Source organism: Pinus tabuliformis, chromosome 2_2, assembly GCF_031772625.1.
Source record: "Pinus tabuliformis cultivar Carrire ecotype Pingquan chromosome 2_2, CPIR1, whole genome shotgun sequence".
Taxonomy (NCBI): Eukaryota; Viridiplantae; Streptophyta; class Pinopsida; order Pinales; family Pinaceae; genus Pinus; species Pinus tabuliformis.
Window position 1 is genome coordinate 366,537,337 of NC_142300.1, and position 60,948 is coordinate 366,598,284.

General features: G+C 40.5%; 1 protein-coding gene across 1 annotated transcript; it reads left to right on the top strand.

The window, feature by feature from the left end:
* The first annotated feature begins 28,899 nt into the window (after positions 1-28,899).
* On the top strand, positions 28,900-58,928 carry LOC149192754 (uncharacterized). Its single transcript, XM_089407096.1, has 5 exons — positions 28,900-29,239; positions 29,516-29,760; positions 57,652-57,728; positions 57,913-57,956; positions 58,091-58,928. The coding sequence occupies exons 1-5, from the start codon at positions 28,900-28,902 to the stop codon at positions 58,597-58,599; spliced, it is 1,215 nt and encodes a 404-aa protein (XP_089263222.1). The 3' UTR covers positions 58,600-58,928.
* Positions 58,929-60,948: the final 2,020 nt, after the last annotated feature.

Below are 60,948 nucleotides of genomic sequence, written 5' to 3' on the forward strand. Positions count from 1 at the left end.
GGGGGTAAATCCCCCCCGGCTGGGGGGTTCAAGGGCAGCACCCCCGAAGCTAAAAATAGATGTAAAATTTCCTTGTAAAATTCTAGTAATTTCTAGTCAATATGGGTCGTTCATTAGGCGGATGATTTGACAATAGAAGTTATGTTTAGTTTAGGGATTTTTGCCCTAGAAGGCAACCCCTCACTATATATGAGGGAATTTTATTGCATCTATGTAGATCTGTATTCTGAGTGAGGAGAAGAGAGGAGATTGAGAGCGAAGAGGGTGTTACAGTGGATCTGCTGTAGGTTGTATCTCTTCAGTTTGCTGGATAATATAATAAAAGAAGGACTGGTTGTTTCTCCATGGATGTAGCCCAAACTGGGTGAACCACGTATATCTGTGTCTCTCTTGTTTTATGCATTTTCTGTGTTTATATTTCTGCAATATTTTATGTGTTCCATTGCTTCGTAATATATAATTTTTTAACAACTAGTATTAGAGTTGAAGGTTTATTTGGTTGATAAACTCGCAGGAGAGAAGGGTTCCTGGTTCGAGTGGGAGTAATGGCGGAAGATGGTAGGTTTAGGGTTGAAAAATTCAATGGCCAAAACTATTGGCTATGGAAGATGCAGATGGAAGATTATCTATATCAGAGAGATCTGTACCTACCATTGAGCAGAAAGATAAAGAAGCCGACGAGTATGATAGACATAGAATGGGATATTCTGGACAAAAAGGCACTTGGAACAATACGGATGTGCCTAGCGGCGTCGATAGCATTTAATATTTCAAAGGAAACGACAACACAGGGTTTAATGTCGGCATTGGCCAAACTATATGAAAAACCCTCGGCCTCAAATAAGGTATTTCTTATGAAGCGTTTATTTAATATGAAGATGTCAGAAGGTGGATCTGTCGTTGATTATTTAAATGATTTTAATATAGTTACAAGTCAGTTAAGTTTTGTAGGGGTAAATTTTTATGATGAATTTAGGGCTCTGCTGTTTTTTGTGCTCATTGCCAGAAAGTTGGAATGGTTTAGTTATGGCCATTAGTAACTCTGTCTCTGGATCTAGTACTTTAAAGTTTGATGATGTTGTCGGTGCAATCCTTAGCGAGGAAATGCGATGGAAAAGCTCCAGTGAGACATCAGGTAATGCTTTGACTGCAGAGACTAGGGGAAGAAAATGGAAAGAGGAAAGGGCCCAGGATATCGCAGTAAGTCAAGAAAAGTCAGATCCAAGTTCAGATCGGGGATATTGTGCTGGAAATGTGGGGAGAAAGGACACTTGAAGAAAGACTGCAAGTCTCGGAAGGGAAAAGAAGGAGATGCGCAGCAAGAAACTAATCATGAAGCGAATGTAACAGGTGATGTGTTGCAAGATCCTTTGATTTTTTCATTAGAAAATATTATTGATGCCTGGGTGGTAGATTCAGGGGCCTCATTCCATGCCACACCTGATAAGAAACATTTTCATGATTATGTTCAAGGAGATTTTGGACAGGTCGATTAGGTGATGATAAACCCTGTAAAGTCGTTGGAATGGGTACTGTTTTCATAAAACAACAAAATGGAAATCAATGGTTATTGAAGGAGGTAAGGCATGTTCTAGATCTGAAGAAAAATCTGATTTCAACAGGGTAGTTGGGAGGTGAAGGTTGCGTAAGTATTTTCACAGATAAAACCTGCAAGGTCACTAAAGGATCCCTGGTAATAGCGAAAGGAGGAAAGGTTGGTACATTGTATTTATGCAATGGTATTTCTAATTCTGTTAATGATTTAACCTCTACAGGAGAAGATACGACATTGTGGCATCATAGGCTCGAGCACATGAGTGAGAAGGGGATGCAGATTCTTCACTCAAGAAATTTGTTGCCAGGTTTGAAGCATGTTGATTTAAAATTTTGTGAGAATTGTGTTAATGGAAAACAGAAGAGAGTCAGATTCCTTAGAGTTGGGATAGAAAAGAAGAGCGAAAAATTAGAGCTTGTGCATACAGATGTATGGGGACCTGCTTAGGTATCATCTCTTGGTGGCTCTTGTTATTATGTTACTTTTATTGTTGATGCAACCAGAAAAACTTGGATTTATTGTATTCGAAATAAATCTGATGTATTTGATACTTTCAAGAAATGGAAAGCTTTGGTTGAAAATGAGACAGGGAAAGGTTGAAGTGTCTCAGATCAGATAATGGAGGTGAATATTGCAGCAAAGAGTTTGATAGGTACTGTTCAGAGAATGGAATTCATAAAGAGAAGATAGTTCCAGGAACACCACAAAAAAATGGTGTGTCAGAAAGGATGAACAGGACAATCATGGAGCATGCAAGGTGCATGAGATTGCATGCAGGATTGCCTTTACAATTTTGGGCAGATGCTGTAGATATTGCTATTTATCTACTAAATAGAAGGCCTTCAAGTTCCTTGGATTGTGGTATTACAGAGGAGGCATGGACAGGTAAAAAGGTAAACTACTCCTTTTTGAAGACTTTTGGTTGTGAAGCCTTTGTCCACATTAACAAAGAAAATAGAACAAAGCTTGAGGCAAAATCAAATAAATGTACCTTTATTGGATATGGTGTTAATGATTTTGGTTATCGCTTATTAGATTATGAAAATCACAAAATCATTAGGAGCAGAGATGTAATATTCAATGAAAAGGTCTTGTATAAGAATCAGTTGTAGGAAAAGAAACAAGGAAAAGAAAACAGAGAATACATAGTGCTTGAAGATATCACAATAAAAGTGATGGTGCCTAAAAATCATAATGATCAAGAGCCAGAACAACAACCACAATAGCAACAAGGACTTCAAACACCTGAAAGTGGTGTTAGAAGATCTACCAGGATAAGTAGACCCCTTGAATGATACTCTCCTTTCTAATATTACGTATTGTTGACTGATTCTGGTGAATCAGAATGTTATGAAGAAGCAGTGCAGGTAGAAACCAGGAAGAAGTGGGAGCAAGCCATGAAAGAAGAGATGGACTCCTTAGCACATAACTAGACTTGGGACTTAGTCAGGTTGCCTGCAGGTAAAACAAAATTGCAGAATAAATGGGTTTATAGGTTGAAGGAAGAATATGGAGGAAAACAGAGGTACAAAGTTAGACTTGTAGTGAAGGGGTTTTCACAGAAGAAAGGTATTGATTTTGATGAAATATTTTCTCATGTTGTTAAAATGACTTCAATTAGAACTATTTTAAGTCTAGTAGTAGCTGAAGATTTGCATCTTGAGCAGTTAGATGTAAAGACAACCTTTCTCCATGGGGATTTGGAGGAAGAGATATATATGTAGTAGCCACAAGGATATGAGGTAAAAGGGAAGGAGAAACTAGTGTGCAGGTTGAAGAAGAGCTTGTATGGCTTAAAACAGGCTCCAAGGCAGTGGTATCTAAAATTTGATAGGTTTATGTCTGAACAAGGTTATACTAGATGTCACTTTGATCATTGTGTTTATCTCAAAAGGCAAAATGATGGCAGCTATATTATATTGTTATTGTATGTAGATGATATGCTTGTTACAGGTTTTAACATGCAGGAAATAAATGTGCTCAAAAGAAAATTGACAAACTCATTTGCAATGAAGGATTTGGGTGTTGCAAAACAAATCCTTGGTATGAGAATAACTAGAGACAGGAAGAGTCACAAATTAACATTGTCTCAAAGTGAGTACGTAGAAAAGGTGTCGAAAAGGTTTAATATGCAGAATGCAAAACCAGTTAGTATACCTTTGGCTAACCATTTCAAATTAAGTAAGGAGGTGTGTCCCAATACTCAGGAAGAAATGGCTCATATGTCTAAAGTTCCATATGCATCAGCAATTGGAAGCTTAATGTATGCAATGGTTTGCACAAGGCCTGATATTTCACATGTAGTGGGAGTTGTAAGCAGGTACATGAACAATCTAGGAAAAGAACATTGGATGGCAGTGAAGTGGATTCTCAGGTATTTGAGAGGTACCACAAATCAAGCATTATGCTTTGGTGGTTCAAACATTGCTCTACAGGGATATGTTGATGCAGATATGGCAGGTGACAGAGATAATAGGAGGAGCACTACAGGATATGTATTTATTGTAGGTGGAACACTTGTCAGTTGGGTTTCAAAAATCCAAAGTGTTGTTGCACTTTCAACAACAGAAGCAGAGTATGTTGTTGCTACAGAGGCTAGTAAAGAAATGATTTGGTTACAAAGGTTTCTGGATGAATTGGGTAAGAATCAAGAGTTGGGCAGGCTATACAGTGACAGCCAGAGTGCCACACATCTTGCAAAGAACTCTACATTTCATTCCAAGACTAAGCATATACAGCTCAAGTACCATTTCATACGATCAGTGTTGGAAGATGGACAGTTGAAGCTGGAAAAGATACACACTAGCCTGAATCATAAAGATATGTTAACAAAAGTTGTAACCAGGGAGAAATTGAGAATTTGCTCAGTTTCAATTGGTCTTCAATTATGATGAAGAAGATGAGAAACAGCTAGGTACAAATTGGATTCATTGTCTAGCAAATGAAGTAGCAGTGAAGTTGCTATAATCAGTCTCCAAGTGGGAGATTGTTGGGTGTGGAGCATGATTATCTTCTCTATTCAAAGGTTTCAGCGGGATGTATACCCCAGGAAGACTGTACACCCCTCCACGCGGGGGGGGCTTTTCCCCCCTGCAGGGGTTCAGGGCGGTAAATCCCCCCCGCTGGGGGTTCCGGGAGCCAGCGGTCCCCCGGCGGGGGTTCGGGGGCAAGTGCCCCTGAAGCTAAAAATAGATGTAAAATTGCTTTGTAAAAGTCTAGTAATTTCTAGTCAATCTGGGCCGTTCATTAGGCGGATGATCTGATGGTAGAAGTTATGTTTAGTTTAGTTTTTTTTGCCCTAGAAGGCAACCCCTCACTATATATGAGGAATTGTATTGCGTCTATGTAGATCTGTATTCTGAGTGAGGAAGAGAGAGGAGATTGAGAGCGAAGAGGGTGTTACAGCGATCTGTTGTAGGTTGTATCTCTTCAGTTTGTTGGATAATATAATAAAAGAAGGACTGGTTGTTTCTCCGTGTATGTAGCCCAAATTGGGTGAACCATGTATATATGTGTCTCTCTTGTTTTATGCATTTTCCGTGTTTATATTTCTGCAATATTTTATGTGTTCCATTGCTCCGTAATATATAATTTTCTAACAAAGAATGACATGCAAACTATATTGAGGTCCATTTTCTAAGCCAAGCACTACCAGTGTCACAGTTTGCCCATAAGAATTACAAGGTATCTCTATCCTCAATCCCTCATTCGTCATGATTATGGGTCAACCACAAACCCACAGTTATGGGTAAATCACACAAAACCCTTACCATCAAAGCCCATTTTCTAGGCCGCACATTGTTAGTATCACAGTTGTCCCATAAGAATTACAAGGTATCTCTATCCTTGGATCTTCGTACATCACATTTTTGCGTCATCCACAAACCCGCAATTATGGGTCAAAACCCTTCTCTTCATTGGCTCATATTCAACAAACGCTTCTCATGAGGAAACTTGACGCAATGGGGACCATTGCTTCCTAAGAGGGAAGAGTGATCCAAATGGAAATTTGCATCCGCCCATGGTATCTACCCATGGTATTTTCCCATGGTATCAACCCATGGTATTGTAACTCCATAAGGCTATAAATAATGGTTCTCACTTTGTAAAAGGACAAATTTGTTAGCACAATGTAGTTGTAATAGTTTCTATGTTTTAATAAAAAGTTTCTTTCTTTTGAATATTATGTTTTCTCTTTTTGAGGTGTTCTCTTTGACATTGGCCCTCCAAGATCCAAATCAAGTCATAATTGACTACGTTGAAACTACAATTGCAAGACCTTATAAAAAGCAATTAAAAGCACAAGGAAGTATGGTGCACAATGATGGGTCTCCAAATTAGACATAAATTAAGACCCATCTAACCTTTCTTAGGCACATGAAGGCTATATTAAACCTCTCCTTCTATACTTAATAATGTTTTTTAGCTTTAATATGTTCATTAGGAAGGTTTATGGATAATTTCATATTTGTGCCTAATATTATTTCTTTTTGTAGAATATTGTGAGAATATTGGGCAATTATGGAGATTTGGAGGAGGAGATAATTTAGGTACTTACTCCCTACTACAGGAGGATCAATATTGGATAATAAATCAACAAGAGATTATGAAATTATTGCACATATTTTAGAGTTCCACTGATTGAGAAAATTTAGGAATGTGTTTCGTGTCATTTAATGCAGATTCCTAGTGTTGGGAACCAAATCCACTATTTCAGGTATTTTAGAGGGGAAAGCTTCCTCCTTTAATGGGGAATGCTTCCTAATCATTTTGTATAAGTACCAAGTCAAATTTACCTCTAGGGGTTGATTTTTATTAGTCTTCTTGTGGAGAACACTTGTATTTTTGCAACTCCATTTTCATTTCTTGTGGGATGTAAGTGTATTGATGGAAATAATGAAGATTGGTACCATTTTCACCTTCTAAATCTTAGTATCCTTCATAGGAATATGATTTACTTGGGCTTGGCCATCCTAGGAGCCTCATAGCCCTTTTGTATCATTTACTTTTCTTCCTTTCACTTCTTATTCACATGCATCTCTTGTTCTTGTATTTTTCTATTTCTGCATTTAGTATTGATGATTTATTGTTGTAGGATTAGGTTAAATGGTTGAAGTAAGTTGTTTTGCAGGATCAAAATCATGATTTCACCCTTTAAACAACTTTGTAAGGTCATAGTAGTCATTGAGCTACTTGGATTAGTTTGCTTATTCCCAAATCTAAATTTCTGGAAGTCCGTTGTGGCAAATATTAGTAAATTTTTGCTATTTTTTAGAACATGCTAACGAGCTTCAATCGTTTTTTTTATAATTTCATTAGATCACAAAAAGATTATAGTTAATAAAAAAATTTACCCTGTTGCATTCACGCTTGATTAGGTTAAGAATTTGATAGATTAACTAGCTCACTAGTTCTCAAATTTCTAGATTTTAGACTAGTAATTTTATGCTATTTTTAGCATGTGTTAATAGGGGTATTTTTTAGTGATTCCACTTGGAATGGAGACCTAAGACATCCTAGTCAATATTTTTTTTTCCCATCCAATTTGGATTTGATTTTCTTGGTCATTCGGTGAAATATATCTTCATGTAGCAAACTGTTTCCTGTAGCAGATTCCTGTAGCACTTCCAGCATATATATACTTACCTATAGTTACTAAAAAAGGTTGGTTTTTTTCCCTTAGGGTTGAATCATCACTCCTAGGCTCTAAATCAATGATTAGAGAAGACTAAATACCACTTAGGACTTGCCTTTTGCCCTTGCAAAACATCTCAATAATTTGGGTTAATGGAAAAATTTATGAAATGGATAATACAATGATGATTTTCTTGATTGCCACATCCAATGAACTCTGTTAATGGATCTGAACTATTTGAAATGTAATGATTGATATTTAGTTCATGATATTTGATTTATGCAATTAGAATAGGTTTTATTTCCTTGTATTTTCTTTCCTGCAATAGGTTAAGGTTTCCATTTTGAGCATTTCCATTTATGAAATTAGCTATTTAGCATTTGATTTCATTACATTCATTCCATTACATCATGGCAGTGAAGGAATGACACATTGCATGCTGCACGTATAATGCTAATACCTAATAAGTTTGTACGCACCCCAGTCGATAATTAAAGTTGGTAGCCTTGGGAGTTGCAACATTCTTGTTGCAATATTGAGGCTCATCACACAATTTGTAAGAGGGAAGGACACCACTGCAATGAGTTCTTGATAGTGAGAGATTATGTGGCTACAAGGGAAACATACCCATTCTCCCAAGGAAAAGGGCTATGGTGTGAGATTGTTGTGAGTGGGGGAACCTACCAACAAACTTCCCAATGATGCAAAAGTATTAGAGCTTGATTAAGACTCCTTTTTGTGATTTTTGCAATTTTTTCAAGGATGTCATTCACTCTTTCCATGTATTGGAGCTAATGTGCAAGGGGACCTTCAATGCTTACTACATGCACTAGGCAACAACAACAATATCAATCACGAGATTATTTTGTGCTAGCTCGAGCGCAAGGACCCCCAGGGAGAGGACAAGGCCCACCTATAAGAGGGCGATGTGATTTTTGATGAGGGAGAGGGTCGAAGATATGTTATAACTATTTCCAACCAAGACATCTGGAAAGGGACTGTCCGATTCCATGCTCGACTTGTACAAGACAGCTCAACCACGCTATGGAGGATAACACTTTGTTACTGGCGAAATGAAAGGAGAAGCACAAACCAAATGTGCAGATGATTATAATGAAAGTTTGACAATGTTATCATCCAAAAAGTGATCACCTAGCCATTTTCCACTAGGACGATCAGAATACACCATGTAGTATGGGTTTTACACATTAAAACTCACTTTGACCAAAAGAAATAATTTAGAGAACCAATTTTCCTAATTTTTTTTGTTTAATTAATATATCCACTTCAAAATAACCCATAATCTCATTTAATTAATTTCATAATATTTTCATATTTACCCATTTTGTGAATATAATTTAAAATATTTTCACCCATCCATAGGAATAATTAAATAAGTCACTATTTATTTATTATTCCTTAATCATTTCACTTCCATCCCTTGAAATAATTATTAAATCATTATTTATTATGATTTCAAACCCATTTTGACCATATCACCGAGAATAATGAAATAAATCTTTATTTATTTATTATTCTTTTTTCATTACATTTTTCTCCTATGAAATAATTATTAAATCACTATTTAGTAATTATATCTAACTTATTTTGACCTTATCTCCTATAAATAATTAATAATTAATTTTCATTTATTAATTATTTTACCCACTTTTCTTAATTAACTCAATTTTGAGTTAGATAAGTAAATAATGTTATTGACCATTTCTCTAATATTTTCCTCTCCCAAAAATAATAAAATATTCATAATGGTTAGATCTTGATTTTTTCAACCAAATATTTTATTATTTGACTAGATTTAGTCTAATCTAGCATTTTATTATAAATAGGGAGGTTTTTCCCTCATCACATACACATGATCACTATCATTGCCATCATTTTGATCTTGCAACATTTGAGCTCTCCACCATGATTTCTACCATTTTCTCACATTGCACATTTGTAAAGAGAGGAGGGATAAGCAACCATTTGCGCCATAGGCACATAAAAGAACCCTTCGGTGGAGGAGGAATTTATAGAACCACATTAGTAAATCATTCTCCAAAACTGTCATCTTTATTAATAAAAAGAAAAATTTCTTTGGGTCCTGATTCTATGATTTTTTAGCATATATTTTTAGTTTCTTAGAGTTTTTTCCAAGTTTTCCTATAACATTGTATGCAAATATGAAGATAGTTGTTGAATATTGTGTAGGTTTTAACCCTACACAGAAATTACCTGCAAATAGATTCTTAAAATAGCAAATTATACAATGGTGAGAACATAAAAAAATATACATAGAGATTTTCCCTTGGATCCCAAAACTGGGAATACTAGATTGATTTTTCAATATATTCCTTTCAATATATATAGATATATATATATATATGTCGAAGCATTCATAAACCTCAATCAAATAACCCTAGATTAGAATATAACAATAGTTCCCTTTACCAGAAATACAAAATTGCATGGACAAAAAACCATCATTCCCAAAATGATGTGCAAAAACCATGCATAAAAACATGGGTAGGTTCACCCACCATCTTTGGGTCTGTTCCCTATCCTTGGGTTTGCATAAAATAATTTTTTTCCCAGGGCGTTGCCCAGAGCTCCTGATGCTTGGAAAGAATATAACACACACTCAACATTCTCCCACTTGTTGTTTTCTTTCCAAAACGAGGGTCACAAGAGAGATTAGTCATTGGTCCAAGGTTGTAATGCTCATTATTTATCTACACTAAGAAAACTTCTTAGTGATCATATACTTTGTCAATGCATCTGCAACATTCTTCAAAGTGTCCACCTTTGCCAGTAATAACTTTTTATCTTCAACCAGATCCCTCACAAAGTGATACTGAACATCAATGTGTTTTATTTTTGAATGATAAGCAAGGTTCTTTGCAAAGAAAATTGCACTTTTGGTTGTCACAATATATCCTTATAATCTGATGTACCAACCCCATACTTGAACATAATCTTTGCAACCAAACTGGTTCCTTGCTTGCATGAGTGGTTTCCATGTATTCAACCTTTCTAGTTGAAAGTGCCACTAAAGACTGCCTCTTTCTCATCCAACTGACTACTCCTCCAAATACTTTAAACACATACCCACTTGTAGATCCTCTCCAATCCAAATCTCTAGCCTAGTCCTCATCAACAAAGCCATGGATGTACAAAGCTCTGTCCAATCTTGGTCTTCTGTTGGGCGTGGAATCCCCCCAAAGCATGTTTTGGGGCTTAAAGCCCAAGTTTTGACCAAGTCCATTATAAAGAATCTGTGATTTGTGGGCGCGGAGCGCGAAGTCATAATAGAGTCATATGGTTGTTCACCCTTGTTTTTGTAATGTAGGAGAAGGCTCTAAGTATAGAAAATAGTTAATCGAATCTAAGCATGATGAGTCTAAGGAATTGATTGAGTCAAAGTGTAAGTTGTGTCTTTGGGTCGTAAAGTAGGAGAAGGCTCTACAGCTGAGTGCGCAGAGGCCTAGTAGTCCGCAGCTGAGTGCGCGGACCCCTGTAGATGAGTGTGCAGGGCAAGTCGAGTATGTAACCATTGGAAACATTAATAAAGATAAGTTATAGCATATTTCTGTGTATCTTTTCCTGTTTTATGTACTATTGGGTATGAATTGCAAGTTTACCATTTATTTGTTGCACGAACTCGTATGAATGTGCTGTATAAGTAAATATAACATAAGGCATCCATTTACGCATAATATAAGTAAGATCTCAGGTGTGACTTAGGGGAATAGTACAGAGTGCTGCTCTAGCAGTGCGGAAGCCCCACAGCCCCTAGTTAGGGTTGTGCGAAGGCGAATACATTAGGGCATGAAAGCCAGGGAAGTGCGCGAAGTGTTGGCTTGTTGGGGCCTGACCCAAGTTCAGAGTTAATTAGCCAAACAAATCCTGGTACTACTGTCCCTTTCGGCAACAGTCCACGGAGCGTGGATTGAGGTCTCACCTGATGTAGTATGGGGGGGTGTTGGAACTAGGTTTCCGTACCCTTGAGATGTCTCAGAGATTTGACTAGTCCAACTGTTCATCCCTACGCACAGGTTGCTTCGTGTACTTCCCAGGCCTTCACGCCCTAATATACTTGTTGATCTGGATTTAAATAGGAACAGAAAATATACAGAGATAACCATATACACAAAGATGCAGAGGAAATAATACTTCATTTCATTAATGTAAAATATTGAAATATGCTTACAAACAGAAATGGAAATAAACCAACTAGGGTGATGGTAGCTTATCTCTGAGAAGAGATGTGGCGGCTACATGCCTCTGAATTGTGTTACAATGAGGATCGAAGGCCTATTTATTGTTGAGAAACAATGGAAAACCCTTAACATCCCAAAACCTAACCCTAGAAGATGAAACACCAAATTGTGGGCCCCGTTTTGGGTAAGCTGGTACATTAACTTCCCGGGGTCGTAACTTTGGCACCCGATCTTCGTTTGACGCATACGATATCTCGTTAGAAAGATCTATCTAAACACTACAACTTTGGGAAGAACAACATGGACCCATGTTGCTCCCAGATTTCCCAAAAAATGTAGTTTAAGGCCTCAAAACGGCTCCGTAAATTCAGGACCCGAAAAACTACTAAAAATAGTAAATTGTGCTACAATTACAAAAACTGAAAAACTGAAAGAGACAGTTGTGGGGGTCCAAGTGGGATAGGTGGGTGGCCACCAACATCCACCTGGATCATTCCTCCCCCTTTAGGAAGCAATGGTCCCCATTGCGTTGAGTTCCTCCATCTGCTGAACTTGTTCTTGGGTGAGCTGTTCTACAATCTCTGATGTGTCCAGTAATGGTGAGAAGCATGGTCGACGACAGTCCACATTGAACACTTGGTGGAAGCGAAGGAATGGAGGAATGTTGTGCTCCAAAGCATTGTTTCCTATAGCCTTGGTAATGTTGTAAGGACCCTGTTGGTGTGGTTGGAACTTCTGATGGGCTCTTATAAGGCGTTCTTTCTACATATGTAACCAAGCTTTGTCGCCCACCTGAAACTTGTGTGGTTCCTTTGTGGGTGAGGAGAAGTTGTTCCTGTGTTCTTTCATGACCATATCACTCTGCTGCTACTGTTGCATGGAGGAACCCTTCGCGAGGGTCATGGATGTGGTGATGATCTTCCCCTTACTTTGGGAGCGAACCAGACAGAAAATGAATTTCCTAGTCTGGGAGATGAGCTTGCTGCCTTTATTGACAGTGACCAAAGAGGTGGTGGTAGGTGGGGCTACCTCCGGTATCCTGTATAATGAATTACCCAAAGAAATAATGACAACAAAGGCCTTGACTCATACACAGCATGTCACCTCCACAAGTATGGCTGGCCTAATAATACATCACAAACATCTAGAGGTGTAACATCAAACAATACCTTGTCTGTGGAAGGCTTGATGTTGTAGGGAAGGCAACACTACTGGCGAACTTTGAGATCTTGTCCTTCATGAAGCCACCTGATACTATACGGCTAAGGGTGTGTTGTAGTAGGTAGGCCCAACCGCTTCACGACCTCTGCTGAAATGAGGTTCTTTTGGCTGCCACTGTCGATAATGAATTGCAGCGGCGAACCCTTCACCCACATCTGTGAGTGGAAAAGACGCTCCCCCTCCTCTGGGTCTTCGGGCTTATTCTTCTGGATCTTGGTGGTGGCAATAGTGACGTTGGGCTCTGCATCAATGATCTGCTTCCCTTTGCCATTCCCCTTGTCGGGTTCTGACTCAGGGTTGGAACATGCATCTGATTCTGAAGCCTTCAACTCGGCCACTAGCGACTGCTTGGTCCGACACTCACTTGTGTTATGAGTGGGACTCTTGTGGAACTCACACCACTTTCCTGTTTCCTTCTTCGACTTTGTGGTGTTGTTATTTTCTTGTGGCTTTGATGAGTTACCTTGGGTCACCCCGCCTTGGCTTTGTCCTTTGGTCTTTGGATTCGCAGATCTAAAGTCTCGCTTCTTCTGTTTAAACTTCTGCTCGATCTTGACAGCATATTGGTATGTCGTGCCGAGAGAGGAGATGTTCAGGAACTCCATCTCTTCCTGGATGTATCTATGTAGGCAGCCACGGTATTTGAGTACCAAATGTAGCTCAGAGTCCTTGATACCCAACTGTGTGCGAAGGGTATGAAAAATGTTTGTGAACTCCGGCACATCTTGGTCCCTTCCCTATCGTAGTGTGGTCCATTTGATGTATTTGTCCTCATAGCTTTTGACAGGGTAGTACTGCTCCTTGACGGCATCTCGTAATGGATCCCAAGTGTATGCAGCTGAAAATAGTGAGCTCGTACTTTCATTCTTCTGCTCGCAGTAGGTTTCCCACCAGTCCTTGATGTGGGGGGCTGCTTTGAGAAGAGCGAAAACAATCTTTTCTCGACTCGAAAATTCATGAACAGAAAAATACCCATCTAGCAGATTTAACCATTCATCTACAACATCTGTGTCTGTTTGACCCTCGAATATGGGGATTTCAAAATTAAGTTGTACCTTAAAGGGTGTGGCGTTTCCAGAGTAGCTTTTGGAAGCCGATGCGTCGCCTCTAGGTAGCTGTTTAGTCAATTTAGTGTTGTCTAAATTGCTATCATAAATTGTCAACCCGGGGCTCGTAAGCTGATGAAGTGAAGGTGTATAGTATATACTTAAGTAACCTCTTAGATCTTTTTGTCGTTTGGGGGTGTTGTGGTCAATTTAACTTCCTAAGATAGAGTGATGATTTTATAAACAAATGAGTGATTTGTGTGTGTATGGTGGTTTCTAAATGAGTGAGTGTGTGTAACTGGTGGTTTCTAACTACCTTCTAAACTTGCAAAGAAAGATCTTGAAAGAAATAACTTGAAATGAAACTGAAAGCAAAGCATAAAAACCACTTTCTAATGGCACTAGTCACTACTCATGCTGCTGCAATAAAAAGGTAAGAAAAACCACTTTAAAGACCAATTATAATGTTCATCTCTTCCTAACACTCTGCTTCCAACATATAGTACTATGTGAAACACGATTAAGAAGTAGTTAGATATAAGTCTAAAAAGTAATCAAGCTCTAAGATGACAAATTATAACACCACTTTGCCTCTCTCCAACATTCTTCTTCCAACATTCATTGTAATGTGTAACAAGTGAAGAAAGAGTTAGTGATATAAGTCAAAAACTACTCAAAGCAAGCTGTGATTTATTAGTATTCTGATCTCTTAAAGATGAACAACTTATGATAAGGAGACCATCAATATGTTAGCATACAACTTGAGAAACTAAACTAGAAATCAAGCTAGAAAAACAGAGTAAAGGCAGCAACTATGAATATGACAACTAAAAATACCATTAGAGATAAAGCAAATACAACAAAGACACACAATCCCGGGCTAACACCTGCAGAAAACAATCCTGATCAGTTAAAGTAAATGCTGGAAATAAGATGACAGTGAAAGTAAATCAAAACTGTACATGTATTAAAGAAAAGGAAAATTGCTGAATTCAAAAGAAGGAAATGGCAAGAACATAAAGGTAAATTTACTGTACAAAGGCTGTTATGAATGGGGGCCCTCCATCCACAAAACCCAAGGAAAGTTCAGCTACTTGAAGGAGTCAAAACAGCACAGTCTTCTATTAACTCATATGCAGAAATTATAGTAAAAAGTGCTGAAACAGCAGCTTCAAAACAGAGTTTCTGTACACACTAAAATTGTAGCAATTACATAAACAAAGCAACTAAAAACTAATCCTTAAGCGTGCGCAGACGCTGGATTTTATAGGCGTATGAACAACTGCCTACTGCGTAAAACATGAAACCAGAAATTAACTGACAGTCATGCTAATTAAATGGTACAGCAACACGTAAACAGGTCCGTGTGTTATCTGGAGGGTACGGTCGTCATGGAGGTTGAATCCAAGGTTGGATCCTGTCTCCCATAACCTGCATACCGTGGAGGAATCACCATCTGGAATGACGTGACCTATCAGCTCACGCAACACCGTTTGAGCTGGCTTTGTTGACCGAAGTTTGATCCACGTTGACCGGAGGTGTGCGTGGCGTTGCTGACCGAACCAATAGCATAGGAACCTTTAACACCTTCATTCCCACGTGCCCATGTGATTCGTTTTTCAAAATGACACGTGGAACATAGAGATCAATGAAAAGGCTGCGGAATGACTAGATAGCTGCGGAATTGCTGAATGGCTGCGGAATTGCCAGACAGTTGCGGAATCTCTATGCATATGTCAAAACTCTAGACAAACAGTCAAACATTAGCAAAGTTAACCAATCATGCTTAAAGACATCAATTGTAATGATCTGGATAGGTTTATGAGGAAAATAGGGCAAAAGAGAGGGATAAGTGAGGAAAAGCTGTAGGTAATGATAGATAATTAGGTGCAAGTTAGAGGCTCTACAGTAGCCGCTGAAGGATCTGGGCAAAGTTGTCCATCATCGCGTTCCTTTGTCGCTCGAGGGCTTCTTCGAGCAAGATTTTGATAGGATCTCCTACCCCCTCATCTTTCTTTTCATCCACCATGGGAGGCCGTCGGGATTTGCGAGGCTGGTCTTGCAAAGGTTCAACTAGTTCAAGCCCTAACTCCTTATATCTTGACCTCGTTGGGGACATGCAAAGAAAAACAGAGAAAAAAACAAACCACTCTGATACCACTGGTTTGGATTTAAACAGGAACACAACAAAATACAGAGATAACCCCATATACACAAAGATGCAGCGGAAATAATACTTCATTTCATTAATGTAAAATACTGAAATATGCTTACAAACAGAAATGGAAATAAACCACCTAGGGTGATGGTAGCTTATCTCTGAGAAGAGATGTGGCGGCTACATGCCTCTGAACTATGTTACAATGAGGCTCGAAGGCCTATTTATTGTTGAGAAACAATGGAAAACCCTTAACATCCCAAAACCTAACCCTAGAAGATGAAACGCCAAATTGTGGGCCCTGTTTTGGGTAAGTTGGTACATCAACTTCCCGGGGTCGTAACTTTGGCACTCGATCTTCGTTTGACACGTACAATAGCTCGTTAGAAAGATCTATCTGAGCACTAAAACTCTGGGAAGAGCAATATGGGTCCATTTTGCTCCCAGATTTCCTAAAATACGTCGTTTAGGGCCTCAAATCGACTCTGGAAGTTCAGGACCTGAAAAACTGCTAAAAATAGTAAATTGTGCTACAATTACGGAAACTGAAAAACTGAAAGAGACAGCTGTGGGGGTCCAAGTGGGATAGGTGGGTGGCCACCAACATCCACCTGGATCACTTGCCTTCACGCAACCATAAACAAGGGATGTGGGGCTTCCGCGCTACTGGAGCAGCACTCTGCACTATTCCCCTAAGTCATACCCAAGAGCTTACTTATCTTCCTATACCAGTTAAGTATCTTCGCGTAAATAGAAGCATTTGGTTATATTTATTTATACCATACATTCATAAGAGTTCGCGTAGTAAAATAAATAGTACACTTGCAATTTAAACCCAATCATACATTAAAACAGGGAAAGATACACAGTAATATGGTAAACTTCTCTTTATTAGTTCTTCCAATGATTACAGACTTGACCTGCCTTGCGCACTCAGTTGCGGACTACTAGGCCTCTGCGCACTTAGCTGCAGAGCCTTCTCCTACTCTACGACCCAAAGACACACTTTACACTTCGACTCAATCACTTAGACTCATCATGCTTCCATTCTATTCATTATCTATACACTTAGAGCCTCACTCTATTTATACAATCCCATGGTCCACGGACCATGGGTAGGTCTATCAAGCCGACATTACATTACAAAAATGAGGGTGGACAACCCTATGACTCTATTATAACTTCATGCTCCGCGCCCATAATTTGCGGAGCTTTTACAAAAGACTTGGTCAAAACTTGGGCTTTAAGCCCCAAAACATGCCTTGGGGGGATTCCATGCCCAAAAGGCCCCCAACACAAACATCGTGACTCGCCCTTGAGTCACTCTGTCGGTGCGGAGATATTTGCGCGGAGTCCCTCCAACTCTGTTTGAACTACTGCAAGGTTGGCAGTGCACTGAGCAGCTGCCTGTTGGATCTCTTGTACACGTTGTTCTGAGATCACAGTGTCGGAACTACTTCCTTGCACTTGTGCCTGTGTTCCCTGCATTTGTTTATAGTCCTGCGCCTTCGTCCGGATCCTTGGAGCGTGAAGACTGTGCTTCTGCTAGCTAGTCAGATAGCCGGGCCACCCATGTAGTGCTTCAATCGGCTGCCATTCACTTTTCTCGGGAAAGGCTCTACATTTAGCTTGACTAGTTGTACCGTGCCTCCGTCTGTAACCTCCTTAACAATGTATGGTCCTAGCCAATGCATTCTGAACTTTCCCGGGAATTTATCAAACTTGCTGTCATACAACAACACTAAATCATGTACCTTGAAGGTGCACAACTTAATATGGCAATCGTGCCAGGACTTCTCGCGTTTCTTTTGTACCTGCTGATGAAAGCCAGCCAGGAACCGTTCCTCCTCAAGTTCTTCCAACTGCGCGAGCCTCTCTTCCAGGGCTTCGCGGTTTGTCATACCTGTGAGCGCTACTATGTGCAGACTAGGTACAATATACTCCATTGGCATGACAGCTTCCACGCCATAAACCAACTGGAAAGGTGTCTGTCTCGTCAGTTTTTTGCACATTGTCCTATAAGCCCATAGTACTACAGGTATGCATAGGTCCCAATCACTATGTTGCACGTTACATACTTTGGTCAATGAAGTCTCTAGTATTTTGTTGAAAGCTTCTACTGTCCCATTGGCTTGTGGGTGATACAGTGTGCTTTTCTAATGATACACCTGAAACTCTTCTGTCAATGCGCTGATGGTTTCGTTGAGGAAATGTGTACCGTGATCGCTCATCAAGATTTTCGGACATCCAAATCGAGTCAACATGTGTTCAAACAAAAACTTCGCAGTTGTGGCAGCCATGCAGTCTTTGACTGGTTGCGCTACTGCCCAACGAGTCAGGTACTCTGTTGCGGTGATAATGTATCTTACGCCCATCTTTCCCTAAGGTTTGATAGGTCCTACAAATTCAATTGCCCACTTTTTGAAGGGCTGCAATTTCATTTGTGGATTCAAAGGCATCTCATCCCTCCGTGATGGTTTTCCTATCCTTTGACATATATCACAGGCCTTACAGTGTGCATTTGAATCCTAATGAAGGGTTGGCCACCCAACCCTGCACGAAGAATCTTTTGCGCAGTCGCTCGCCCTGCATGGTGTCCTCCTGCAGCACCCCCATGCACTTCCGCAAGGATCTGATTGCGTTCAAATTCAGGTACATACCTTCGCAGTATCTCATCATTGCCCATCTTGTATAGGTGTCCCGAGATGAAAGAAAAATCAGCCGTGTGCACCACCAGTTCCTTCTTCTGCTGGATGGATTATTCCTTTGGCACAGTCCCCATTGTTAGAAAGTGGATTATATCTTCAAAGTGTCTGTTCACTACGTGCACAGCAAAGAGCTGTGCATCAGGTAATCCTTCCTCCAAATTAGTAGGTTCCTCGCTTGTCTCAATTCAAGACAAGTGATCCGGTCCTGCGTTCAGGTGTCCAGGCTTCACACAGACCTCAAAATCATATTCTTGGAATAGTAAGAGCCACTGACATATGCGCCCCCCCAACACAGGCTTATTGACCAAGTATTTTAGTGTGGAATGGTCTGTATACATCTTGAAATGTCCCCCTAGCAAATAGTGCTGGTATTTTTGGAGCGTGTACACCATAGCCAACTCCTCACATTCATTTGTGGAATAGTTCTTTTCTGCTTTATACAACCTATGACTCGGGAATGCGATAGGGTGATCCAAGCCCTCTCCACCCTCTTGTGTGAGTACTGCTCCCAACGCTATACACGATGCGTCAACATGGACATGAAACTCCACATCCCATTTTGGCAAGACCAGCATTGGTGTGGAGGCCAATTTCTCCTTTAGTACATCCAGGCCCTTCATGCAATCATTGTTCAAGCAAAATGTGACATCCTTTCTCAACAGTTTCTCCATTGGCACAGTGATCTGAGCTTAGTTTTTGATGAAATTCCTATAGTACCCCGTATGTCCCAAGGTAGCATGCAACTGTTTAACACTTTGTGGTGCTTCCAAATTAAGAATTATTGCAATCTTCATGGGGTCTACCATTAGTCCCTGTTTTCAGACCACATGTCCCAACAGGTTCCCAAAGGGAACGAGGAATGTACACTTCTTGAGGTTCAGCATGATTTGGTGGCGTCGGAAAGTATCCAACATCAAGCGTAAGCTCGCTACATGGTTCTTAACCAATCCAAATACAGTCCAATCATCCAGGTAGACCTCCAAGAATTTGTGGATATACTCTTTAAATAATGCAACAACTATGCGTGAAAAGATGGCCGTTGTGTTATTCAACCCAAACGGCATAACGGTGTATTGAAAGCAGCACCACTCAGTCGTGAAGTGTAGGTTTTAACCCCGTACAGAAATTACCTGCATACGAATTCTAAAACACAGAAAATAAAAAACGTGAGAGCATAACACATAAAACACATATACACAGAGATTTTCCTCTGGATCCCAAAATCGGGACTACCAGCTTGATTTTTCATTATGTTCCTTACAATGTTACAATACATATTTATACATGCCGAAGCATCAAATACCATGGACTGAAAACCATCGCATCCAAAACCATGGACCGAAAACCATCGCGTCCAAAACCATGTGCAAAAAACATGCACAAAACCATAGGTAGGTCCGCCCAACCTAACATAGGGTCCAAAACTAGAATTTTCCAGGGCGCTGCCCCGGACCCTAGAGAGCGGGGTTACCTGCACCTCTCAACCCCCCCGCGATGCAATTGGCACAACGAAGGGGGGGCTCCTCCCCCCCTCTAAACCCCTAGTTAACTACGTGGGCTAGTCTTGGAAAGAATATAACACAACCCAACACAAAGGTGGTCTTGCTCCTGTCTTTTGTCACGATTTTGATCTGGTGGTACCCTGAGAACCCATCAGTAAAAGAATATACTTCTTTCCCACCGACATTTTCCAATACTTCATTTGTGAACAGAGTTTGGAATGGGTTGTGCACACATGCGTCATTCAATTTCCTGAGGTCCATGCATATTCTTATCTCGCCCTTCTTCTTCTTTTCTTGCACTACCATAGGGCTTACCCAGTTGGATTCTTCCACTAGTTCAATGATTCCAACTGTGAGCATTTTGTCTAGTTCTGCACGAACCTTTTCCTTGTACTTCGGATTCAAGTGGTAAGGCCTCTACTTAACTAGATTCACGTCGGGTTTTAAGGTGATCTTCATCATCCCTAAATCACCAACGATCCCCTTTAAGTCCGTGATCTTGGTCGGGAATAAGTCCTGGTACTTGCGAAGTAACTCAACGACCTTATCCACCATTTCTTCTTCCCAGAAGTCACCTAGTGTTGCATACTTCGGTTCGGCCTCCATACCAATGTTTACCTGCTTCGTCTTTACCAGCGCGGTTATGTCAAGGTCTTCAATCAATGGCCCTTGAACCTCGCGATAGCCTTCAGTTTCTGAAATGTTAACTTTTCACGGATCTTCATCATTTTCTTAAAGATTCATGTTGTAACACTCCAGTGCGTAGCTCAGCTGGCTCACCCATTCAAGTTGAAGCACTTCTGTTGGCTCCTGGGGTATTTTAAAGATAGCTGCTTTTACTGCTTGTAGTGCATCATCAACAATATCCCACCAACGAGCCTCAAACATGAAGGTCAACAGGAATCCTTCATGCAAGATATCCCATTCGTTCATTCCATGGCAGAGCTCCATCTCTATATACTAGTTCATGGGTATAATATCCAGGGTATGACAGAACAGGTGCGCCCACTCAGGTTGTGGCTCTTCCCCATAGCCTTTGTCCATTTTGCGAGGTGCGCGCGCGGATCATCCTGTCTGTCATACTTGTCTTTTAACCTCATCCTAGGCTTCCCAAACCGCATGCGCATCATCCTTCTGCATTTGCGCAAGTCCTCAAAACTTCTTTGTTGCATACCCCACCACCTTGCGACGTAGCGCATAGTACCCATTTCAAAGCTTCGAAACGTTGATGTTCCGACACTTCTCTTTCAAATATGTTCAGGAAGTCATCTACTTCACTTAACCCATCATAAATAGGTAGATCCCTCACCTCCATCGATATACAGCGTAGCGATCTCGTCATCATGTCACAGTGCAGTGTGGTTACCTCGTGTAACTGGTTCTGCCATCGTTCTATTTCCTCATCCGAATCTGATGTGTAGGAGCTTTCGTGCTCCCATGAGATTCGTCCATCCGCAGTCAGATTCACCTAGTCTTGTTCTTGCGTGGTCATCTTATAGATGCAGCCCAAATCATCATCGTTTTCGTAGTCGCGCACTGGCTCCGTGTAACGTGATCCTTCTGCAGGGTCTAAAGATACCACTACACACAAGGATTTTTTCTCAAAAATCATCTTGTACTTCTTCAGACTTATCACCCCATTCATGTCCGTGGCCCAATCTATTCCTAATAGTGCGAGGTAGGGATTGCTGTCATCAACAATATATATCACTTCGAAATTTGCTATCGCACTTGCTCCTTCGATATCCACTGTGATTCCCTGCAATCTCCCCATCGGTAGGATCTTTTTCTTGTTCGCCATTCACAGTTGGATAGGAGACCATTGCAGTGTAGGCCTTCCCATTCGCTCCCATTTTTGCTTCGGCAGGACATTCGCGTCCGATCCTAGATCCAGAATCACTTGGTCCATCTCATATTCTCCAATCTGCACGGTTAATCTCATCTCCCTTCTCGTTTGCGTTGTGTGCTTTCCAAGCTTCCAGACTACGCGCAGTTCTCTTTGCACAGTCCCATCACATCTATTTATGAGTTCTTGCAGCCCCTTTATAGCCTTATTTTCGCGCAGCAGCTTCATGCATGCCAGTAACATGGTGAGCATTGATGGGTCCATTTTCGGCTCCAGTCTGTCTTTACTTCTTGAAGTGGAGGCATCAGTGAAGCTCCTCTTGGCTTGCATGAAGGTCTCCTTAGCGCGCTCCAAATCAGACTCTGGTTCCTTCATTGGAGCCTTGTGAACCCAAGAACTTTCTTTAGGCTGCTTGCCTTTGTCATCTCCTGTCATAATTCCACTTCAGAGCACAATATTCACATTAGGGTATTCCTCGCGTAGCTCATCATTTGCAGGTTCTGAGTCAGGGGAGGTTGGAGTGCTCCTTTATTACGCAACCTTGCTATTAGCATGGGACATTCCTCTGTCTTGTGATCAAACAATGTACAATACAAACATGATGGCCACGTTGAATTTGTACAATTGCGGGCATAATGTCCTGGCCCTCCGCAATTGTAACATATCAACTGTCTGTGACCTCTTCCTGGTCCTCCACCCCGACCTCGTCCGCGCCCCTGAAATCCAGTTCACGCCATCCCTGCGTTCTGATCAAGGGGCCGCGTTTCAGCCTGAACTCGGTAGGTAGGAGTCCAATCCATCATTAGCTCGTAACTTCTACAGGTGCGCTCATCATGTCCCACTGATCTACAAAAATTACAGAACAACTGTTGTGAATTTTGCGTGTACCTTTGCAATAAATGGCAATTATATGTAGCATGCTTTCCCCTATTTGACAAATAGCGCACCATAGTGCAGGCACTGCGCTCGATCCTGCTTCTGTCTCCGAGGTAATTCGCGAACATCGGATAGTGGTCCTTATCATGTCCCTAGCCCTTGCACTTTACGCACCATACCTCATTCTGGGCGGATTGTCCTATCTTATTTCAAACTCTTCATCTCAAGGCACAAGTTTTTCAACTGTGTGTGAATTTGTTGAATCCTAGGTTGGGATCTTGTATTGGGGTCTCGTGTAATCTCATCGCAACCTCCAATGCCTCGGCCTGAGTTTTTAGCCTCTGTTGTGACAATGCTTTCCTTATATGCGGCGTTAATGATTCTACAAACCATTCACAGTGTTATCCATCCGTCAACATCATGTTAGCTCCACAAATTATACACTTCAGTCTCTGATCCAACTCCCAAGGGATCTCGCCTGGTAGCATTGTGATTTCCTTGAACCCAATGATCGACTACACCTCTGACTTTGGCCTGCTAAATTCTTTGTTTAGTGCAGATTGGATATCTGCTATCCCTGCATTAGGATTGTCATTGGAATGCTTAATGTACCAGGTTAGCGCGTGATCCTGCAGAGTGCTGACCAAAGTTGCCTTCTTTATATTGTTATTCGTGACTCCCTACGCTTCCCATACAGCTTTTATCATGAACCAAAATTGGTGCGGATCTTCATTTCCTACTCCCTTGAACATTGGAAACTTTATCGCGCTCGCCAAATTGCTTCGTGGTGGTGGCGGAGGTGGTATGGGTGAAGATGGAGGTGAATAGGGTGAAACTGGTGGTGGTGTGGGTGGGGGTGGTATGCGCGGAATTCTCTACCTTATCAAATTGATCGCACTTCTTGGTGAGACCTTCGTGAGCTCTTTTTCGCCCCCTCACGAAGGTGAAATCAAGGGGCTAGTTTCTAGTTTGGCACTACCTTCGTTTCTGTAGATTCTCCCACTTCATGTAGCCCCAAACATCAATTTATTCTCATAACCCGCTTTTCACACAGTAGCATTTTAATCCAAGTGCTCAAATATTTGATGTACTTACCTCGCGGCCCTTTGAGGAAGCATCATTTTGCCTTGCTATAGCTGACTGAGGTATCTACCACGAACTTGGTGATGAATCCTCCTATGATTCGATCGAGCCAGTGATCAACAACACACGTGATCTTATCCTCCAATGCTTCCAATCTACGCACTAGTTCTAGAGTCCACACAATAGGTCTATTGAATTTACACCTTCCTTGGCTATCTGCTAGCTTCGCGATCCAATCGTACAACTCAATACGGAAATACGCGAAGAAAATTTTGTGGATATCTATGTATAAATAGTAGTCTAGCCACTCTTCCTTTGATAGTCGCAGATTCCTATTTTTCTGCGCTGTGAACTCGTGAATCTTTCTGTCCAACCAATCTTCAATTCCTTTCTTCATTGGATTCCAATGGTACGACATAAGACATCTCTATGCAGATCTTGGTCCCAGCAACATAACCATTTGTTGGCTTGTTGGGGCCTGACCCAGGTTCGGAGTTAATTAGCCAAACAAATCCCGGTACTACTGGCCCTTTCAGCAATATTCTGCGGAGCGCAGATTGAGGTCTCACCCGAAGTAGTATGGGGGGGTGTTGGAACTAGGTTTCCACACCCTTGAGATGTCTGAGAGGTTCGACTGGTCCAACTCTTTATCCCTGTGTGCAGGTTGCTTCGCACACTTCCTAGGCCTTCGCGCAACCCTAACCAGGGGCTATGGGGCTTCCGCGCTACTGGAACAGCGCTCTGCACTGCTAGAGAAATGCTCTGCGCTATTCCCCTAACTTGCGCCTGAGAGCTTACTTATCTTCCTATACCAGTTAAGTATCTTCGCATAAATAGAAGCCTTGGGTTATATTTATTTATACCATACATTCATAAGAGTTCGCGTAACAAATAAACAGTACACTTGAAATTTAAACCCAATCATACATTGAAACAGGGAAAGATACACAGTAATATGGTAAGCTTCTCTTTATTAGTTCTTCCAATGATCACAGACTCGACCTGCCCTACGCACTCAGCTGCAGGGGTCTACGCACTCAGTTGCGGACTACTAGGCCTTTGTGCACTCAGCTGTAGAGCCTTCTCCTACTCTACTACCCAAAGACACACTTTACACTTTGACTCAATCACTTAGACTCATCATGCTTCCATTCTATTCATTATATATACACTTAGAGCCTCACTCTATTTATACAATCCCATGGCCCGTGGACTATGGGTAGGTCTATCAAGCCAACATTACATTGCAAAAACAAGGGCAAACAACCCTATGACTCTATTATAACTTCGCGCTCTATACCCATAATTCGCGGAGCTTTTACAAAGACTTGGTCAAAAATTGGGCTTTAAGCCCCAAAACATGCATTGGCGGGATTCCATGCCCAACACGAAGCAACCTACGTGCAGGGAATAGCAGCTGGACCGAATCAACGCCTCAGACATCTCAAGGGTGTAGAAACTTGGTTCCAGCACCCCCCCATACTACTTCGAGTGAGACCTCAGTCCACGCTCTGTGGACTATTGCTGAAAGGGCTAGTAGTAGAGGGATTTGTTTGGCTAATTAAGTCTAAACCTGGGTCATGCCCCAATAAGCCAACAAATGGTCTCATTTCCGGGATAGAGATTGTTGATGACAACAATCCATACCCTGCGCTATTATGAATAGATTGGGCCACTGACATGAATGGGGTGATAAATTTGAAGAAGCACAAAATGATTTTTGAGAAAAAGTCTTTGCGCGTAGTTGTACCTTTGGACCCTGCAGAAGGATCGTGCTACACAGAGCCATTGTGTGACTATGAAAGCAACGACAACTTGGACTGCATCTACAAGATAACCACACGAGAGAAAGATAGGGTAAATCCAACCGTGGATGGACAAATCTCATGGGAGCGCGAAAGCTCCTGCACATCGGATTCCAATGAGGAGATAGAATGATGGCATAACCGGTTATGCGAGGTAACCACGCTGAACTACAACATGATGACAAGATTGCTACACTGTGTATCAACAAAGTTAAGGGATCTGCCTATGTATGATGGGTTAAGTGAGGTAGATGACTTCCTGAACATATTTGAAAGAGAGGTGCCGAAATAGCAACGTTTCGAAGCTTTGAAATGGGTATTGCGCGCTACGCCCGCGAGGTGGTCGGGTACGCACCAAGGAAGCTTTGAGCACTGACATGAATGAAGGAGAATGATGTGCACGCAGTTTGGGAAGCCTTAGATGTGATTAACAGACAAGATTGTCGGACAAAACAATTCGCGCGCGCACTTGTCTAGATGGATACAGGCATATTTTAAAAAACCTGTGCGGAAGCACACAGACTTTGCGTTGGGAGACACAGTTAGTAAGCATGTGTGGTGAGGCAATGGCGCGAATGACCCCTCTGGCTGTAACAACGGAGTATGGAAAGACCAAGTGCATAGAAGGTTATCCACGCCAAAGCCTTTAACGAATTATGCGAAGCGCTCAACAAGGTACACAATGCCCAGCGGACTGATTGGGACCTACACATACCAACAGTTATATGGGCTTATAGAAGCATGTGAAAGAAACTGACAAAGCAAGCGTCTCCGAGGCCAGAGTATGGAGCGAACGCTGTAATCGCCATAGAGTATAAAATTCCTAGTTCGTGCATAGTAGCACCGGTAGATAGGATGGCTCGTGGAGCCTTGGAAGAAGGGATCGCATAGCTGAATGAAGCAAAATGCTTGGGACCTGAGGAAGAAATATGACAGGGTGATCTTAGGCTCCAAGAACTTAGGAAAGAAAGGGTGCAATTAAGGGAGAAAAGCGCTCTGGTGGAAGCAGAAGTGAAGAAGCTTGAGGATGGAATAAAGGAAGATTTTCCTGATAAGAAGACCAAGGTGATAAAACAGGGTACGCACGATCATGTTGACGAATTCGGGGACTACCACTGAGAGTTGACCAACCTGATGCCTTGGCTTGGACCGCATATTACTAAATGAATCACCCATGGTGACGCGATGCAGATGATAAAGTGCACAACGTAGCCATTAACAAGAAAAGATGGGTATTTTCTAGGAAAAGTGATGGATGACCAGATGAAACCCTAAACAGGTGGCACGACCACCTGACTAGCCATGGGAAGTATAGCCTTAGCACTCTAGGTAGTTGAAAAGAGGTGCAGGACTATAAACTACTCTGCTCACGCGCTGCGTGATGTTGGAGCTGTGCGCAGGAGTAAAGTGTCACAAGGTCCACGACTACGCAAGGGGAGTTGCGCTGCCACGCGGGTTGGCTGGAAAGTGACTGTTAGAGTCACTATTCACAATGTGATGCTCGACTTGAGACCAAATGGAGCGGGTGACAGGCATTTAAGATGTGCTTTATGGGCAAGATTTGGGAAAATCTGCCGCCAAGGGAGCATTAATGGACCGGATTTGGGGGGAACAGTCGAATTCAAATTCAAAAGACTCTATAAATTACAAAGGGCTTCCCAGTAAACAACATTTGGTCATTTGCGACTTGAGCTGTCATATGCACCGTGTATTTTGAGCTGAGACTTGTTTCCCTGTGCAGAGCATTGATTGAGCCCCTGATTAAGCGATTGAGAGATTTCTGGAACAACAAGATGGTCACATCAGAAGAAGCTAGAGAAATTATAGAGATGACCACCGAAGAGGCCGCGTAGGCCCTAACTGTGGAAGATGCCCCTGAAGGCGCCGAGATTGTGGCAAAAATACCTAAATCACTGCACACACTGAGGCCGAAGAAGGACAAACGACTGATGATTTCGGTGCGCGTGTCCCCACGAAACCTGATGCGCACTAGATTAACGATGGAGGAGAAGGGGAAAGACGTTAACTTGGAAACCGACGAGGAGGAGGAAGATCGGGAGGACCTCATAATTGAAGAAGACAAGGACGAGGGCATGGAGGAAGAAACCGAGCCTATGCACCCTCCAACCAAGTTGCCCACATATATCCCTCTACGGAAGGGGAAGGTGAAAGTGCCCAAAGACCTCGACGTCTCCAGACTCCGCTCCTCCTAGACAACATCATCTTTGAGGGCACACATGTGGGGCGGGTGCTAAGCTTGAAATTTGAAGATTGGGATATCGCTGACCATGATAAATTCCCTCATCTAGAGACCACGTAGCTTATGAAGCCCAAGCAGAACACCGGGGAGGGGGTTATCAAATTGGCACCGCAAAAGTGGTTATGCAGAGTGGAAAAGGTAGGGTTATTAAACCTGCTCTGGGTGTCGCATTTCCACTGTTCCTAGTAACGATCTTTGTCATCAGGCAACTGCTATGCCTGGTGAATGGTGGGTGTTTATGGTTGGAGGAGCCCATCCCCATCATGAACCACTTAATCCATCGCATTACCCAGTTCCCGTGCAAAGGAGAGGACCCCGCCGACATCTCAGAGGGGAAGAGTAGTGACTTGGCCATCGCGGAGGCCATGAAGAAGAAATATAAGTTGGAGAAGAAGAAAAGTGGCTACGCCATATCCAACATCAACAACAAAGCAGTTAAAGTGGCAACCCAGATACTAGCAAGCAAGCTCATGAAGAAGTGTCGTGTGGACGAGGTGCCCGTGACGGTGGTTGCACTTGCTGAGAAGTGCGTGGAGGGGGTCTAGTTTAACTGGTCCAAGTTCCTATGCAAGGAGTTCCTGGAAAATTTCCACAAGGCCTAGGAACAAGGAAAAACTTTCCACTATGCATGGCTTTCGCTGTCCATAGTGCCGGTGGCAGGGGAATTGCCGGAGGATAGCTAGTTCCCCATAATGACAGGGATCTTCCAGAGGCCATGAAGTATGCTTCATTGTGGGCCACAAAAGACGCACACCGGATCCGCAACAACAAGATATTCTGGGTTTTCATGGAGATGAACATTAGAATGGGGATTAACCGCAAAACGCGGTTATCACCCACTGTCTACAACAGCCTGCAAAGTTTTGTAGAATTTAAAGCGGACTTCCACAACATATATATCAGAGCGCGCAAGGAACCGGCCAAGAAATGGAGTGAGATACCCTTCATAGCCACATATGACGTAATTTTCGATGTACCGGAGACATGGCCGTCAGAGTGGCGCGCCCCAGACATCGCGGTGGTAGAGATGTCTGCTACACAGAAGAAGAAAGAGGAGGCCAAAATACGCATGGCATAGTTGGTAGAGAAGAGAAGGCAGGAAGCCACGACATCAAAAGTGCAGAAGGCGCGGGACACTATACAAACAACAACAGAACAGAAAAGGATACAGCAGCACAAGAGGCAGCCAAGAAGGTGCGCGAGGGCCAAAATTCGCCTTCACATGGGCAGGAGAAAGAGATGAAGATAGAGGAAGAAGAGGGTGGCGCAGACCCACAAACAGCATCAACACTACTGAAGCACCAATGCTCGAGTGAGCGGACAGGTATGCTCAAGAAGGTGAAATCCTCCAAGCTATCGATTGACACGATCACCCTTACTAAGGGTGATTTGCATGACATAGGTGAGATAGTGTGTGATGTCACCACAGAGGCCCTCCAGAATTTTACAGAGGAGAATCAGATTGTGTTGGGGGCCCTCCGAGCGCAGATTCAGGAGTTGCAGGTGCGCACTCCTCAGGTTAGTACCCTTTTGACCAGCCTCGTAGTAGGGATAGCTACAGCCGAGAAAATGCTACATGCTCGGACAACCAACACCATAGTGCTACCAAAGGGGGCATTGGTTACAACAAACAAGGCCGACATGCCTATAATTAGTGCACTAAAAGGGATAGGCATCAACATGGCTGCGCTCCCGCGGGAGATGCCCTATGTTCTGCAGGATGGGATTACTGCAGAACTATGGGCTAGGGAGAGCTGTGCGTTGCAAGTGCTAAGCGAGAAAAAGATCAACATGGAGCAGTTGAGCTTGCAGCGTGACGAAGTGGTGTCACAGAACAGGCAGATGGTATAGGTACTGGAAGAAGCCTGTCAGATGGTCCCTGAGCTGGCCATCCCAGTAGATGCACCAGCAGAGGTGCACATCCATAGATTAGCAATAAGGGTGTGCGGTTGAAGGCACAACCATCCACCCCTCCGAAAGTAAGAGAACAATGCGCCAGCGCTATTACATCAGGGATGGAAGCGATCAACAGCGCAGTGAGGAACTGCACCAGAATGTTGGAAGAGTCCTTCGAAGTCCTCACCAATCTACAGGAGGACCCTAACATCCAGTACTTAGAGACAAAGGCATGTGAGCTCCAATAGCAATATGACAGTGTCAAAGGGACCGCATAAACGGTGACCCTCACTCAGAGGCTCGTGCGAATATAGCAGGATAAAGCGTTGAAAGAGCAAGTGGATGCAACACGACATAGAGAAGCAGTTCTGAAGGTGTGCATTCAACCTTGGATCGACGAGGCCTTCATCATTACAGGAAGCAGTTCCAACACCACGGTCTCGGAACAACGGGTATAGTAATTCAATAGGTAGTCGCTTAGTGCACTACCGACCTTGCAACGGTTCGAGCAGAGTTGGAGGAACTCCATGCAAAGATCTCCGCACCAACAGAGTGACTCAAGGGCGAGTCACAATGTTTGTGTTGGGGGCCTGTTGGGCGTGGAATCCCCCTAAGGCATGTTTTGGGGCTTAAAGCCCAAGTTTTGACCAAGTCCATTGTAAAGACTCCGCGATTTGTGGGCACGGAGCGTGAATTCATAATAGAGTCATAGGATTGTCTGCCCTTGTTTTTATAATGCAATGTCAGTTTGAAAGATCTGCCCATGGTATGCGGCCCATGGGATTGTATAAATAGAGCAAGGCTCTAAGTATGGAAAAAAGTTAATCAAATCTAAGCATGATGAGTCTTAGGAATTGATTGAGTCGAAGTGTAAGTTGTGTCTTTGGGTCGTAGGGTAGGAGAAGGTTCTGCAGCTGAGTGCGCAGAGTCTTAGTAGTCTGCAGCTGAGTGCGCGGACCCCTGCAGCTGAGTGCGTAGGGCAAGTCGAGTCTGTAACCATTGGAAGCATTAATAAAGAGAAGTTATATGATATTTCTATGTATATTTTCCTGTTTTATGTATTATTGGGTATGAATTGCAAGTTTACCATTTATTTGTTGCGCGAACTCATATGAATGTGTTGTATAAGTAAATATAACATAAGGCATCCATTTATGCAAAGATAAATAACCAGTGTAAGAAGATAAGTAAGATCTCAGGTGTGACTTAGGGGAATAGTGTAGAGTGCTTCTCCAACAGTGTGGAAGCCCCACAGCCCCTGGTTAGGGTTGCACGAAGGCGAATACATTAGGGCACGAAGGCCATGGAAGTGCACAAAGTAACCTGCACACAGGACTAGCAGTTGGACCGAATCAACCCCTCAGCCATCTCAAGGGTGCGGAAACCTGGTTCCAGCACCCCCCCATACTACTTCGGGTGAGACCTCAGTCCGCGCTCCACACACTGTTGCCGAAAGGGCCAGTAGTATAGGGATTTGTTTGGATAATTAACTCTAAACTTGGGTCAGGCCCCAACAAGCCAACATCTTCCTTGGTAGCACAGACCATAATCAAAAGTGCATGGAAATACCTAAAACATGCTTCACTGTTGTCCAATGCTCCTTCCTTAGTTTCAACATAATCCTCCTCAATACTCTCACTGCATGCACAAGGTCTGGTATGGCGCAAACCATTCCATACATTAGGCTACTAACTACACTCGCATATGGAACATAGGCAATGTCCTCTTCCTCTTCTTGTGTCTTGGGACATCGTTTAGCAAATAACTTTACACCTACAAGAATAGGAACCTTGACCGATTTAGTATCCTGCATATTAAACCTTCGCAATATTGTCTCGACATACTTTCTCTGGTTTAACCAAAGCCTCCTCTTTGCCCGATCTTATTCGATTTCCATGCCCAAAATATAGTTTACAACACCAAGATACTTCATGTTGAATTTGCAGGACAATTGGGTCTTCAAATCCTGGATAATTTCTTTGTCATTTCCAATCAACAACATATCATCCACATACATGATCAAATAAATAAAATGGTCACCAATTAATTTAAAATACACACAATGATCCTCTTTTCTTATTATGAAGCCAAGTTTCCGTATATATGTATCAAATTTCTGATTATTGTTTAAACCCATACAAAGACTTTTTGAACCTGCATACCAGTTCTTTCTTACCCTTCACTGCAAAGCCTTCTCATTGCTTCATGTAGATCTCTTCTTCCACATCCCCATGAATAAATGTTGTCTTCACATCCATCTGTTCTACCTCAAAATCAAAAGTAACAACAACAGATAGAATTAATCTAATAGAAGCTAACTTGGCAACAGGAGAAAAAATATCACCAAAATCAATTCCCGACACCTGGGAATAACCATTTTCTACCAATCAAGCTTCGTATTTCTCCACCTTTCCTTTTGCATTAATCTTCTTTTTAAACACCCATTTGTTGTCAATGGGTTTCCTTCTAGTCAACAACTCCACCAGATCCCAAGCCTCATTTTTGTCCAAAAATGCTATTTCTTCAACCATGACCTCCTTTCAGAGTTTTCCATCCTCTAAATCCACTGCTTCCCTAACATTTCTAGGATCATCATTAGTAACAGATAAAGAAAAAATTGAACAGAAAGCAGATGGACTATACCTTTTTGGATGCCTTTTCTCTTGAACTGATCTCCTCAAAAGTAGAGTGTGTGGCTCTTCCTCTTCTGATTCATGTTCTATTGTAGATTTTGTTTCTTCCTCCTCTAGCTCAACCTCTATCTTCTTAGGTTCCTTTGGTAGTAATTCATGTTTAATAACATATTTAACCTCTCTAAGCACCACATCTCATTTGTACATAACCTTCCTTGTTTCTAGGTTCCATCCTTATACCCAATAAAGATGAACCTTTCAGATTTACTGTCCAACTTGGTTCTTTTCTCCTTTGGAACATTTACATATGCATCACAACCAAATACACTAAGATGTGAGAGAGAGGGTTTCTTACTAATCCATACCTCATGTGGATTCTTGTCCTCCAACTTTGATGAATATGATCTGTTAAATAGGTAATATGAAATATCCACTACTTCGGCCCAAAATTCTTGTCCTAACTTGGCACCATTGAGCATGATTCTTTCCTTTTTCCACCAATGTCATGTTAATTATTTATCCAACTCCATTTTTCTAAGGTGTTTATGGAGTAGTATTATGCTATGTTATACCACACTTATTACAAAACTCTTTGAATTCCTTCTTGCAGAACTCTCCACCATTATCAGTCCTCAACACTTTAGTCTTCTTTTTTGTCTGATATTCCACCATAGCCTTAAATTCTTTAAACCTGTTAAAGAATTTAGTTTTATTCTTGAGGAAATATATCCATGTATTCCTCAAGAAGTCATCTATAAATGAGACATATTACATAAACTTACCCAATGATGGAACCAACACGAGTCCAAAAACATCATTATGCACAAGCTCTAATATCCCTTTCACCCTCTTAGCACTAGAGGGGAAACTCACCTGATTTTGCTTCCCATATACACAATGTTCACAGAAATTGAAATCTAGAGAGAAATTAGACATACCTTCTACCATGCCATTACCATGTAATATTCGAAGGCCCTTCTCTCCAATATGTCCAAGTCTTTGATGCCACAACATAGTCTTTTCTCTAGAGACCACTAGATTTTTTGCTCCACTTTTAGGAAACACATAAATTTTGCACCCAAAAATAACAGTGCTACCTAGAAGCTTGTAAAAAGTTCCAATTAAAACTCCCCACATCAATAACAGTGCTCCTAGAACCATCTTGTAGGTATCTTTCTTGAACACTATTTTTACACCTACATCATCCATCTTGCTTACACAAATTAGATTTCTAGCCAATGTATGAAGATGCAGAACACCAGGAAGTGTTCTAATCCTTCTACCTTGCAAATTCCACTTGAATTTTTTGTGTCCCATGATTCTGGCCTTCCTTTCATCCCCTAGGAAGACATCACCACCATTATATTTCTCATACTCACAAAATCACTACCTATGAGGAGTGAAGTGAAAGGATGCACCTGAGTCAATCAACCATGCCTCGTGATCTACATGTGTACTTGAAGAAGAGGCCAAGTACACATCCCCATCTTCATATGAGGGTTTTTTCACCTCTATAGAAGGAATATCATCAAATCCCTTTCCTTTCTCAGGCGTTTTATATTTACAATCCTTTTTGTAGTGCCCTTCTTTTCCACATTTCTAGGATACCTTTACAAGTTTTCCTAGAGATTTAGATCTCCCTATAGATTTATATATCCCACTTGAGGACTTATTTATTTTTTTGTTCTGGGACCATCCTCTTATAGACAAGGCATCTCCATTTTGGCTCTCCATATTTTTCCATTTCATCTCCTCTAACAACAAAGATGAGACTATTTCATCAAACTTCAAGGTAGTTGTATTGCTACCTATAGCAACAACTAAATTATCCCACGAATCTTGTAGAGAACACAATAGGTGAATGCACTTATCTTCATCTGAAATTTTAATATCAATAAATAAAAATTGGCTTACCACAATATTGGAGGTTTTCAGATGCTCTGACACCGAGTCTCCATCCTTCATCCTCAAGTTATACAACTTTTTCCCGAGGAAAAAAAATGTTCACCAGAGACTTGTATTGGTACAAAGCCCTAAATTGTCCCACAAAGTATTTGTCATGGTTTCCCCTGATACATTCAACAATACTAAGTCTGAGAGACACAATCATATTGTGGTCTTCACCTTCCGATCTAACTTCTCCCAGTCTTTACCTAACATTCATGTTAGTGCCATACCTAGATCTACAACAATCCACTGATCTCTATCCACCAATAGATCCTCCATATTGATCTTCCATAGCTCAAAACTATATCCATTGAGTTTATTGATCTCTATCTTTCCACTATTTTCCATCTCCTTTCACAGCAAGAATCGTTCCCGCAGATCTCCCACTGTAACAAGGTCTACTACAGGGCCAAGTAAAAACCCTCAGCAAAAAGGGTGTCCCCTTGAAGCCAAAACAACTCTATTACCAAATGTAGGTTTTAACCCTATACGTAAATTACCTGCAAATATATTCTTAAAATAGAAAAATATACAATGGCAAGATCATAAAACAAATATACATAGAGATTTCCCCCTAGATCCCAAAACCAAGAATACTAGATTGATTTTTCATTATATTTTTTTCATTGTTACAATACATACATACATACATACATATATATATGTGTGTGTGTGTATATATATATATACACATACATATATACATATATATATATGTGTGTGTGTGTGTGTGTGTGTATATATGTATATATATATATGTATATATATATATATATATATATACACACGTATATATATATATACACACATACATAGTGTGTATATATATATATACACACATACATATATACATATATATATATGTATATGTATATGTATATGTATATGTATATGTATATGTATATGTATATGTATATGTATATGTGTCTATATACATACATACATATGCTTAAGCATTCATAAACCCCCATCCACTAACCCTAGATTAGAATATAACTGTAGTTCCCTTGACCGGATCTACAAAATACCGTGGGCAAAAAACCAGCATGCCCAAAACCACATGCAAAGACCATGGGTAGGTTTTCCCACCATCTTTGGGTCCACCCCCCATATTTGGGTCCGCCCAGCTATTATTGGGTTTGCATAAAAATAATTTTTTTATGGGGAAATACCCCAAACCCCATGACACATGGAAATAAAATAACACACACACACACTAGATTGCAGGTTTATTTTCTTTTGTTTTTCTTTTGTTGTTAGGTTATTTTGTCACCAACATTGAAAAGGGTATTTTGGTACACTCTGTTGGCAATGATGTCAACCATACTGGCAAGAATGTGTGCTACAACAAATGCATGGCTCCAAAGGATTCCTATGGTAGTTGCAAGCTTCATGTGGAGGATCATCATGGTGGGTGTGATTTCGTTTGTCCAAAAAGTCAATGAGCATAGAAGTTTGCAATCATCTTCTAGGCAGCAGAAGGACTCAAAGCCTACATCGAGCCCTCTCCATTGAAAAGTGCTATGAACAAGATTTGCAATGATATGTCGAAGTCAAAAAATGGACTCCTGGATGAAAAGATAGGATCTGTTGAAGTTTCAAGGATTTGAAACCTTAGGAAGGAAGGAATATCAGAGATCGCAATATCAAATGTCCAAAATATCAGAGATGGCAATATCAGAGGTCTAGCACATTGCACATCACAATACTAGAGGTACAACACTTCACATCCCAATATCAGAGGTCCAATACATTGGAGCAAGCAGTATTAGAGCTTGGAGGAGCATCGACACATCAGAACATTGGCGTATCACAGAATCAAAACTTCTTAAAGTGATAACCTCTAAAAAGTTGTGGTATCATAAAGTTCCAATAATATTAGAAAGCACCATGAAACACCAATAAAGGATTAACAAAGGATTTCATTGCAAAACCAAAGGTTGATGGGCTCTTTTCTCTCTCCTCTAGCAGGACACATGGAAACATACAATTGGATCTAATATAGACACATGGTAGCATACGATTGGTTCCAATTAAGGTATAGTGGAATCTGATGTCAGCCTAACGTGGCAGTATGACACGACACGTGAAAAACAATTTTGGTATTCTGAGGGGCCTAAGGGGAAAAATTTGGATGACACATGTCACCACTCATGAGGTTCCACGTGGAGGGATGACGTCATGTAGAAGGTTAGTATATCGGAGGTTGAGGATGTCAAAACTTTAGAACAATTGGTGTTTGAAAAACTTCCGATGAGAGGGGCTCCGATATTGGGTTGGCACATGGCATCTGGAACACCACTAAGGCCACCACGGTTGATCACTCCCAACTCTATAAAATGGAGAATTCAAGTGGTTAAGGGGAAAGCGATAGGAGAACCAAACGAGTATCTAAAGAGAAACATTGTGGAAAAAGACATGGCCTGGTCGGAGGCACTCACAGGCATGGCATGGAGATATTTTTCTCGGCCATCATTCAGTTGTTCCATTTTTTTATTTTTCTAATTTTTTTCATTTTAAAGAAAGGAATCAAATATGTTGTAATGATTTGGGAAGCAGAGCCTTCGCACGCGGAGACATCTAGTCGATCTGACAGTTGGAGCTCGGTTAAGATATTTTTTAACTGTTTCTCAAGATCCCCCTCTCCTTATAAAAAGAGGGAAGCAACTGATCTAGGTGGATATTGGTGGCCACCTGCCTATTCCACTTGGACCCCCAACACTATCTCTTTTAGTTTTTTGGTTTCCTTAAATGTAGCACAATTTACTATTTTTGGCAGTTTTTCGGGTCTTGAACTTCCGGAGCCATTTGAGGCCCTAAACAACGTTTTTAGGGAAAACGGAGAGACCGAAAATGTCCCAAACTAGCTTGATTGTTTATTTTCGGCCTTCTCTTTTAGATATTCGAAATGAGGTATTATGATAGCCAAACAGAGATTGTATGCCACAGTTACGAGGCCGAGAAGTTGATGTACCAATTTACCCAAACGTGGCCCATAGTTTTGTCTCTTCATCTCCTAGGGTTATTTTTTGGATGTTTAGGGTTTTCTATTGTTTCTAAATAATAAATAGGCCTTTGAGCCTCATTGTAGCACAATTCAGAGGTATTTATATGCCACATCTCTCCTCAGAGATAAGCCACCATTGCCCAAGCTATCTTATTTCCATTCTGTTTGTAAGCATAGTTCAATATTTTTCTATTAATGAAATGAAGTGTTTTTCTGTCGCATCTTTGTGTTTATGATTATATCTATAAGTTGTTGCGTTCCTATTTAAGTTCGGATCAGAAACACTTAAAGAAGGTTCAGAATTTTTGGAAAGAACCCTTGGAAAGGACCTTTTCATGGTTTCATGAAGATAACGTTATGAATCTCGATGTATGTATGTTTCTCAGAAAATTAATGCGATATTTTTGGTGATTCCAACTTCTTGGATTGCAGTATGTTCATCTCCTTGTTTGTTTTCATATATTTTGAATATTATTCTCAGATTTCATTTCAAGTAGCTTCCAGATATATTTTTCATTAGATGCAGATTCATTTCGATTAAGTTATTGATGGATAATGCTTGTATGGGTGTGGAAATTAAGTCTTTAAAAAGAGTTCCATGTATCTTAGCATTCCATAAAATTTTCCTTTCTCTCGTTTTTTTCTAAACCTAGATATACATAATTCTCAAGATTTAAGCTCTATATGATGGATTTCTCCTCTACTGTCTTTTACAATTACATCTGTCTTAACAATTGATTTGCTGCAATCTCTCAATCTAATTTAGCCACCACCAATCGAGGATCATTTCCAGTGTATTACTACATGTATGTTGGTTCATACATTGTATCTTTATGAATGGTTATGAATCAATCTTGTTTGAATTACATGCAAAACTATGGTGCTACAAGTCCTTATGACAAATTTGACAACACTAATTAGGATGACCTAGGCACTAGTCTCCTATCAACCCAGACACTGTCTCAAGGAGTGAAAACATCTTTCCAGCATCATTTCCAAGGAATGGATTAGAGAATTTTTCCCCTGAGTACGACATTCATACACTCTTTGATAAGGTGAGCAAAGATGTGTGGGTTGTAGATTTATCACCTTGGCGACTCCACTGTTAAATCATAATTTCATCACCCTGTATTTTAGGAGGCCCCATACCCGCTCAGATACCTCTCATCAAAGAACAACATCTATATTTGATCCAGAAAGACTAATATCCAGAAGGATTTGGAAGAAAAAAATCCCCAATACTAATGCTATTGTCTCCTCGTTTCCTGAAACATCCTCATCTAGCTCACAGAATGCCATAATTCATTGCTTCGATTTTTCTCCTGGAGTCTTGGCATATCCCTCAAAAATTGGTCCACTACTCAGTAACACCTCCCTATAAGTTAAGGAATAAGAAGTCTCAGTCAACACCCCTTCTTTATCATTTCCTCCCCTCCTTGAAGTTGAGGAGTAAAATATATCCTCAAGAGTAGTCCTACTCACATTGTGAACAGTTTCTCATTCCACGGTTAGTCAACTATCTCGCAATTGGTCATAGCTCAGAGACCACTAATAAACCTAGCACCACCACCTCTGCTCCAGATGGTTGTTCTAGGTTTCCTATTAAACAAATATGCTCCCTAAGACCTGCCTCAACCTTTAAGTTCCATGCCTCAAGATTATCTCAAACTCTTGCCCGAGTTTAATGGAGAAGACGATACATCAGCACAGAGACACATAGAGGCTTTTTGTGCCTTCACAGAAAATTTAAATGTCGAGCACCAGAATGTGGTGACGAGGCTCTTCGTCCAATATTTGGATGGTGAAGTTACGAAATGGTTCAAATCCTTGTCGAATTCTTCCATTACTACTTGGGAAGAGATGGAGAATTCTTTTATGCAGAAATGGGAGAGAAGAGAGATCATGGATATATTCTTATTGAGTTCAATGCTATGAAGAAGAAACCTCATGAGGATATCTATGGGTTTATGAAAAGGTTTAATAAATTTTACAACAATTTACCTGCGGAAATTAAACCTCCATAGGCTGCTTCCAGAGTAGCTTTTGTTGGGGCCTTTGAATCAGAGTTTGGCTTCACACTCAAAGAGAGGAAGTCTCGTACCTTGGACCAAATTCAAATTGATTCTCTTGAGGTAGAAGAAAATTTTACATCAACAGGGAAGTCAAGAAGCAGAACTGACCCTGGAGAGAAGAAAAAGGGGAAATAGGAGGCAACTTCCTCAAGTCATGGAAGAGAATCCCAAGAACAAAAGATGGAGGAAATGGATAAGTTAATAAAGAACTTATCAAATAAACTGGTAAAACTGGAACTAGAGAATAAAAACCTTCCACGACCGAACTCCCAAACCACTAATCAAGGTTTCAATCCCCAATATAGAAGGTCTCCCCTACATATATGGAAAAGGGAGAGGAAAGAATGACAAGACCATATCCATCCTCCATTATATATAGAAGATGATCTGGAGGAGCAGATACAAGATGCCAATGAAGTTCAGGTGAACCTGTATTCCTCTTTCTCTGATGAAGAACAAGATTTCAGAACATATGAAGAACAAGGGGATGATATCGATGCAATGCTAAATGATGGTGGATTGATGATTACTGCAAGAAGTTTGTTGATTTCATGTAGGCTCAGCTGAATAATAAATATGATCTTTAGTCATCTAGAAAGAGATTGATGGGACAAGACCAAAACAAAGGCGCTTCCTCCCAAGAGCCTCCGAAGCTAGCTGATAAAGGGAAGGGGCCTTTAGATCCAATTTTTCAAAAAAAGAAGGAGTCATCATATCCAAACTGCCATAAGCTCGAAGTCCTCGAAGAAGAGAAGTCACCTCCCCCCTCTAGGCCCATTCGTGAAAAAGAAAAAGAGTTAGTAGAGGTTAGCATTGCAGAAAAAGGCCCTGCTATCTTTAATCTTCAAAAATAGCTTGAGAAAGTCAAAATCTTGGTCCCATTATCTGAGCTCTTGAAACAACCCACCTATAAGGTCCAAGTTTTCCAGTTCATGCTTTCATCTACTTTGGTCCAATCACATGATAGTTTAAACCTCCAAGAATAAAGGCCAATGGTTGTCTTTGGACCCCATGTTGAATAACAAGATCCCTCCACAACATCTTTTTACGTTACTCTAGTAGTACATAGACTCCTACTCCATAATTTCATGTTGCACTTAGGCGCTTCCCATAACTCGATGACATTGTCAGTAATGGATCAACTAGGTCTGTAGATAACCAAACCATACAAAGATATCTACTATTTTGACTCTAAGAGGGTAAAGTGCTTGGGAATGATAAAGGAATTAGTGGTGAATTTGGCCCAGATCCCAGTAAAAAGTGTAGTAATGGACATTGTAGTAGTTGATATCCCTGCAAGGTTCAGTATGCTTTTTTCCAGATCTTGGGGATCAAATATTGGAGGTTCCATCAAGCTGGATCTTACCTATGCTACCATCCCTATCTTTGGTGGAGAAGAAAGGTGACTGTATAGGGAATCAAGGTTCGTTAAAACAATTACAAAAGATGATTTCCCAAATAATGTTCTTGTGTATGGGAAAGAAAGGGATCTCTCCTTCTTACTGCTAGAAGAAGATGATTTTATTTTAGAAGAAACATAGGTATAGCCAATAGACATATTAGATCAACAACTCAGAGATTGTAGCAAATTATGGAAGTTGTATTATGGTGGTACTAATTCCAAGGAAGGTAATGGAGCAGGTCTCGTTCAAATTGGAATTTGAAGCAACAGATAATGTGGTAGAGTATGAGGTATTGCAACTAGGCCTGCAAGTAATGAGGAATTTGAGCATTGAATACCTGATTGTGTTTGGAGACTTGGAATTCGTGGTAAAGAAAATCAAGAACTAATGTCAAACTAAGCACCCCAGGTTAAGGGCTTATAGAAATGAGGTTTTGGATTTAATGGACAACTTCTTCGTGGATTTTAATGTCCAATTCTTACCCAGGGAAGGAATTCGAATGGCTGACTCCTTGGCTATAGCTACCAATAATTTTAAGCCATCACAAAATCCACTTTTCATATATGAATTCAAAGTTAGGTACATACCTTCAGTGATTGATAATGTGAGAGACTGGTAGGTGTTTGAAGATGATGAACAAATCAAGTGCTTTATAGAAATAATTGGGGAATTCTCAAAGTTTGTGATCGACTAAGAAGAAGAAAAAGTGACAGAGGAACAACCAACCGCTTTGGAGGAGACTATCGCAGAGCATAGAGTTCTATAGCTAAAGAGAAACATTATTCCCCATGGCCTAGTTCCTTTGGAGAGATTATTCAAATCCAACGATGTGGCCTCAAAACCTGTTGAATAGGGAGTTGATGAATAGGTGGAGGATTGCAACAAAATGTTGATCATGTTGTCAAAATGGATCCCCCATCAATATAAACAATGGTACTTAAATCTCTTTAGAACCTATAAAGATGTATTTTCTTGGTCATGTGATGATTTAAAGACTTTTGATACAAATGTTATTCAACATAAGATTCCCTTAAAGAATGGAATGAAGCCTTGTAAGCAAAAACTCAGACATATCAATCCACTTTTACTCCCATCCATTGAGAAGGAAGTAAAGAAGTTACTTTAGGCTAAGATCATTATACCCTTGAGGTACTCAGAGTGGGTGGCCAACTTGGTTCCTGTCAGGAAAAAGAATGGAGAGATAAGGCTATGTGTGTATTTCATAAACCTTAACAAAGATTCATTAGAAGACAACTACCCATTGCCAAAAATGGATTATATATTACAGAATGTAGTTGGATAAGCTTGGATGTCCATGATGGATGGCTTTTTAGGGTATATTCAGGTAGCAGTGCATCCCAATGATCAAAATAAAATTTCATTCACTACACACTAGGGAACATTCATGTATGCAAGAATTCCATTTGGCCTTATAAATGCAGGAGCAACCTTCCAAAGGGCCATGGATATAGCATTCGTGGGAGAACATGACAAATTCGTAGTGGTCTACTTGGATGATATCACAATTTTTTCTAAAACATACGAGGATCATATTGTGCATTTCAAACTCACTTTTGAGAAATGTAGGAAGTATGGGATGTATATAAATATAAAGAAATCTCAGTTCGCTCTATGCGAAGGTAAGATGTTTGGACATATAGTATCACAGGAGGGGGTGAAGATCGATCCCAATTATGTGGAAGTGATTAGCCACCTTTCCCTACCTAGAAATAAAAAAGAGGTCCAAGTGTTCTTGGGAAGGATAAAATTCTTGAGGAGATTTATACCTAAATATGCGGAGATAGTGAAAGGTATCACAAAGATGCTAAAGAAAGAGAACGAAGTGAAGTGGAATCCAGATTCCGAGAATCCTCCTCTAGGATCAAGAGATATTTTGCATAGGCTCGTGTGTTTGTCAACCCATATTATTCAATACCATTTTACATCTTTTCGTTTGCCTCCCCTCATACTATAGCCACTGTGTTATTGCAAAAGAATAATGAAGGTCACGAGCAACCTATAGCCTTCTTCAGCGAGGTGCTATGGGAGGCTGAATTGAAATATATTATCTTCGAAAAACAGGATTATGACTTGGTAAAATCTTTGAAGGCCTTTATAGTTTATGGTTTACACTCTAACATTGTATCTTATGTTCCAACAACAGTTGTTAAAGACATCCTAGTGCAAGGGGTAGTGATGGAAAAAGAGGTAAGTGGATTGCCAAAATCCAAGAGTACGACATGGATATCAAGCATAGAGATTGGCCATAATCTTATCATAGTATAATGACCAGGCCTTGGGGATTAAATTATTAATATAAGAAGATGAAGAAGGGACACAACAACCAATGATCAAGACATCAATCCAAAAATTCAGGTCAAATACGAAACATCTGCTTGGTATAAAGATTTCATCCACTATTTTCTATTCTTAAGGTGCCCAGTGAAGATGGATAAATCCAAGTATAGAGCGTTAAGATTGCAAGCCCAAAATTTTATTATATCCAATGGGAAACTGTATTGGAAATACTCAGTTGTAATACTACTTCTGTGTTTTGTAGAAACATAAACTCAAAGGGTAATTGATGATTTCCATAGTGGTGTTTGTGGGGGACACTATAAGTAGAATACTACCGCACATAAGTTATTGAAAACAAGATTCTATTGGCCTAAACTATTCGGAGAAGTTCACTCTTGTGTTCGGGCCTGCCAACAATGACAAATGTTCGCTGAGAAGCATAAATTAGCCCACTCCCATTAATCCTTGTTTGTATAGAAAATCCTTTCAGGCAATGGGGACTGGACTTTATCGGATAGATACACCCCCCTTCTAGTAGCCAACACAAGTGGATACTCACAACCACAAACTATTTCACAAAATGGGAGGAAGCAATCCTAGCCCAAAATGCAACTGACACTGTGGTTATAAATTTTTTGGAGGAATATATCCTGGCCAGGTTTGGGTGTCCTATGAAAATTGTGGCTGATAACGCTCAGTTTTTTAAGTCTGCAAAATTTATCATCTATTTTCATAAATTCAACATTACATTTGGCCACTCTAATACCTACTATCCACAAGGAAATGAACTAGCTGAGTCTTCCAACAAAATGGTAGTAAGGATCCTGAAGAAAAAAATTGTAGAAAGCCAGAGAAATTGGGACTCCGAACTAAAATTTTCCCTATGGTCTAATAGGGTCACTCCTAAAATATCCACAAGGAAATCTCTGTTCGAATTGGTCTATGGGAAAGCATCTATATTCCCTATAAAACTCACCATGCTGGTTGCCAAAATATTACAAGATGTGGTAGAAGAACCAAACTCCCTAACTCGAAGGATAAATCAACTAGTGGAGTTCCAGGAGAACAGAAAGAAGGTAAACCACAAGTTAATCAACTACCAGTAGGAAATTAATTTTTCATTTGATGAGAAGGCTAAGGACAGACCTATCCAGCCAGGAGATCTAGTTTTGAGGTGGGATATAAGAAGAGAAGGCAAAGGGAAACAATACTTTATTGCTAGAAAACTTGGAGGGTGAAATGCTTGAGCTGCCTGTAAATGGGAAATTCCTCAAGCTTTACTTCGAGCACTAAGAGGTCCATTACTAACCCATTGTACATACTAGTGATCCGCTATAAAATACTAGTAATACTTTCAGTTCTTTATGTTTTTGTTTTTGTTTTTATATACTTGAATAAAATGACTCCATGCCCAATGGATATAAGGCTACTAGTCTGCAGGTTCTCAGCACCTTATTAGCAAGGAACTTTCCCCAATTGGAGCCAATGTTGGCACTGATGTCAACCAGACTGGCAAGAATGTGTGCTACAACAAATGCATGGCTCAGAAGGATTCAATGGTACCTACAAGCTTCATGTGGAGGATCCCCATGGTGGGTGTGATCTCATCTGTCCAAAAAGTCAATGAGAATAGAATTTTGTAGTCATCTTCCAGGAAGTAGAAGGACCCAAAGCCTACATCGAACCCTCTCCATTGGAAAGTTCTTTTAATGAGATTTCTAATGATATGTGGAAGTCCAAAAATAGACTCCTGGATCAAAATATATGATCAACTGAAGTTTCAAGGATTTGAAGCCTTAGGAAGGAAGGAATATCATAGATCATAATATTGGAGGTCCAGAATATTAGAGATTGCAATATCGGAGGTCTAACACATCATCCATCGCAATATCGTAGGTCAAAAACATCACGCGTCGCAATATCGGAGGTTTGATACATCAGAGCAGGTGATATCAGAGGTTGGAGGAGCATTGGAACATCAAAACATCAACATATCGCAGAATCATAAATTCTTAAAGTGAGAACCTTTAAAAAGTTGAGATATCATAAAGTGCCAATAATATTAGAAAGCATCGGGGAACACCGATAAAGGATTAATGAAGGATTTCATTGCAAAACCAAAGGTTGACACGTACCTTTCTCTCTCCTCTAGTGGGACACATGGTAGCGTATGATTGGCTTTGAAAAGACACATGGCAACATACGATTGGTTTCGTAAAGCTACCGTAGCATCTGACGTCAACATGACGTGGCAGTATTACATGACATGTGGCAGGAAATTTTGGTATTTTGAGGGGCCTAAGGGGACAAATCTGGATGACACGTGTGACCAATCATGAGGTTCAACGTGGAGCGATGACATCATATCGGAGGAGGTCAGCATATCGGAGGTTAAGGACGTCAGAATTTTAGAACAATTGGTGTTTGAAAAACTTCCGATGAGAGAGGCTCTGATATTGGGCTGGCACATGGCATCGTCAACACCACTAAGGCCACCACGATTGATCGCTCCTAGCTCTAGAAAGTGGGGAATTCAAGTGGTTAAGGGGAAAGTGACAGGTGAACCAACCAAGTAACTGAAGAGGAACATTGTGGTAAAAGACGTGGCCTGATCAGAGGCATTCACATGCATGGCATGGATATATTTTTCTCAGCCATCATTCAGTTGTTCCATTTTGTTATTTTGTAATTTTTTGCATTTTAAAGAAAGGAATCGAATCCGTTGTAAAGATTTTGGTAGCAGAGCCTTCGCACACTGAGACAGCTAGTCAATCAAACAACCGGAGCTCAACTGAGATATTTTGTAATTGTTTCTCAAGCTCCCCCTCTCCTTATAAAAAGAGGGAAGAAACACTTAAAGAAGGTTCAACATTTTTGGAAAGAGTTATTGGAAAGGACCTTTTCCTGGTTTCATGAAGACAATGTTATGAATCTCGATGTATGTATGTTTCTCAGAAAATTAATGTGAGATTTTTGGGGACTCCAACTTATTGGATTGTAGTATAAAATTCATCTCCCTTTGTTTTTGCATATGTGTTGAATATTCTTCTCAGGTTTCATGTCAAGTAGCTGCCAGATACGTTTCTCATTAGATGCAGATTCATTTCGATCAAGTTATTGATGGATAATGTCTATATGGATGTGGAAATTAAGTATTAAAAAAGCGCTCCATGTATCTTAGAATTCCATAAAAAATTCATTTCTCTCGTTTCTCTTTAAACCCATGTTGGCTTATAGGGGCCTGACCCAGGTTCAAAGGTGATTTAGCCAAACAAATCCTTGCACTACTGGCCCTTTCGGCAACAGTCCACGAAGCATGGACTGAGGTCTCACCCGAAGTAGTATGGGAGGGTGCTAGAACTAGGTTTCCGCACCCTAGAGATGTCTAATGATTTTCAGTGGTTCGCATATTTGCCCTACGCGCACGTCGCTACGTGCATCTATCCTGCGATGTTGTCTTCGCGCAGCCTTGCTCGAGGCGCAATCCGTGTTATTACCCAATTCCTTGCTATTAACCTGATAACTATCGATCACTTATCATATCAGTATGTGTCTAGTTATATTTAACAATGTTTAATATTCATATAAGTGCATGCGATAAAGAAAACAATATACTTAAACAGGAAATAGCACAAGAATATATACACAAGATTTGGATTCAAACTTCTCTTTATTATTCTTCTTCCTTGGTTACAGACTTGACTACGCCCTGCGCACTTAGCTGCAGGGGTCCGCGCACTCAGCTGCGGACTCTACTAGGCCTCTGCGCACTCAGCTGCAGAGCCTCTTTCTACTACTATGACCCAAGATACTTATACCTTTACTCTATACTCGCTATCTTCTAGACTCCATTCGTTTTCATCTGTCTCTCATTCTCTTTACAACTTAGAGCCTAGCTCTATTTATACAATCCCATGGTCCGCGGACCATGGGTAGGCCGACAATACATTACAAAACTTAGGGCGGACAACCCTATGACTCAACATACATTTCTCGATCCGCGCCCATAATTCACAAAGTCTTACAACATTATTTGACCAAAATTGGGCTTTGAGCCCTAAAACATGCTGTGGGGGGATTCCATGCCCAATAAGCCCCCAACACAAACATCGTGAATCGCCGTCGAGTCACTCTGTCGACGCGGCGATCTTGGCATGGAGTCCCCCCAACTGGTCCCGAACGGCTTGAATGTCAGTAGCACATTGCGCTACTGCCTGCTGAACCTACTGCATTCTTGCTTCTTAACCCTATGTTTCTGATGTGCTATGCTGCATCTATGCATGCATTCCTTGAATCTGTGCAAACTTTCCTTCAATATTTGCCGTGATTGTGAAGGCTTCATCAATCCACGACTAGACACGTGCTTTTAGAACTGCTTCTTTGTGGCGTGCCGCGTCCACCTGCTCTTTTAAGGCCTTGGCCTGCTGCATCCTTGCAAGCCGTTGAGTAAGGACTACTATCTGCGCAGTCCCTCTAATGCTGTCATATTGTTGTTGGAGTTCACGTGCCTCGATCTCCAACTGCTGAATGTTGGGGTCCTCCTACAACGTAGTGAGGACCTCTAGCGCCTGCTCCAACATGTTGGTACAGTCGTGGACTGCACCTCCAATCTCTTCCATCCCTACTGCAATAGTGCTGGTGCACTGTTCTCTGACCTCTGGGGGAGTGGAAGGCTGCACCTTCAGCCACAGCTCAACAATCTGGAGATTCAGCTCCAGTTGCACTCTTGTTATTTCCTCGTGCACGTTACGGACTCCACTTGCCAAATAGTGGATCTGCACTTCTGTTGGTAGGTCCACTGCAATGGAAAACTCTGGGATGCACCAACAAGCGTCGTCAACTGTCTGTACCAACTGTTGGTTCTGCGACACCAACTCGTCGCACTGCAAGCTAAGTTGTTCTATATTAATCTTCTGCTCACTCAAAACCTAGATTGCGCACTCTCTCTGGCGTGGAGTTCTACTGTTATCCCATCCTGTAGCTGATAAAGCGTGTCGCGGGGAAGGGCAACCAAGTTAAGGACACTGCCTTTCATTGTATTAAGTGTCACCCACTCCATTGTGTTTTCCAAGACTAGCACTCCATGTGGCAATTTTATCGTATTGGCCATTTTTGTGCATAGCATTTATTCTGTTGTCGACATGGCTGTTATGTGGTGAGCTCCAGTATTGCAGCAATGATGCTGCAACTCCTAGGACTCCCTACTTTACTTTTATCAACCCGGTAGTTCGTAACAAACTTGGAAGTGACGGTGCTATATGCACAAGTACTAGCTCCTACTGTAGGCTGTCACTTGATCAACTGGCACAAGTTCGCTAGGAGCTTAAGCCAACTTATATGAGTTTTTAGAAGAAGCTTTTAACTGTGATGGATGAAAGCTAACTCAAAAGAGGCTAGTCTACTTGCATAAAGAAGATGAAAGCTGAAAGGAAATGCAAACCCTAGCAAACCCTAGTTTTACAGACTAACCCTACTTGTGTAAGAAAAGAGATGTACCACTACTGAAATGGATGCCATGGACTATTGCAGAGGTAAAATACATGTGTTTAAGCTACTTCTGAAAGAAAATATGAAAAAATCATCTTTTTGTATTTTTGAACAATTTTATGCAAGATTATTATGCATGTGTTTTAACTATTTTTGACTGTGCAGAGGTTTACTGGCGAAAGAAAATGGAGTGGGTGTTTGCAGGGGGTGTTATCACTCAGGTTGTTCCCCAGGAAAGCTCTAATGGGGGAATACGACCGAGGTAACCACTAACCAGCCTTTTAGCTGCAGATTCTAGCCAATCTGCAACCAGAGAGGGCTCTCTCTATGTAATTTAACTTTGTTTTGAAGTATTTTAGGCTAGTTATGATGCACAGAGTTTGGTTTTTAGTTTTTTGGATGGTGATCTTAAATAGAGATGGGATGCAAGTCTAAAACAGTTTATACCATTGGGAAAATGGGGTCAATGATGATGTATTGTTGAAAGTGTTTTCTTTGGTAAAGGGTAATGCTACAGAGCAAGATAATCAGTCTTGGAACAATTTTGAGATCTGGAAGTTAATGGAATGTAAGCCAGTGGATGAAGGGTAGTGAAGAATCCTTCATCATGCTGGCAGAGGGAAGGTGCATGAATATTATCAAGGAGCAGTAAAGAATTCCTAGGCAATATTCAAAGTGAAAGGACCAGTGGAAACAGGAGCAGCTAAGAATTCCTATTTATGACTAATCATGAAGAAAACATAATTAATACCAGAGATTGAACACAAAGTGTATTTAAACAAATTTTGGGCTATTATTTTTCTTTGTTACTAAGACTATGAAACATATATGAAATTTACAAACACAGAAAACATACACAGTTTAGAGCAACTTATTGATCCATAGAAAGACACAGTAATTCTGTAGCAGTTCCCAAAACATCAAATTCACATTCAAACGGTCCAGCAACAGTGAACTTCAAATAGCCTTTGTATTAGAGAGTCTCAGAATTACAGCGCAGTCCAGAGAGAAAATCACCAACCCCAAATACATCTTATGGGGAGGTATTTATACAAAAAGGAGATCCAAAATATCATGTAGATAAGCTATTTGAGCAATAACTTCCTTCACCAACTCTTCAGAAGAAGTAAATGAGAGAAATGAATGTCGCAGGAAATGTTGGTGTGCTGGCTGTTTAATTTGTCAGAGATATTTGACTTTTGCACTGAGTGAGTCGGCTGGTAGCTGCGTCTTTACTCTGCGTTACTGCGTTTGCTGCCTTGTTGTTTTGCTGTGTTGCTGTCCTGGCCTTGTCATCGGTGCTTGGTCTTGCATTAATGAGCTGCAGTCACAATTTGACTTCTTCTTTCTGCTATTTTCACTCTTTGACAGGTGGCCCGTGTATTTGAATTTGCTGACCTGTAGCTGACCAAAAAAGGAAATAGAAACAAAATTACCTCGGTAAAACCTCCAACATTCCTTGCCACCAGTCTTTTGTAGGCAACTGATGTCTTTGTATTTTTATGAGTGTTTCATCAGCTTCAGTATATCTATAGAAGTTGGGCTGAACCTCAAAAAGGTGATTTATCTCATGTTCAATGTAGAACAGATTTTCTAATTTATCATAAAGACTTTGTCCAGAGGGAGGCCCTGTTTCTTCTGAGGTGCTTGAGGATGTTGTAATTTGATTGGAAACATAGTTATTTTCCCTGTTGGCATACTGTTCATGTGTTAGCAGTCTTCCACTGCTGGTTAACAAGCTGGGTAAGCCTTTGCTCTGTAATGTTGCAAACTTTAGTTTGAAGGCATTTATTTCTGCCTGCATTTCTTGGCACTTTCTTTCTAAATTCTGTACAAAATTCCTCGGGATCAGCACCTTTTTTACTATCAAAATGGTGTCTGTCTTGTTCCTGATATCTAGAGCTGCCAGCTGCTCTTTGGTATGAGTGTTCAAAAATTGAATCATTCTATTGGCTTGCTCAGGCATATTTCCCAATGATGCTCTAGCCTTTTGAGTCTCAAATTGAGCTAAGCCTATCAATTCTATTTGCTCGTGTATAGTCTGAATTGATTGCCATTGGTCAGTGATAGATTGGCCAATTTTGGCCCACAAAATTTTCTTGATTTCAGCTAGAGTTTTATCTAGAGTAAGCTCTTTTTCTAAGGACTTTATTTTATTGTCCAAGGCCTTTATTTCCCTTGTTTTCTCAGCCACTGTTATCTTGGACTTGTCATAGCTTACTTCTAGCTTGGCCAACTTCTCTTTGGCCTCTTTCAGCTCTGTCATTTGAACTTCTAGCTCTTTGACTGCTTTCATCATTTCTTCCATACTCATGCTAGATCCTGGTGCTGTTGTTGTTGCTGCTGCTGAAGCATCTGTAGTTGATGTACCTGTTGTTGATGCTGGAATGATAGGAGGAATTGCTGCTGCTACTGTGGGAAGGGCAGTGGGGACTGTTGGAGCTATTACAGGTGGCTGGGAGGTCGACTCTCCCTGCTTGCCTTGCAATGCTTTCTCTAGTTCTTGCTCCATTTGAATTATTCTTTGGTTCATCCTCATCAGCAAATCCATTGTATCTCCTTCTGCCTTCTCTTCCGCAAGTTCTGTAGTTTGTGGGTGCATGGTTGCAGGCAGCCTTAGCTGCTTTCTAAGTGCAGCAATATCTTCTTCCTTTTTTCTTATGAGGGCTTTGATGCCCTTGGCATCCTTAGGATCATGCCCTAGTTCCATAATAATTTCCTCCAATGTCTTTATTCTGTTGTCTTTGGCCAAGGAAGACATTCTCTCCAAATCTAATTGAGTAGATGTATTTCTCAATGATTCCTTCAATTGGTGGGCCAGCATTGCCTTGTCTACTAGAGTAGCATAGACCATTTCACCTGTTTGCTTGTGTAGCTCAATTTGGTCCATTGGGTGTATGTCCTTGGCGAGGACCTCCAAGTTTGTCTTTATGTAGTCTGTAGCTGTCTGTGGCTGTGGTACCTTAGGCTTGAAATGACTTAAGATCATTTTCTCCTCCTTAATGTCATAAGCTGCCATTAATCTCTGATGTTTGGAGGGTGTTGTCTTAAGAAATTGATCATACAGCTGTATTCTCAATAACTCATTTTGGGCCTTGATTTCCATGAAAGTTCCTTTAATACCAGATGGTTGTGCACCTTACTACCTCGAGGAGGACACCTCCATACCATGTGGCCTCTCTGTTTCTTGTCTGTGAGAGCTGGTGGATGTTTGATGGCTGGTTTCCCTCTCCCTCCTTGGGCTCTCTATGATTCCTTCACTAATCTCCTCTTCAATTTGAGGATCTATTCTCTGCCTTTTGGCCTCTGGCTATTGTGTTGACCCACTTGCAGGTGTGGTCTCTTCCCTATCCCGTTTCTTGCCTCTTTCCTCATTGAACAATGTAAACTTTGAAACGGGAACTGATACTGTTACCCGTTTCGTAGAGGTGGCAAAAAAATGACCCGATTTTCAAAAGTGGTGATGCAAAATACACATGTTTTTTTTAGAACATGGTTTTTGGAACTTTAATTTTTTTCATGTGCATTAAGTTTTAGAATGGTAGTGAATGGTAGTGATTTTCATCCAGATTTTAAAAAGTGAGTATTCTGCATCACACCCTTTTTTTAAAAGACCTATTTTTTGACTTTAAATTTTCTAGTGTGTGAAATGTAAAAAATTATTTTCTAAATTTGATAGTTTTTGAAGTGGTCATTTTATTCATATTTTCTTGTTCTCTATCTTAATTTTTTTTTTTTTTTTTAGTGGGGTTTTTATTGTTTTGCATTTTTAAATTAGAAAGTCGATAGTTTGAATTTTAGATAATCTACATATTTATACATCCTTAATTAATTTTTCAATCCACATGAAATAGTTGTTTCTAAAAAACAACATTTTTTAACAATGGACATAAAAATAACCATTTTTAACATAAATATAACAAAAAAACTAAACGTTTTGATAATTTTTTGCTAGAATTAACATGTCAAAATCACAATTTTTATACAAAAATATTAACTAAAAATGGTCAAATAATAGTTTTTTTTATGAATTTCATGTCAAAAAAATAATAATAACAACTTTCTTTTTCAAAAAATAATAATTAACTTAAAAATCAATGCGAAAATCACAGTTGTGCTCTCTCTTTCTTTCACATACCAGACTCTTGATGGAAATTTCACCTCTTTTGAACTTTTCCAATCTGAGATTAGCTTCTTATCACTTAAAGCACTTGAAATATTTATAGGCATGAGCTCAGGTGGAGTTCGTTCACCAATGTTTTTTGAAGATACACCTTTAAGACTCTTTGGTCCAGAAAGATTCACAGAAATTTTCCTTGATGCCATTTTCCTAAAAAAAAACACATAAATTAGTAAATAAAAAAACATGTTAACTTAAATTAACAACAAAAATATACCATAAATTTTTTATTTGTATAATCAGAATTGCCCAGCCACCTCTAACGGGCAGGCGGGTCGATCGGCGAGCGGGAGTTCAGGTGAGGGATAATAAGGCTAAGTGGCCAATTAGGCAAGTATGGGCGAGCCCCTACCCATGCGCCCCCCACAACCCCCTGACGACTACATTGAAGCCCCGACCCCATTAACTTATTCCTCTCACGAGAGATCTCTTGTCTGGATTCACTACACATTAATAATTAAAGTAACACGCCTGATCCAATCTCCGAAAATGATGATGATGACAAATCCCTCGATATGATTACCAAGTTATTGTACTCCCTGCATCCATCAAATCTGTGTTTTCTCTTTGTTTCGCTCGCCAACTCTGTATTTCTTCGTGGTCCATCCTTCGCATGCCACGCTAGATGTTTGTTTTCAGCTGAATTTTCTGTTTGAACGAAGCTTCCTAAGCTTCCCCCCCTCCCTGGCCCTCCTCCCCTTCCCTCCCCCTACACCCTACCATCCCCCCACACTCCCGCGCCCCATCCCCCCTCGCCCCCCTCCATCCCCCCTCGCCCCCCGCCCCCGCCCCCCTCTAATGTTACAAGACTTTCCCTTTTCATGCTAAATGTCTTTGTAATGTTACTCAACAAGGATTATATTTAGTCGACAAGAGTAACGTTGGAAGTTATTTTAGTAATGTTACTCAACAAGGATTATATTTCGTCGACAAGAGTAACGCTGGAAGTTATTTTAATCATCAAAATTTTCATAGATGCTTTACTCTTCCAATCATATCAATATTTTGAATACTTTAGATCTTCATCCTTGATGCTTTCCAAGTTATGGTAGTGTACCTTTGATTATGTTGTCAGGGTCATACCACTCCGAATTAATGTCCTTATCTATAACAATGTGCAGTTCGAGTCATACCTGTGGCTAAAAAAAATTATGGTGACTAGAATAATTTAAAGAACCATCAAATTTTGTGAACCCAGTTGTGTACTTGGTAGTATAGTAATAGGCCACGTCAAGGTGTCCATGTGAAATTCATATAGACTTTGTGGTAGCCTATCTTCTACGACTATGAGTAAACTAGGTGATCCAATGGTCAGCATATTATCTAGGGTTGTACATTGCTTAACCTTCCCTACAATTGCTTAACCTTCCCTGCAATTTGTGTTTCTTCATTAATATTTCTCATGCTTATATACAAGGAGGGAGAGACTCTTGGGCTTCACCTCCCATTGTCTCTTCATTTTCCTATTCTCCATTATTTACTATTTACATTATTTACAAATGTTCACCCAATCCCAATGATTAGATGTCAACATAATATAATATATAAATTTAGTCAATAAGTTGGAAATATAATCAATACTCATCAAAGAGATGTTTAATGACTAGGTTTATTTAACTCCAACTGATAATTGGCTTATTTATAAAGATCTATAAACACTTAATTACTGGATCAAATATATTCTCAGCAAGTATATTTAATTCACAATTCTTAAGCTAGATAGATTTACTTAATGATAATAATTAATTCAATTGTATCGTTATTTCATGGTGTCACTTTTATCCATTGACCTACATGGCCGACCATTAATACAACTCTAGGTTAAGATTAAACCCTACTCTAGTATTATAATCAAATGAACTTTACTCTATAAATAAAGTTGTTACATAACCACCATATTTTCACAAAAAGAATAAAAAAAGGATGTGGGGTGTAATTAAAAGGTAGAATGGGTGTTATAATAGTAAATTTCAATATTTTCAGAACTTAAATGTAAAAAAACATTAAGGTAATTTGGCTTCACCTCGAGATGATGCCAAATAAAAAGGAAATATAATTCTTGTTTTCTATATTAAATATTTCATAGTATTTCAAAGTAGGAAATATGCTTTGTATCTATTTATCATTTCTAATAATTTTAAGTTGATGTAAGTTACTATACACTTATCTTCCATATTTTTATAATAATAAACAATTAGTTAGCTTTCAAACTTCGTTAGATCATAAGGTGATTAGCACTCAACAAAAAATAGGGGAAAGTTTCACAAAGAAATTAAGTCTTAACCTATTTCCACTCCCATCGAAGTTGGAACCTTGCGTCCAAGAGTTTTGAGCAATTGTGAATCAACTTAAAAACTTAACGATTGAGGAGAAATTTAATAATTAAATTGGGTTGTATTTTATTTCTCAATATATTTTGAGTAACATTGATTAAGCTCCCTTAATTAATATATTCAGAAATTCTTCAAACGCCGTAAGCCAGGAGGGGGTGTTCATTCTTACCAAAAAATACTAGGAGCACGGTCGCCGTTGAAACTTGGAGAAACCCAATTTCATCCATTTGTTTTGTATGCATGCCATCGACCGAAGTAACTGAAGATTCTTATGATGTGGAGGTTGAATGGAGAATTGAACACAGAAATTAAATAAAATGATTGGGTGCGATTAAATAGAGCAGCTTTGGCTGTCGCTTAATACTACAGTATCGTATCTGATGCTTGCGTGCTCACCATGCTTTGTCTCCAGGGAACTTAGGTTGGATTTTGGATTTAGAGTTGGTTGATTTTTGCACATAAATTTAAAGTTGGCTGATTTTAGATATAAAATCAAAATTAGATATTAAATGCTTCGTGCTTGGGAAGTTTTAGGAACATCCTTGCCGTGCCGCGCGTCCGTCGAATACTCCAATTTTATCACTGCTCACACCGCGGCCCATCCCACCCTACTTTACTCTTTCACTTTAGAATTCTTAGACATCCCGCCCCCTCCGCGGCAGCGACACCCCCGGGCCGCCCCGCCCCGCCCGACCCGCGGCGGGTCGATTCCGGGAATCGACCCGCCGCCGGTCGGGCGGGGCGGGGCGGCCCGGGGGTGGCGCTGCGCGCGTGCATTTCACTGGTGCACAGATAGTTCTTCCATCTAAGATAGTTTTTCCACATCTAACATTGAAACTTGCATTTCACTGGTAAATAGTCGGCCTAGGCTCAGCCTAATTGGGATAAAAATAAAAGTAAAATAAAAATATTAACATATAATTTCTTTGACACGGGCAGTCGAGAATTTGCCGAGGAGATAACGCCAAGACCTCGACAAATGTTGAGGACTTTGGTCCTACTCTACCTTTAATCTACGGACTGATTTCCTCCGATGCATTTAGAATACGTAATGTATTTCTGAGTGCATCATTTCCCTAGTATACGTTCTATCTTGCGAATCGATATCAGCGAAAGTAAAACTTAATAAGCGCCATCCAGATGCAAAATCTGCGATAGTCGTGTTGCTAGGACGAAACTGTGCAGGCGGAAGAAATGTAGGTTTGCCATGGATATTAGTAAATTTTCACATTTGTAACATTGGGCAGTGATCATTTACCAGAGGTGCAGCGGTTAGTCCAGCAGACTCTCAGAGGTAGGTAACTCCTAGGAATCTAGGCTAGGCTCTCATATTATGTATTTATGATACATGTGTAGATTTTCTATTACACCAAAACCCACAAGCATTACCTAACCAAATCTGTCACATTACTTGTCTCTCAGATGCATAATCTGTCACATTACTTGTCTCTCAGATGCATTTAGAACACATAATGGAATTCTGAGTACATCATTTCCTTAGTATAAGTTCTATCTTAAGAATTGATGTTAGTTAAACTAAAACTTAATAGTCCTGTTGCTAAGTTGAAATTGTGCAAACATACCGGCCTAATCCGTAACATTACTAGTCCCATGTTTTCAGGGTGGCCGTTAGTCTACACTTCCAAACACCAGTAGCATTACTTTGAGTCGGTGGTGATCGATTACCAGAGATACAATTGGTAGAATTACTTTGAGTGGGCCGTAATCCATTACTAGAAGTGCAAATCCATTACTAGAGGTGCAACTTGGGCATCCATTAACAGAGGTGCAGCAATGAGTCTAACTGCCTTTCCCCTTCAAGGTAACTCTGGGAACATAACTTGGCCAAGACTTTGATACTATGTGTAGGTTTGTTATTACACCAAAATCCACAAGTATTAATAAACTTCCAAATTGAAATCCAATTCCAAATACTAGTTCATGTTTTCAGAGTGGTAGTTAGTTCATGTTTTCAGAGTGGTAGTTAGTCCACATGATCCATTCCCAGAAATACAACAATTAGTCCAACCAGAAACCTATTAAAATGAGGGTGCAAGAAACAACAATGATATTTCATAACATGGGAGAGCTATGTATAGATCCATTTAAAGTCTGCCCCTATTACAAAATGAAATAAGCTGGATAAAGAAAATTAGGCACAAAATATGTGGCCGCACAAACGTTGAGATCTCCCCTATACCAGATTTGAAGAACACATAGATCTTTGGATACAATAATTATATGCATTTTGGAGTTTGGTTTGTGGAAACGACAGGTATTCTTCAGAATAGGTAAACTAGTTTATATGGTCTGATCTCGCGCTAGTTTCATTGGGTAGTAATGTCGCAAACGATTGATGTGGAAGGCAAAATGTTATATTTTTAAGAGTAGGAAAACTCGGAAATAGTACACTTATTTGATGGATCCGTAAGAAGGCAAACGAAATTTTATTGTCTAATATCGTGCTGCACTAAAATCAGCTCTGGGTTTCGTCTCGTTTTGCGCAGGACGGCGGGGATGGAAAGAAAGCAGAGCGCAGATGGAAAGGAAGTATGAGGTACGCGTCCATTTTTCTAAATCGGCTTTGCACCGTTTCCGTGGTTATGCTCTGACTGATTATTCTACTGGTCTTGCACTTTTTCCGTGACGTAGATCCCTAGTTTAATTACTTCACCCTAAATATACTATACCTCTTCATGGCCTTGAAGATTTCGTGATCTCTTATTCCTTTCTTTTCGCAGAAATCAATGGAATAACTTCGACATCGGACTCTTTACACAGAAAGGTAGAGAGAAAAGCTAGTTACAGCATTTATTATTGTTTGAAAATGGAATATTGCCCTTAAAATTCTCTTGATTTTTACTTGTTACCAACCATTTTGAGTGAGCGTACATTATTTGTTTGTCAATTAATAATCAGGAACTCAAGAAGCCCTCCCCAAGGAAAACACTTCAAGCGGCTCCGAGAAAGAGACCACGGGAGCCCATGATGAGGAATGGAAGTTGCCAAAATCAGGTATGGGGACTCTCTGGAGGCAGCAGAAGAACTTAAGTGTACACGGAGTCAAGAGAAAAAGAAGCAAAAATGTGACTGGGCATATTAACGAATGGAAAAATACCACCAAAAAAATGAGGGAGGAGACTGATATACAGCAGGAAGATGGGCTAAAAGTGGATGAGAAAGCGATGCCTGATAAACGTTCTAACAATAGTAACGAAGTAGAAGGTTCCCAATGCAGGCGGAGGAATGGGCGAGGGTGGCGGTGTTCTCAGCGGACTCTTGTAGGGTACTCTCTATGCGAATACCATCTGGGCAAGGGCAGACTTAGGAGTATAAACAACAATAATAAAAACGCTAATAGAGTTATCGTGAATAACAAGGTGGGTACATGCAAGCTCAAAGAATTGCGCCTCATAGACTCTTCTTGATCTTGTAATGTTCCCAACTTGTAAGAATTAGGAGAGGAACTGTCGTACAATTCATAGATAAGACACTCTGCTGTTGCAGTTTCGTATGTACTGTTAATTTTCCACGATGATTCGCTATCCATTGCACGGTGGCAATGTGAAACTCGAATTCCTTTTCCCAATTTAATTCTCAAATATGCTTCCAATAGAATGGAGTTAGCCGTCATGGGCTAAATATATGCTGCAGTTATATTTGCTAGTGTATTGTTAATTACATTAGACTGGTGCATTGGCTGTGTAAGATCCTTTTCATTTTCCATTTATAAAGGAAACGAATATATTTGATTGATTGTGCCATCGTATTATTAGAAGTTCATTTTTTATGTCAAACGCATATTTATTTACAGTATTTAGTTTCGAGGACCTTACTATGACCAGTAAGCTGAATTGAGAATTTAGAGCATTTGTTGCGGATAACCGCAGCACCACCCCCGGGCCGCCCCGCCCCGCCCGACCGGCGGCGGGTCGATTCCCGGAATCGACCCGCCGCCGGTCGGGCGGGGCAGGGCGGCCCGGGGGTGGCGCTGCGGGCATCATGGGCTAAATATATGCTGCAGTTATATTTGCTAGTGTATTGTTAATTACATTAGACTGGTGCATTGGCTGTGTAAGATCCTTTTCATTTTCCATTTATAAAGGAAACGAATATATTTGATTGATTGTGCCATCGTATTATTAGAAGTTCATTTTTTATGTCAAACGCATATTTATTTACAGTATTTAGTTTCGAGGACCTTACTATGACCAGTAAGCTGAATTGAGAATTTAGAGCATTTGTTGCGGATAACCGCAGCGCCACCCCCGGGCCGCCCCGCCCCGCCCGACCGGCGACGGGTCGATTCCGTGAATCGACCCGCCGCCGGTCGGGCGGGGTGGCCCGGGGGTGCTGGAGAGAGGTGCCTCATAAACCTTAAAAGATCCGTGACATAAAAAAATTAATTTTATTAACTAATTTTAAGCATTATTATTAAGTCTAATGCGTAAATCATGGTCGAAAACAAAACCAAAGACCATATGTAAGACAAAGAACCATATAGCCCTCGAATGCTGTGAATAAAGCATCCAATCATATCGCGTGCCCTCATCCAATCATGGACGTTTCGATTTCAATAGTGAAAGGCCATTTACAAGGAATTCGATTAAGAACATGTCGGCTCATGGTTATGACAATTAGCATAGCGTTTTATGCTGATATAAATTTTACCGTTAAACATGATTATCGCCGAAAGAAAAGGCAAGGTGGGAGATTTTACATAATTGAATCAAGTTAAGAACAGAGATTACGAATTTCAGGAATATTTCAGAATTTAACAATGATGAAAATGAATCACCCTACACCGTGGTGGCAGTAGGCAAATCGCACAAGGAGAATGTAGAGATTTTGGAAATGTACGATTCCTCTGAAAATTGTTGGAGGATTGTGGGGCAATTACCCGGTAATGTAAGGGTAATGCGTATGAGAGTGGCAGAGGGTGGAAGATTGATCTTCTGCAACGGATTCTGCTACAGTCTAGCGATCAACACTGACCTTCCTCGTCGTGAATGGCGGGGCATCATAGGTTTCAGCATCGCAGATGGGATGCCAATGTTTGTCTCGCTACCGTTAGAGACGTTGGATCTTGCACCCATGGGGTGGCCTCAGTTGCTTACCTGCGGGTCGAGGGTTCTACTCACTGGAGGTATATCAGATCATCAGGGGCTTTCAGATACCGTGGGTATATGGGAGTTTCATCCAAATTCATCTTTATGGGCTGAGATTACGAGAATGCCTGCATTGATGTTAAATAGAATTTCTCCCATCAGACGTTTTGACAGTGTAGGAGTGGAGGATTGTGTATGTTTCATAGTCTTCAAAGACGGACCAGAAAGAGAGACGGTTGTAGAAGTTTACAACTTGAATCAAAATTCCTGGGGTTGGCTTCCCAACTGTCCCATGACTAGCCTGACAAAGGGTTTGTCCTCTGAAGCAAGGCTTGATATAGAACTCCGATGAAGCATTTCAGAAGATATAGTCACTGACAGTTTGTTTTTTAACAGAGATTATTTATCAAGTTGTACAGATATTTGGTATAATTTGACATTAGTTTTGATCATAATGACATTAGTGAAAAGAATTGTTGTCATATTGATAGTTTTTAAAGATGATGGACAAATGAGTTTCACGCAATGATGAAGAGGATGGTTGATAAAGAGGATGGTTTATTGTTCATAAGAGTAGTTTATGTACCGCTGTAATTTGGATTTTTAAATGTATAGATGTGTATGTGTGAAAGATGGGTTACCAATTAATTTTTATAATGGTTTAATGGT

What these genes read in the sequence shown, in the direction of transcription:
- LOC149192754 (XM_089407096.1), top strand. Translation starts at nt 28,900, where the DNA reads ATGGCCGTCAGAGTGGCGCGCCCCAGACATCGCGGTGGTAGAGATGTC. An exon ending in TGTCACAGAACAGGCAGATG is followed by an intron (nt 29,761 to 57,651) that starts GTATAGGTACTG and finishes CACTAAAATCAG; the next exon opens with CTCTGGGTTTCGTCTCGTTT. An exon ending in CGGACTCTTTACACAGAAAG is followed by an intron (nt 57,957 to 58,090) that starts GTAGAGAGAAAA and finishes ATTAATAATCAG; the next exon opens with GAACTCAAGAAGCCCTCCCC.